The sequence below is a fragment of the Balaenoptera acutorostrata genome, chromosome 5 (genome assembly GCF_949987535.1).
Source record: "Balaenoptera acutorostrata chromosome 5, mBalAcu1.1, whole genome shotgun sequence".
Classification (NCBI taxonomy): Eukaryota; Metazoa; Chordata; class Mammalia; order Artiodactyla; family Balaenopteridae; genus Balaenoptera; species Balaenoptera acutorostrata.
The window spans coordinates 21,660,164-21,732,252 of record NC_080068.1 but is presented as its reverse complement, the minus strand read 5'-3'; the positions used below and the strand labels follow the sequence as shown (position 1 = coordinate 21,732,252).

General features: G+C 37.3%; 1 pseudogene; it reads right to left on the bottom strand.

The window, feature by feature from the left end:
* Positions 1 to 54,739: 54,739 nt before the first annotated feature.
* LOC103004479 (eukaryotic translation initiation factor 4E transporter-like) lies at positions 54,740 to 55,259 on the bottom strand (annotated as a pseudogene).
* Between the last annotated feature and the right edge of the window lie 16,830 nt (positions 55,260 to 72,089).

The following is a 72,089-nucleotide window of genomic DNA, read 5'->3' as shown; positions in this document are numbered from 1 at the left end:
AAGGAAAGTATGGATGTGGTTAAATCTAATGGAAGGTTCACAGTATAAAACAATAATAATAATAATATAAAATTTGTGAGTATTAAAAAGACAGGATTAAAAAAAAGACAGGATTGAATTTTTACAAATCTAAAGGTTATAAAACTGCGTAAGTTGTGTGTAGCTAAAGCACTCTGAAAGAAAAGGTAAACATACTGATTAATTTTAGACTTCACAAAGTTAAGTTTGAGCATCATAATTCCTATAATCTATAAAAAATATTTAAGATACTGTGTAACTTCCAAACAAATAGAAAGAAAAAATGTAATAATGGGGAAAATATTGTTAATGCAAAATAAGATTTGTAAGAAAAAACTGGGGAAAAAATAGAGCATGTAATAAAAAATAGAAAGCCTAAACTGAGATGATAGAAATAAGTCCAAACACATAAGAGATCACAATCAAATGTGAATGGCCTGAATATTTCAGGTAAGGAACTAAGATTTTCAGACATTCACACAAACTATAAATATCAGCTAAATGATATTTATAGCAGACATATGTAAAGCAACTCCTAGGGGAAATTAATGAGAGAGAAAACAAATATAAAATACATAAAATAAAATTTAAAAATTACAATATCAAATAAGTCAAAAGTTATTCTAGGGGAAACATTGAAGTAGGTAAAAACAATCAAAATTTGGTGAATAAATTGAGGATATAATTGCAAATGAGCAGAGATTTTTTAAAATGCTTTAAGGCAATTGATTTGAAAACTAGCATGATATGGACAGATGCTCAGAAAAGTATTATTTACTAAAAGAAAAAAAAAAAAGAAAACCTGGGTAACACTATTACATTTAAAGATATTAAATCGATATTTTAAAATTTTTTCATAAAAGAAACAGCACATCCAAATGACTTCTGCAAATGTATTTTACATTCAAGGAACAAATAATCCTGATTTTACACCAATTCTTCTTGGAGTCTGAAAGAGGAAAAACACCCCACTTATTTGGTTAGGCTAACATAACTGTGATTAAAAAGCTAGAGGACAGGATAAGGAAGAAAAAATATAAACCAATTTTGCAAACAAGATAAAACAAAACAAACTTTGGCCACATATCTGTATGTATAAATGTCTGTATAATATACACTATGTCATGACCAAATTAAGTTTATTCCAGGAATGAAAGGTTAGATTAGCATTTTTTAAAAATCTATTAATGTACTTCACCACATTAACAAATCAAAGAAGAACTATATCATCATCTCAATTGATGCAGGAAAAGCTTTTAACAAAATTCATCAACCATGTAGGGAGCCTTCAAAGGGAATGTATTTAATCTGATAGAAATACAAAATCAAAAAACATAAAGCAAACATACTAAGTGGTGAAAGATTAAAATCATTTCATTTAAATTCATGAATAAGGAAGAAGTCCACTATCTTACTGCTGTTCAACATTGTACTAGAGGTCCCCTTGAGGGCAATAATGGAGAAAAAATGAAAAGAAACATTGTGAATATTGGAAAAGAATTTAAAAATCCAATCATTATCCCAGATGATATAATTTTCTAGCTAGAAAACAAAGTATTATACAGATAAATTATTAGATTTAATCATGGATTTTAATCTGGTTGTTGAGTAAAAAATTCTTTATACACAACTCAGTTGCATTTCTATACAATAGCTACAAACACTTAGAAAATGTAGTTATTTAAAAAATACCTGCAAAATAGTGACAAAATTAAAAGCAACCAAGAATAATTCTTTTTAAAAATGTGCAAGACCTTGACGAATTAAATAACAAAACTTTACGAGACATTAAATTAAATAGATATAGATTTAAAAATGGTTTTTTGGATAATGAAACAATGTTGCAAATTGTCCAATTTGGGGCTTCCCTGGTGGTGCAGTGGTTGAGAATCTGCCTGCCAATGCAGGGGACACGGGTTCGAGCCCTGGTCTGGGAGGATCCCACATGCCGCGGAGTGACTGGGCCCGTGGGCCACAACTGCTAAGCCTGCACATCTGGAGCCCGTGCTCCGCAACGGGAGAGGCCGCGACGGTGAGAGCCCCGCGCACCGCGATGAAGAGTGGCCTCCGCTCGCCGCAACTAGAGAAAGCCCTCGCACAGAAACGAAGACCCAACACAGCCAAAAAATAAATTAATTAGTTAAAAAAAAACTGTCCAATGTTTCCAAATTTATCTATAGATCCAATATGAATCTGGGTTTTCAAGGAATTTGACAAGCTGATTATAATATGTATATGATAAATGAAGGAAGAAATATAGCTAAAACTTCCTATAATAGGAAGGTAAGACTTGCCCTACCTGATGTCAAGACATACTAAAGAGCTCCAGGTATCAAGACAGTGTGATATTGGCACAGTTATAAATAACTCTATGTGGAAACAAGACAGCATTGTGTATCGTGGAGAATGGATAAATTGTGCCAAAGCAACTGTGGTATTCAGGTTAAAAAATAAGAAAATTTGAGCCCTATTTCACACATAACACAAAATCAATTCCCCACTATAAATAGGCTTAAATGCACATGTAATAGATTATCTTGATAAACTTGGGACAGCAAAGATGTTTCTGAGCAACATACAAAGAACATGTTTATGACTGGAAGAAATGAGATTTAAACAAGACATAAAATATGCAAACTCTAAAGGAAAGGAATGATCAATTCAGCAATATTAAATTAATGACTTTGACCATTAGTTCTGACTCAGCTGTTGTTGTAGTAATGAGGTGTAATAAATCATGTCAAATCAAATTTCATAACTACAAGCATTCGTTTTCTTGTATGTGGGTCTGCAGGTAAGCTACATATCACTTGGGCTTGGTTCCAGACTTGGGATTGGGTTGCGTTTGCTCCAGGTATCTTCCTTGGACCAGTAGCTAAACCAGGGCATGCTCTTCTTGTTGAGAATGGCAGGAACACAAGATGGCAAGAGGCTGAACCACACAGGCACATTTAATGCCTCTGCTTGTGTCATATCTACTCATATCTCATTGGGTGTCATAATCCCACTGGAGTGGGAAACCATGGCTACAGGACAAAGGCTGTGAACATATCACCCTATTACAGGTGAGTGAAGAACTGGCACCAATATTCCTATCAACCACAGATATCTTAAGCCATATTAAAAGCAAATCAAAATTTGGGTGACGATATCTAGTTATCTACATATAACTGGCAATGCATTAGCCTCCCAAATATAAAAACATATCATACAAACCAATAAGAAGACTAATGATGTGATTTAAAATGGGCAAAACATAGGAAGAGGAATTTTACAGGAAAAAAAGGATGAAAGTGCAATTAAAAATTAGAAATGCTCAAATTTGCTGCAGAGAAACCTAAAATAAGACAGCACGTCACACCTCATATTTGTAAAACTTAAAAAGTCTCACAATATCAAGGGTTGGTAAGACTACAGAGCAAGTGAAAGTTTTATACACTACTGGTGGGAATATAAATTAGTGTACTCACTTTGGAAAACAATTGACATTATCTAGTAACCACAAAGATATTTAAATTCTTTGACCGAGTAATTCTACTCCAAAAATTCTTGCCCATGTGTTCCAAAAGACACGTACATTGCAGCATCTTTGTGAAAGCAAACAGCTAGAAAGAACCCAAATGACCATTGAATGGTAAACAAATAGGAAATGGTAAGTCATACAATAAAATATTTACAGCAAAGATAATAAATGAACTACATCTCTGTATGCCCACCTGGATGAATGTCAAAAACATAACGCTCACAATGCTGATTTTTAACAAAAAGCAAGTCTCGGGAAAATATAGAGGGCAGATACTATTGTATGAAGTTCAAATAAAAGTACAACCAAACAACTGTGTTGCTTAGGGATTACTAATATATTGTAAATTTATAAAGCAAAACAACAGAACGATAAACACAAAATTTAGTAAGAGGCACAGAGGGGTCTTGAACAACACTGAATGTTTTATTTTTTTTAAAGGTATCATGAGTGCATGGATACTTGTTTTACTAGGCTTTATGAATATACATATATATTCATTCGTTATATAATTTTTTTATATGAACTCTTTTATAATTGAACAAAGTCAGTTTCAATTATCAAAATAATTAGCAGAATTTTGTTTTTCTTCTTGAGCTTCTGTAATCTCTTCACATCTGAATACCCCAAAATTTAATCATTATAGATTCTGTAACTTTTCAGTGTTTCCCATCTAGACATTTTCACTACAATATTGCTCTCCACTGTTTTGAATTAGAATGAGAAGCACTAAGCATGTGTTCAATTAGTGGGGAATTGACACCTTTAGCCGGTTCAATTTAGTGGTTAAATTGAGAAAAGTACCAAGATCAGTTGGATAGAGAGAAATCAAGAAAATATTTTAGGGGACTTCCCTGGTGGTGCAGTGGTGAGGAATCTGCCTGCCAATTCAGGGGACATGGGTTTGATCCCTGGTCTGGGAAGATCCCACATGCCACGGAGGAACTAAGCCCGTGCGCCACAACTACTGAGCCTGTGCTCTAGGGCCCGCCTGACGCAACAATTGAGCCAGCGTGCTGCAACTACTGAAGCCCACGCGCCTAGAGTCCGTGCTCCACTGGAAGAGAGGCCACCGCAATGAGAAGCCCACACACCGCAACGAAGAGTAGCCCCCACTAGCCACAACTAGAGAAAGCCCGCGCACAGCAAAGAAGACCCAACGCATAACAAAAATAAAATAGGAGAAAAAAAGAAAAAGAAACAAAACTATTTTAAAAACAGCAAAAACAGTTGTTAAACATTTTCTCTATGCCAGCCAGAATGATAAGTAATTTACACTGAAATAACTCGGAAAATGCCCACAACTGCCCCGTGGTCTAGGTTCTGTTAGCAGCCTCACTTTTCAGGATTTGAGGCACAGAGATGTTACGTAATTTGATAATTTCCCAATGTCACACAGTTGTTAAGTGACGATGTTACTGCTTTGCACTCGTACCCTTATCCGCTATGCCATACGGAATTGAATGTTAAAATCACAGAGCAATCAACCGAACTGTCAATGCACAAAACATGTAGTGGATTATCATTTGTAAAATATAAATACCAACATTTAAAAAAATCTGTGAATTAACTGAAAAAATCATTCACAGGATGGTACCATTGGTACTCTGCTGTGTATCTCTCTGTCCATATGTCTTCTCTCCTTCCTTCCGACTATTCCTTTTTTGTGCCTCACTTCCTTTTCACCATTTTATTTCCCCTCCAGGGATATCTTTGCTTATTTCTATCCCCAAATTGTCTCTCTATCGAATTTGCCATAATTTTGTAAAGTTTAAATTGCTTTCCTTTATAGAAATGAGAGGGAAAATATAATAAAGGGAGAGAGGATCCTAAGCAGACAGAATTACTTTAGTTTGAAGTAACACTCTCTAAATAACTGGCTAATTTTAGCTATTCGGTTTAGCTAATATGGAGACTATTTTCACCTTCAGGCTCAAGAAATGTGAACTTTTAAACTCTACCAATTCCAGTTAAGTGTATCTCAAACCAAGGGCTCCAGGTCATGCCCTGATTTCGGAGGACCATTTTTCAAGTTCCTTAGTTCAGGTGCACCCCTTCCACAGCATTTAAACCATTTACTAGGAGAATTCATCAAGTACTAGGACACTTGTATGGTAAGCAGGCCAAATGAAATTACATCCTATCAACTCACTTCACATTCCCACGCAGAGTATGTTTTTCTCACTGAAATCATGATTTCAGCCTCTGCTTTTTCCCCCCTGAACCCTGAACCAGCACCTTCCCTGCCTTTGACCTCTACCTGGAGGATTTCCATACACGAGAGGGCTCACAGGTCATCTTGCGGAGAGTCAAGGGAAGCTTCAAATCTGTGACCAGCAAGCTCCATACATCAGGCAGAAGCCTTCAGGAGGAGACATAAGGCATACTTGGCCTCAAGTCACTCATGCAAAACCTAGCCCAGCATGCGATCAGGCTCACAGACCCATGGTCAAGCCTAAAATCATCACTCTATAGCCTACTGATTGGCAATTTTCCTCTCTCATGCCCACCCACTATAGCAGTGCATCTCAGTGGGAGGTGATTTTTTTTCACTTTTTTTAATTGAAATATAGTTGATTTACAATTTTCAGGCATACAGTTGATTTTCAGGTATAAAGCAAAGTGATTCTGGTGTGTGTGTGTGTGTGTGTGTGTGTGTATAGCTTCTTTTTCACATTCTTTTCCATTCTAGGTTATTACAGGATATTGAATATAGTTCCCTGTGCTATACAGTAGGTCCTTGTTGTTTATCTGTTATATTTATATAGTAGTGTGTATCTGTTAATCACATACACCTAACCTATCCCTCCGCCCCATTCCCCTTTGATAACCATTAGTTTGTTTTCTATGTCTGTGAGTCTATTTCTGTTTTGTAAGTAAGTTCATTCGTAACATTTTTTAGATTCCACTTATAAGTGATATCATACGATATCTGTCTTTCTCTGTCTGACTTACTTCACTTAGTATGAAAATCTCTAGGTCCATCCATATCACTGCAAATGGCAATATTTCATTCTTTTCTATGGCTGAGTAATATTCTATTTTATATGTATATATATATATATATATATATATATATATATATATATATATATACACACACACACACACACATATATATATAAGATTATATATCTTACATCTTCTTTATGACTTCATGGACACTTAGGTTGCTTCCATGTCTTTGCTATTGTAAATAATGGTGCTGTGAACATTGGGGTGCATGTAGCTTTTCAAATCAGAGTTTTCATTTTTTCCAGATATTTGTACAGGAGTGGGATTGCTGGATCATATGGCAATTCTATTTTTAATTTTGTTAAGGAACCTCCATACTGTTCCTCATAGTAGCTGCACCAATTTACATTCTCAGTGAGAGGTTATCTTGACCCCCTCCTCCCACCTGACTGAGGATACAATTTGGTTGTCACAAGTCGGGGGGGGGGTATTGCTATTGACATCTATTGAGTAGAGGCCAGGGGTACGGTAAAATATCCCCCAATGCACAGGACAGCTCCCACAGTAAAGAACGATCTGGCCCAAAATGTCAGTAAGTGCCAGTATTGAGAAACCCTTCACTGTATTCTTTGTTAAGCTGAGTACAACGAAACTGCCACCTGTCAGCCTACACAATATCCATTCATCCCTCAGACCAGCTTAAGCAGGTTCTGGGCCCTTTGATTAGTCTAAGCAAGTTATACCCATTTTTTTTTTTCTCTTGCTGTAGTTTATGACTAGAAGAAACAAAGTTGGAATACTAAATATTATTTGTTTTCTTGGTGTTGTAGAATTCAAATGAAATATCTGATTGAGCGGCAGCTATGGGTTGAAGCTCAACTGGGATCCCGAGTCACCATAGCATGCCTCACTAGGAAAAACCTAAGAAACTTTGCTCTCTCCTAGACTGCGTGAGATGCCCCCGCAAGATATGGATTTGCCTACACTGGCCATTCTCTTTAAGAGGCCCAACTCAATGAATGACATGAGGACCACATAAATGGAACCCTGGAGCAAATGATAAAATTTCACAGAAATAGCTCTAGGACTTTTCCTGAGCCTTTCGTTTCACTCTCCCATCTCTGTCATCACAGTGCTAAACTTCACTCGTGCTGTGCATCAACTAATGCCTAGGAATGATGGTGAAACTATGCTGCAGACATCCCTCCAATTGGATTTGCCATTCAATTACTTAACTGTCATCTCTTCCCCATGGCCATTCAGCACAATCATAAGACCTCCAAAATCTCCGTGATATTCTCATGCCAGGGTCATATCAAATCACAGACAGTTGTCTTACTATATTCTGAAGTAGCAGAAATCCTATCAGATGCAGGTCTTCAATGCAAAACTCACTGTTAAGTCAATTTCATTTTGATTTATTAAGCAAATGTCTTTATAAAATAAATATAGGCAGGGCTTCCCTGGTGGCGCAGTGGTTGAGAATCTGCCTGCTAATGCAGGGGACACGGGTTCGAGCCCTGGTCTGGGAAGATCCCACATGCCACGGAGCAGCTGGGCCCGTGAGCCACAACTACTGAGCCTGCGCGTCTGGAGCCTGTGCCCCGCAACGGGAGGGGCCGCAATAGTGAAAGGCCCGCGCACCGCGATGAAGAGCGGTCCCCACACCGCGATGAAGAGTGGCCCCCACTTGCCGCAACTAGAGAAAGCCCTCGCACGAACCGAAGACCCAACACAGCCAAAAATAAATAAATAAATAAATAAATAAAGTAGCTATAAAAAAATTAAAAAAAAAAAAAAAAAAAAAAAACCTGGCTCAAATATCACCTCTGTGAAGCCTTTAAAAAAAAAAAAAATAAAAAAAATAAATATAGGCAGTACTATTAAAATCAACTACAACTATTTACTAGAAAAAGAATCATTCCTTTGGTTTTAGAGAAAAACATCGTTCAAAAGAAAAGCCTAAGAAAACCAGATTTCTAGATTCCCAGAGAAGAGGAATTTGGTTACCACTGTCATATTTGCAAATGCTGTGCTCTAGTGTTTCAGACATAAGTTTATTTAATTTGTAACCTATGAATTATAGAACAGATCCCTGGCATTATTATCTGCATGACCCAATAAATACCAATATTTCCATTTTTCAGCTCTTCAGAGAAGACCATAACAGAGTTATCACTGAGTCTGGCTGTCCGAGCCTATCTTCTTAATCCCAGTTTACTGATATATCTAGGATCTGATTAGAGGTCCCAGTGGGAAAAACAAAGGTTGAGAGATCTAACTGTAATGGATTAATTTCTCAAGACATTAAAGCTGAATACTCCTCCTCTCGTTAATTAATAGCATCAGAATTTTCCTTCTGTTTCTAAAGGTGGGTTTCCTGGAAATATTCCACAATAATCTGACCCTGCTTTAAAGAGACATCATTAACCAAGCAAGCATTTCCACTTTGCTGAACAATTAAATCCATCACACTGCAATGGACATCCTCAAAGTTCCTGGAAGATGCTGCTCAGTAGAATTTCATTCAGTGAGGTCTTGGCACAAATCTCCTGAGCCTGTCCTTTGAAAAGCAGTATATAAACACCTGTAGTGTTAATGGGTCTATTGCAGCAGTCATTTCGAGGAAAGGGCGGAGCAGCATTACATTACTTGAGATGGTTTTCAGCTACAGCATCCCTAGGGATTTGCAAGACTGAATAAGAAGCTATCACTATTGCAAACTCAAATTGTATAAGTACCTGTGCTAGTCATTTGTCCACGTACCATGTGTTGTGTAGTTAGAGCATGTGGTAATTGATATTCCTATTTTTATCATGTTGCATTCCCATTTTCAGAATATCATACATTTATACACTGATAGAATGTAACCACCATATCTGGAAGCAAACATTCAGATTAAATACATTTTTATTAAAGGTCCTTAAATCTGTATCAAATAGTCTTAGCCCCAAACACTTGAATGCGTAAGCATACGTAAACTTTATTCCTAATAGGTATTCAGAGATAAAGTCAACCTTTAAGAATACTGGGACATTATTTATCATTGGGAAAAGTAGAAGTTTTCTTAATTGTTTATGTTTTCATTATGTTATGTCTCCAAAGAGACAGTGACTTGAAACGAGGATAGACATTGAAGGCAGACCTGCGGTTTTATTTCTTCACTCTGAACATAAGTAGTAGCTCAATAAATATTCTGATTTGTAGCTGGAGATTGATTGATCCAGTTGCAACAGTTTCATGGAATTTGGAAACAAACTAGAAAACCCCTTAGAGTACTATTATGGCAAAAGTGTCAAAAGATGTTTTACACAGAAAATTGTTTATAGAATTTGGGTGTCTTTTTTCAGTTTTAAGAAGGATATAATTTTCAGTGCTAGAGGGGAATGCTATCCTTTCCAGATGAATGTTCACACTAAGAACCCATAGCCTTACCTTTAGACATTCAGACATGAGTGTAATTGTTAAAGTAAGGACTATGTATTAGAAGTTTTTGTCAAGAAACAAGGCTCAATGTGTATTTAAAGCAGGCTCACTTTGGAGCGTTCAGAGTACCCAAAAGCCAGCCAGCCTCTGGAGAATCACAGCAGAGGGGAAAACAAGTATGCAGGCCCTAAGCAGGATGGGGAGGAGAGGTGCACTCCCATTTCTGCGAAAGGGCAGGAAGGCCTGAGTGGCTGCAATAAAGGCAGAGGCAGAGGGAGAGCTGTAGGAGGGCTTCACAGGCCGTGATAAAAGCATACATTTTATTCTGGGTGGAATGGAAAGTCATCAGAGGATTTTGAAGAGAAGAGTGAGGTAATCTGACTTAAAATACACAAAATATATCAAATGTTCAAAACAATCATCAATTATTAGCTACCTGAGTAAAAAACAATTATAAGTTTTCGTCTCACTCAAGTCACTTACTTACACAATAAAAATTAAATTTTGATAGTTGGAGAATTATCTACATTTAAATAAAGAGAGAATTTTCAGTGACCCAAAACATACTCTGTAGAAACACATCTGGTTTGATGAGTTCTTGATGCACGGAGAGTCTCCCATGATGCTTTTCGAAGCTTTAAAATATAACTAAACTTGGCTTTTGCTTTTTTACGTTTATCTGTACAGATATTTTGGCATGAGAATCTAAAACTGTCACTCTCTTCCACATTAATAAAACAGAGCAAAGTGAAGGTTAGGGACAAGCAATATCACCAAAAAGATCCAAGAAAGTACCACAAAGTGAAGCCAACATCACTGTCTCTGAGAAAAGCTGTAATCTCCAGACACAACTTCCCTTTTCTTTCAAAAGAAAACTACATAGATATTATAATAAGCAAGGTTAGAATACAGTAGAAAGTCTTATATCTTTGTCCCAATTCTCTCTTTGTATGATGTTAGGCACTTTATCTCTGTTTCATAACTCCCACTTGGAAAAGAGGATATTTCTCATCTGTTTCACTGAAGTGCTTATGGAAATAAATTAATTCATATGGATGAAGTATTTTGAAAATGAAATGTACTGAATAAATGCTATATATTAACCGGTGACTGCACATTTAAAATAATTATTGTAACAAATAATAAAAACCTGTACTATGACATTTCACTGCCAATTACCTCCTTTTGAGTGACTTTCACTGTATTTAAAGTAATAATGCATGATTATTCAAAACAGGAATAAGTTGTTAGGTACTTGCAGTTACATGACTTGTCAACTGTTAGAAAGGCTTATTTCTATCAAACAAACCGGGTACAATGTTTAAAGTGTTATACCTCCAATGAACTTGAGTAGTTTAAATATATTATTATTAATAAAATAAAATAATAGCATTTAAGTACCAGTGTCAGAAATAACGGAGCAATAACCATATTTATCTTAATATTTTGCCTGTAATTTCATGCTTTTATATTGCATTTGGGAATGAAGAAACTTTGATCTGTAATACAAGTGGGGATTGTATTGGATTTCCGCATACTAGGGAATGCTCTAGTTCATATGAGAAGAAAGGGCCTTTTGTTTAGGAAAAAAAACCTTGGTGGCTGCTTTGGGTATGAAAGAAGTCTTCCCTGTATTGTCTTGAAGGAGAATATAGAATAAAAGTAAGATGAATGTGGGGCTGGGGGGAGGGGAGGGGTGAAGCATCTAGAACTTTAGAATAATAACAACAGGTAAAGCAGAAGTGAGAATGGTGCCAGAGTTGGAAAGAAAATACGCCCAGCAACATGGTAGGAGACTGCGGTCAGAGGATCCTTAGTAGTAGAAATCCCTGCAGAATTCTTTAAGAAAAATTTTACATCTTAAGTTGTCTTCTTTGCTATGTGATGGCTGACAGTAGCACCTGTTCTCCTGCCCCATTAAATAACCTCCTGAAAACTACATGTTGCATACTGCTTGCCCTGTAGGCTTTGGGGGAATCACAGAAAAGAACCTGTGGTCCATGTCTGTGCTGATCTTGGATGGAGGGATCAACCCAGTCACAGAAGAACATGCTAATCGGATTGAGGTGGGAATTGGGAATTGGATTGGGATGCATACATCCTTGAAAATTTCCAGAAATCATAGAAAAGATAGTGGCTTTCCAATGAGGTATGGAATAGGACCATGAATGATATTTTTACAAATATTAAAGAAAAACTTGACCCCATATGGTGACTCATTTTTTTTTTTTTAATTTTAGTTCACTTTAATTTTTATTTTATTTTATTTATTTATTTATTTATGGCTGTGTTGGGTCTTCGTTTCTGTGCGAGGGCTTTCTCTACTGGCGGCAAGCGGGGGCCACTCTTCATCGCGGTGCGCGGGCCTCTCACTATCGCGGCCTCTCTTGTTGTGGAGCACAGGCTCCAGATGCGTAGGCTCAGTAATTGTGGCTCACGGGCCCAGTTGCTCCGCGGCATGTGGGATCTTCCCAGACCAGGGCTCGAACCCGTGTCCCCTGCGTTGGCAGGCAGATTCTCAACCACTGCGCCACCAGGGAAGCCCCTCTGGTGACTCATTTTGATCAAAAAATTCTAGGTTATAAATATGTGGTAGAAATTATTATGACACCATTATTTCTTATGGGAATTATATTGAAAAATATATATTATTTATACAAGTGGATCCTGAGCTTTCAAAAATTCACTAGAAATAACTTCCTGGTTACTTATAATCGGATAGACTTATTTCTTTGCGTGTAAACTATCTGTAGTCCTTTTTTGCTTTAAAATTTTGAAATTCAAAGGTTGCCTTATTTGAATCTTCCTGAGCCTCAATTTCTTATTTCTTCAATTTTCAGTTTCCACTTCCATGATTAAACTCATCAGCCAAAAAGAATAACTAGGGCAGGCTAATCACCAGTATCAGCCCTCCAGCGTGCATCATTGTGTCGCCAAAACTCTGCAGGGACCAATCTTCTGCCTCAAAGGCCATTAGATGAGAAAAGAGGGAAGACATCCCAAGTTGTTAGAGAATTAAAATGTTTTATCTACTCTAATACACTCAAGTTACTTATCAGATAGCCAGAAAGTGTGACTTAGAGTCGCACGACAGTGGAGAGTCTGGACCCCTGGCTTGGGGCTCTGAAGCAGTGCAGCATGCTTCCAGGGGCTATGCGGTAACCCACACTTCTCCTGCTCCATGTTTCCCAGAAAGTCTGCCCAACCTCAGGGGCACTGAAGAGCTCTCTGCTCACAAAGACTTCACAATGTAGGTCTTCCTTCATAATTGGCATTTCTGCCTATAGCATTGTGCCATTCTTTTTGGAAATGGGTATTTCAAGGAAGTATGTGTCTCTCAGTGTAACTAAATAATGCCAAAGAGACCAGATCTGTTTTTTTTAAAGATCCCATTTCATCATGTTAAATGCACAAATATGGTGCATGTAGCTGTCAAACTCATCTTCGTAAATGATCTGTTTATACCATAATATGATTCAGAAAAATTACCTAACTATCCATAGTAGCCAGACTCCATGATGGTCCCCAATGATCCTCACCTCTGGGTATTCACAGTCTTGTGTAGTTCCCTCCTATGTTGTTCCAGGGATTTGTGACCCATAGAAAAAGGTAGAAGTGACAATATGTCAATTCTGAGATTAGGTTGTAAAAGACATTGTGGCTTTCACCTTGGTGGCTTTTTTTTCTCTCGCTCTTGGATCATTTGTTTTGGGGGACATCAACTTGTGAGCAGCCTTAGAAAGAGGCTCACATAGCAAGGAAATGAAGCTCCTGCCAACGGCCACTTGAATGGGCTTGAAAGCAGATCCTTCAGCCCTCGTCGAAGTCCTCAGAGAATGCAGTCAACACCTGCAGCCTAAGAGACCTGAGCCACAACGACCCAGCCGAGACACTCCCAGATTCCTGACCCCCAGAAACTGGTGTCATAATAAATATTTGTTGTTTTAAGCTTCTAAGCCTTGGGGTATTTTATTACATAGCAAAAAATAACAAATTTTCTTATCTTCTTCCTTTGGCAAGTGCATGCCAAGACGAAATGAGGCTTTGGCTGGCGCACAGTATGCTATAGCCCCGAGGGCATGGCATTGCTAACCTGTGGTGCCTTTAGGTTTCAAGAAACAGTATCTTGAAGAAGTTATAGATGAAAACAAATTAGACAATTTGAAATCAAGACGTTAATATCAAACAGGCATGGCAAAAAGAGGATGAAGGACAAAATTCACAATGAATGGGGGAATGGAGCATGGAATCTTTTCTGAGACTTTGGGATTGCCTTATCTGGTTTCTGTGCCCTCTGAAAAGGGCTTGTTAGAAGTACTTAAAGAGGTTGCCCTGAGAACATATTAATCTGACGTTCAAGGGCTACCATATGGGGACCAATCTTACTGTTTATCTTCACCACTAATCTCATCTCTGAGCTTCAAATAAATATAGTACTTCCTAATCTCTATGTTTTTATGGAAGCCATTACATTCCGCAGGAATTTCTGGTCTCCTATTCACATGTCCCCTTAGACTGGACCTAGCTTTTAATGCCAGTCTGATCTCTTTATTTCTCTTTTCAGTCTCCCCTGAACAACACAACTCTTAGGGATTGCTTTCCTATTAAGAAATCAGTATCTGTGACACTAGCATACTGTCTTCATTTTTTATGCCTATCTCCACAATAAATAATTTCTAGAGGTCAGGAGGCTCCCTAATATATTATGGTATCTTTTACAAAGATCCGAGTACAATACCATTTATTTGATAGCAGTGTGATAAACACTGGTTAAAACTGACTTCTATAAGTTTTCTTATTGCAAATGGGGGCCTGTTTTTTTTGTGGACAGTTTTAAAAAGTCAATCAAAAAGAGGAAAAGAAATCAATTCACCACTCAGCAATAACCACTTAGTATTTTTTGGTATAGTCTTTTTTGCAGATGTGTGGGTATGTGTGTGTGTGTATGCTATGTGTTGTGCATGTGAAATGGAATCAAACTGATTATGTACTTGCTTGTTTGATAATGAATAGCAAAACTTATTCACTGAATGCCCCATTTTTGGACCTGACACAAAGTCTGGGGGTGTAATTTTTTAATGTAGCTCTACGTTAATACACGGTGCTCTTTTGCCTATAAAAGCAATATGTCCCTTATTTCAGACCCTTTCTGGGCTATTTCTATTAAAAAATATCATGATTATAAACAACATTCTCAGTTGGTATGGATTTCAATGTCATGTCATAACAATACCATCTACTACAAAGAAAATAAACAACCATCAAACAATTTGTGAGATTCAAATAAAATGGATAAAGAAGTCAACCTGCAATTCAAAATCCATTTATAGCTCACCTAATTTTCCAATACTGACCATGGGAAGGGTTACTGCTCCCAGAAAATCTGTCTGCTTTCATTTTATCATGCTTAAACACAGTTCTGAAAAAGGACGTGACAGAATTGCTGTTCTCTTTCCCTTCTTATTTCTCTTGTTTTAATCTCTCATTTTCTATAGTTTAAAAAAAAACATATTCATGTGATTTAACTGTTCAGTTTCATAAGCTATGAAAGAGAAAAAATAACGGTGCTTACCTAACAATGTCTGGCGCATGGTAAACACTTAAAAATGTTACTATATATTACACCTGTCTTGTTTTCTCACCCTAGCAGCACACTTATGCATGCATATGTGTATGCATGCTCTCTCTCGCTCTCTCGCTCTCTCTCCCACACACATTCACTCACTTTCTTTAAACCCAGGAGCACAACTATTACAGGCTCCTTGGTGTGTGAGTTCTGTCTGTGTCTCATTTTTGATTACTTCAAACAAGGGTCAGTTACATAATTAATTAAGCAGGTAAGTATAAACTTCTCACAAGTAAAGCCAACATACTGTTTCTGTTTAATACTAAAATGTTTATCATTAAAAAGGAAGTCCAGATTAATGATCACTAGAAGAAAACAATTTGGGTTGCTTTGAGACTGTGTAGTAATGCACAATCAAAACCTTGCAATTAATACCAAAGATATTTCTTTTGTTATTGAGAATGAAGGGTTAGGAATTTGTAGATTCATAATCTGTAGCAGAAAATGGTATTAAAAGCCCTGACATTTGATCTTAATATTCTCCTACTACTCTCTTAATAGCTGTGCTGTGATCCTGCCTTCATATTATGACTGCAAATCCCATCTGAAAATGTATAAAGTCCTAATCCCTCGATGGACTGACTACTGGTTCAGGAATCTCACAGACCACAAGGTATTTTGGAGATGACTGTTTTCACCCCCAATCACAGCTGCATCCAAACTGTAAATCCCTGATCATATTCTCACCAACTGAACTATGGTGGCAACACCTTTCCAGGTCCCAGCAGCAACCCAGCCATAAAACTCACTCTTGGAAGCAGAGCGAACTCTGGGAAGAACCTGGGAAGTAGCACTTAGCCTTCTGTCCTCTCCTTCCTTCACCACTTTCTCCCTTCAACATGTCCTCTCCTAAACCCACTTCCACCCCCAGAATTCTCATGTTCTCTTTCTCTCCTTTACCCAAATGATTTACACTAACGTTCCAAAGGCCAAGAATTCTTGAAGTATTATTTCTCCAGGTATTTGCATTCATTTGGGGCCAAGCCTTAAATAATAGAACACATCTATAAAATTTAAGCATCAGTATTAAATTACAGGTATTTGGGGGGATTAAAATTCTTTGGAAACATAATCCCTTAATTAGGCCATCCTATTGGCCAATATTGAATTTGAGAATGCAGTGATATATATGTGGTATTCTGTCCATCAGCTGAACACCTCTCACATTTCCAGTGCTTGGATCTGCTTTTCTGCTTTTCTATCACTAGAGACTGTCCATAAAAGGAATAAAAACAGCTCCGGTGTGGAAAAGGGTGAAGTTATAAAGAAGATAAAGGGTTTTAATAACGATGTCATCCAACCAATTGATTTTTAACTTATTTTATAAATATTTAAAAGAAAATTGAATAATTTTATCAAAAATATCACCACTCTAACCATTATGTATGTGTATATATATATATATATATATATATATATATATATATATATATATATGTTTTATTGAAGTATAGTCGATTTACCATTGTTTCTTTTTTTGTGTGCATTAATCATTCACTCATCAATGTTTATTGATAACATTCTATATCCCAGGGGACTTGCCATGCTCTCTTTTAGTCCTTTTAATCCTTATTCATGCAGAATTGTAAATAATCTGAAATCACAGCAGAGATTGAATTTTATTTTTCTTTCACTATTATATCATAAGAATTTTTTAAAAGTATTTATTTATTTATTTGGCTGTGCTGGGTCTTAGATGCGGCACACAGGATCTTTAGTTGCAGCATGCAGGCTCTTAGTTGTGGGATGCAGGATCTAGTTCCCTGACCAGGAATCGAACCCGGGCTCCCTGCATTGGGAGCGTGGAGTCTTAACTGCTGGACCACCAGGGAAGTCCCTATCATAAGCATTTGTATGTGATGCTATTTGAAAGATATTACTTAAATTAGACATTCAGGAAAAAAAACATTCTTGAGATGAGCCAGGTGAGAGGTAGCTGGGAAATGTGTCTTTCTTGGAATTAACAGGAGGTATTATTAATGCCATGAAAGCCCTTCCCATAATTCCAAACTAGTTTACCTGGAAAATTTCCAAGGAACATCATCTTTTGTGCCCAGTGCAAGAATGAGGCATCTTTTATTGGATTGGAGAGAAGCTAATAGCCTTTTGAGAACTTATTATGTATATTTTATTTACATACTAGACATTAGTGTGTGCTCACAAGGTGTTTTTCAGACTTCTTTTCACAAAAGAAGGCTCTAGTAAGAAATTGAGTTTTGTTTCCAGTAAAGTTTCTACTGGCCTGTACTCTTCCCTGTCAAGTTTCCAGCGACTTTTAGAAACCAAATGGGGGTGATGGATTTCCCAGGCCAACGGCCTCCTTTGCCTAGTCATGAGTTGCTAGAAACTGAGCTGCAGGATCTATTTTGCCTTCAAATGAAAGCATGTTGCATGAAGACGCAGGACGTGGCTGGACTGTGAAGTGAGCAGAGGAGGGGTGAGCACAAAGAAATAGGGAGTATTGAACTCCTACGTTTAAGGATCGGCCTTCTAGGCCACCTTCCTATCTTTCTAAAGTAAATATGATTCAAAGAGGAAGGTTGTAAAATGGCATTAAACCTCTCTCCCTCCATCCTTAAAACCATGAGTAAAGATAAGCCAAATTTTCCTAAATCAGGCCCTGGAAACAAAATAAAAGTGATGCCCTGGGCAGGGTGAGGGAGGAAAGCAGTCCAAGCTACAGGCTGGTGTTCCCTGTCAATATGCTGCTATGACATGAAAATCTTAGTTGCCATTGAGTTAGTCTGGCCAGAAATTGAAGAAGTGAAAGGCAAGAGTACATGGATTCTGTGTGTAGGATGGGGTGAAGGCAACAATAGAAGAGTGGTTAAGGATGAAAAGATGTGTTTTTTTGGCAGAGAGGTTTTGTTGTGACAAAAAATCTATCAGTAATACATTCTGTTTTCTTCATTATTTTGCCTAGCATTGATCTGAGCACCCACTCACCTTTCTCATCCCACAGCTCTAGCTAGTGCAGCTACTTGTCGCTCTTACAGGAAGAGGGACCGGCCCCTGATATGTCCTAGTAGTCACAGAGTGGTACTCAGACCACTAAATATTCAACAACCTCTTCCTATTCCTCCCCTTCACCTCCACTCCTACTATATACAAGAATTGGCCTCAAACGAGAGGGCCTGAAAAACTGTTAAAAATTACTAATAATCATTATATATTGAGAGCCTGTTATATGCCAATCTCAGGTCCATCCAAGTCCAAATGCCCTGCTCTTGCTCTTGAACAGCATGTGCTATTTTTGGTTAATATTTTCTTACAGGTTATCGGTGTAACCTGTAAACCTGTATAGGAGCAGTATAAAATTAAAGACACTCCTTCACTCAAGAATTCTTCAACCATTTAAACTGTGGATGAATATTTGTATATCCAAGAGAAAAGCTGTGAGGAGGATGCCCCAAATTCCTAGACCATGCTACTTCTCCATCCTTCCCTTTGTTCCCCCCCCCCTTTTCTCCCCTCCTTCCCTTCCTCTTCTTTTCCTTTCCTGCCTCCTTCCCTCTCTCCCTCCTTCCCTCCTTCCCTTCTTCCCTCCTCTTTCCTTCTCTCTCTCCCTCCCTCCCTCCTCCCTCTTTCTTTCTTTCTTCCTTCCTTCCTTTTTCTTCCTTCCTTCCTTCCCTCCCTCCCGCCTTTCTTCCTTCCTTCCTTCCTTCCTTCCTTCCTTTCCTTCCTTCCTTCCTCCCTCCCTCCCTCCTTTCTTTCTTTCTTTCTTCCCTTCTTTCTCTCTTTCTTTTCTGTCTTTCATTCTTTCTTGTCCCAGGCTCCTGCAGCACTACTAACATAGATAACAAGCCAAATATATTTAAAAGATAAAAGGGATCGATGTAAATCTATTATACACAAAAGCCAATAAACCTACATGAAAAGTTCCTAAGGCTTATATTTTACACTCTTTCCATGAATTAAAACATAATTTGGTTTTAAGATTCTTACGGAACAAAAAAGTATATTTTAAAAAGAAACAAGTGACCAATCTTTTCCTCATGTGGCAAAACAAGTTAAAGAACTACTATTAGAATAAAGCAAAATTTAATTAAGGAAATAAAGAGACAAACATCTACCCTGGCATATTACAAACTCCTGTCATCTAATTTCAACGGAGGTTTCACTGCTGCTTCTTGGCAAATCATGTTTCCTTGTTGACTTCATAATACATTCTCCAGAACGGCTGTTTTAACCCTTCTGTTTTCCTTAGGTCCCCGTCCCACTCTTCCCGGTCCACCTCTCTCCACCCCCTCCCAGAGCAGATGGTTTGACTCCTGCTTCACCAAATAGAAGGGTGCATCCATCACAAATTCCCTCATTTGCTCTCCTCACTCCATCACTCTAATTCTACTCAGCCAGCTCCTCCCTAACTTGGGTCATTCTGTGCCTTCATTTCACTCCCCTCACTGGCATCTTCATCTTCCCTTATCCAAGTGCTTCCTGCACCTCCGTCTTTAATAGAGTCATACTTTCTTCCCACATCCCTCTACTCTCTTTTTTCACTTCTGAAAAAAAGAAACTATCAAGAGCCTAAGTTATAATCTAAGAAATCTTTTGCCTAAAGCATCCACCCAATATTGTTGTATGTTGTTTGTTTATTTTTAATAGAAGCCACTTTGGGATTTTGTGGAGTGGATATAAACAACCGGGAAAAATAAATTCCCTACTTCCATATTTCTTAACCCTGAGGGTCAAAATGAAGGTGGGTTCTACAAATATATCACAAATACAAGCCTCAATTCAAAAATTGAATTGTTCAAGAAATTCTATGTCTAGTTCAACAAATCCCTGACATTCACCCCAGCCCCATGCAGTTCCATTTTTAGCGGTGTTATTTCTGAGTTTTAAGGAGTGAGGGAAATCAGATCATTAGTTACCACTTTCTGAGATGTCCACCATCCAAAATGGACCTCGGTGATTATCTTATGTGGGTCACAGATGCATTCTTCCTCATGCCAATCTAAAGGGCCCAATAAGCCTCACTAGAACTCATCAGGGCTCTCCACACAGTCGTCCCACCAATTCTGTATCTGCTGGTTCCCTTGAAACTCTGACGTTCATTCTGCTCCTGCCCCATGCTGCAGTACAGACAACTCGTGACTATGGCACACGTATCTGCCTAGAAAAACCAAGCAGGCCTTTCCTCTCAGGGGTCTTGCCCTCTCCTTGGGTCGACACGGCCAAAGAGGCACAAGTAACTTCTGCTATCACGTATCCCCAAATTTCTCCAGGGTTTGATCATCACTGCTGCACCTCAGCTTGTGTGGATCAAGGACTAGGTCTCTCTTCTCTCAGACACCCACAGCAACGACCCTTCTTGCTTTGCCTTTGCCTCTTCTCCTCACCAACCCCCAATCCTGAAGCCTCAGGGGGTTGGAAGGCTTGTTCTGAATCATCAAACATTCTCTGAAGACGACTTTCAAGATGGCAGAGGTGTAAGACGTGGAAATCAACTTTCTCCCCAAAAACACATCAAAAATACATCTAAATGTGGAATAACTCCTACACAACACTACTGAATACTGGCAGAAGACCTCAGACTTCCCAAAAGGCAAGAAACTCCTCACGTACCTGGTCATGTGGCTGAAAGGGTCTTGGTGCTCCGGCTGGGGGTCAGGCCTGAGCCTCTGAGGTGGGAGACATGAGTTCAGGGTATTGGACCACCAGAGACCTCCGGGCCCCACATAATATCAGTTGGTGAGAGCTCTCGCAGAGATCTCTGTCTCAATGCTAAGACCCAGCTCCACGCAATGACCAGCAAGCTCCAGTGCTGGACACCCCATGCCAAACAACTAGCAAGATAGGAACACAACCCCACCCATTAGCAGAGAGGCTGCCTAAAATTACAATAAGTTCACAGACGCCCCAAAACACACCACCGGACGCAGTCCTGCCCACCAGAAAGACAAGATCCAGCCTCATCCACCAGAACACAGGCACCAGTCCCCTCCACCAAGAAGCCTACACAACTCACTGAACCAACCTTAGCAACTGGGGGCAGACACCAAAAACAATAGGAACTATGAACCTGCAGCCTGCAAAAAGGAGACCCCAAACACAGTAAGTTAAGCAAAATAAGAAGACAGAGAAAAACACAACAGATGAAGGAGCAAGGTAAAAACACACCAGACCAAACAAATGAAGAGGAAATAAGCAGTCTACCTGAAAAAGAATTCAGAATGACAGTAAAGATGATCCAAAATCTTGGAAATAGAATGGAGAAGATACAAGAAACATTTAACAAGGACCAAGAAGAACTAAAGAGCAAACAAACAATTATGAACAACACAATAAATGAAATTAAAAATTCTCTAGAAGGAATGAGTAGCAGAATAACTGAGGGAGAAGAACAGATAAGTGACCTGGAAGATAAAATAGTGGACATAACTACTGCAGAGCAGAATCAAGACAAAAGAATGAAAAGAATTGAGGACAGTCTCAGAGACCTCTGGGACATTAAATGCACCAACATTCGAATTATAGGGGTCCCAGAAGAAGAAGAGAAAAAGAAAGGGACTGAGAAAATATTTGAAGAGATTATAGTCGAAAACTTCCCTAATATGGGAAAGGAAATAGTCAATCAAGTCCAGGAAGCACAGAGAGTCCCATACAGGATAAATCCAAGGAGAAACATGCCAAGACATATTAATCAAACTATCAAAACTTAAGCACGAAGAAAAAATATTGAAAGCAGCAAGAGAAAAGCAACAAATAACATACAAGGGAATCCCCATAAGGTTAACAGCTGATCTTTCAGCAGAAACTCTGCAATCCAGAAGAGAGTGGCAGGACATATTTAAAGTGATGAAAGGGAAAAACCTACAACCAAGATTACTTTACCCAGCAAGGATCTCATTAAGATTTGACAGAGAAATTAAAACCTTTACAGACAAGCAAAAGCTAAGAGAATTCAGCACCACCAAACCAGCTTTACAACAAATGGCAAAGGAACTTCTCTAGGCAGGAAACACAAGAGAAGGAAAAGACCTTCAATAACAAACCCAAAACAATTAAGAAAATGGGAATAGGAACATACACATCGATAATTACCTTCAGTGTAAATAGATTAAATGCTCCAACCAAAAGAAATAGACTGGCTGAATGGATACAGAAACAAGACCCATATCTATGCTGTCTACAGGAGACCCACTTCAGACCTAGGGACACATACAGACTGAAAGTGAGGGGATGGAAAAAGATATTCCATGCAAATGGAAATCAAAAGACAACTGGAGTAGCAATTCTCATATCAGAGAAAATAGACTTTAAAACAAAGACTATTACAAGAGACAAAGAAGGACACTATATAATGATCAAGGGATCAATCCAAGAAGAAGATATAACAATTGTAAATATTTATGCACCCAACATAGGAACACCTCAATACATAAGGCAAATGCTAACAGCCATAAAAGGGGAAATCGACAGTAACACAATCATAGTAGGGGACATAACACCCCACTTTCACCAATGGACAGATCAACCAAAATGTAAATAAATAAGGAAACACAAGCTTTAAGTGATACATTAGACAAGATGGACTTAATTGATATTTATAGGACATTCCATCTAAAAACAACAGAATACAGTTCTTCTCAAGTGCTCATGGAACATTCTCCAGGATAGATCATATCTTCGGTCACAAATCAAGCCTAGGTAAATTTAAGAAAATTGAAATCGTATCAAGTATCTTTTCTGACCGCAACGCTATGAGACTAGATATCAATTACAGGGAAAAAACTGTTTAAAATACAAACACATGGAGGCTAAACAATATGCGACTAAATAACCAAGAGATCACTGAAGAAATCAAAAAGGAAATCAAAAAATACCTAGACAGAAATGACAATGAAAACACGACGACCTGAAACATATGGGATGAGGCAAAAGCAGTTCTAAGAGGGAAGTTTATAGCAACACTATCCTACTTCAAGAAACAACAAATGTCCCAAATAAACAATCTAACCTTACACTTAAAGCAATTAGAGAAAGAAAAACAAAAAAACCCCAAAGTTAGCATAAGGAAAGAAATAATAAGGATCAGATCAGAAATAAATGAAAAAGAAATGAAGGAAATGATAGCAAAGATCAATAAAACTAAAAGCTGGTTCTTTGAGAAGATAAACAAAATTGATAAACCATTAGCCAGACTCATCAGGAAAAAATGGAGAAGACTCAAATCAACAGAATCAGAAATGAAAAAAGAAGTAACAACTGACACTGCAGAAACACAAAGGATCATGAGAGATTCCTACAAGGAACTCTATGCCAATAAATGGACAACCTGGAAGAAATGGACAAATTCTTAGAAAAGCACAACCTTCTGAGACTACAAGAAGAAATAGAAAATATAAACAGATGTATCACAAGCACTGAAATTGAAACTGTGATTAAAAATCTTCAAACAAACAAAAGCCCAGGACCTGATGGCTTCACAAGCAAATTCTATCACACATTTAGAGAAGAGCTAACACCTATCCTTCTCAAACTCTTCCAAAATACAGCAGAGGGAGGAACACTGCCAAACTCATTCTACGAGGCCACCATCACCCTGATACCAAAAGCAGACAAAGATGTCACAAAGAAAGAAAACTACAGGCCAGTATCACTGATGAACATAGATGCAAAAATCCTCAACAAAATACTAGCAAACAGAATCCAACAGCACATTCAAAGGATCATACACCATGATCAAGTGAGGTTTATTCCATGAATGCAAGGGTTCTTCAATATACGCAAATTAATCAATGTGATACACCATATTAACAAATTGAAGGATAAAAACCATATGATAATCTCAATAGATACAGAGAAAGCTTTCAACAAAATTCAACACCCATTTATGATAAAAACTCTCCAGAAAGTAGGCATAGAGGGAACCTGCTTCAACATAATAAAAGCCATATATGACAAACCCACAGCCAACATCTTTCTCAGTGGTGAAAAACAGAAACCATTTTCACTAAGATGAGGAACAAGATAAGGTTGTCCACTCTCACTGCTATTATTCAACATAGTTTTGGAAGTTTTAGCCACAGCGATCAGAGAAGAAAAAGAAATAAAAGGAATCCAAATTGGAAGAAAAGAAGTAAAGCTGTCACTCTTTTCAGAAGTCATGATACTATACATAGAGAATCCTAAAGATGCTGTCAGAAAACTACTAGAGCTAATCAATGAATTTGGTAAAGTAGCAGGATACAAAACTAATGCACAGAAATCTCATTCATTCCTATACACTAATGATGAAAAATCTGAAAGAGAAATTAAGGAAATACTCCCATTTACCATTGCAACAAAAAGAATAAATACCTAGGAATAAACCTACCTAAGGAGACAAAAGACCTGTATGCAGAAAATTATAAGACACTGATGAAAGAAATCAAAGATGATACAAATAGATGGAGAGATATACCATGTTCTTGGATTGGAAGAATCAACATTGTGAAAATGACTCTACTACCCAAAGCAATCTACAGATTCAATGCAATCCCTATCAAACTACCAGTGGCATTTTTCACAGAACTAGAACAAAAAATTTCACAATTTGTATGGAAACACAAAAGACCCCGAATAGCCAAAGCAGTCTTGAGAACGAAAAATGGAGCTGGAGGAATCAGGGTCCTGGACTTCGGACAATACTACAGAGCTACAGTAATCAAAACAGTATAGGGCTGGCACAAAAACAGAAATATAGATCAATGGAACAGGATAGAAAGCCCAGAGATAAACCCATGCACATATGGTCACCTTATCTTTGACAAAGGAGGCAAGAATATACAATGGAGAAAAGACAGCCTCTTCAATAAGTGGTGCTGGGAAAACTGGACAGCTACATGTAAAAGAATGAAATTAGAACACTCCCTAACACCATACACAAAAATAAACCCAAAATGGATTAAAGACCTAAATGTAAGGCCAGACACTATCACACTCTTAGAGGAAAACATAGGCAGAACCCTCTATGACATAAATCACAGCAAGATCCTTTTTGAACCACCTCCTAGAGAAATGGAAATAAAAACAAAAGTAAACAAACGGGACCCAATGAAACTTAAAAGCTTTTGCACAGCAAAGGAAACCATAAACAAGATGAAAAGACAACCCTCAGAATGGGAGAAAATATTTGCAAACGAAGCAACTGATGAAGGATTAATCTCCAAAATATACAAGCAGCTCATGCAGCTCAATATCAAAAAGCAAACAACCCCATCCAAAAATGGACAGAAGACCTAAATAGACATTTCTCCTAAAGAAGCTATACAGATTGCCAACAAACACATGAATGGATGCTCAACATCACTAATCATTAGAGAAATGCAAATCAAAACTACAATGAGGTATTACCTCACACTGGTCAGAATGGCCATCATCCAAAAAATCTACAAATAGTAAATGCTGGAGATGGTGTGGAGAAAAGGGAACCCTCCTACACTGTTGGTGGGAATGTAAATTGATACAGCCACTATGGAGAACAGTATAGAGGTTCCTTAAGAAACTAAAAATAGAACTACCATATGACCCAGCAATTCCACTACTGGGCATATACCCTTAGAAAACCGTAATTCAAAAAGAGTTATGTACCACAATGTTCATTGCAGTACTATTTACAATAGCCAGGACATGGAAGCAACCTAAGTATCCATCGACAGATGAATGGATAAAGAATCTGTGCCACATATATACAATGGAATATTACTCAGCCATAAAAAGAAACGAAATTGAGTTATTTGTAGTGTGGTGGATGAACCTAGAATCTGTCATACAGAGTGAAGTAAGTGAGAAAGAGAAAAACAAATACCGTATGCTAACACTTATACATGGAATTAAAAAAAAAAGAAAGAAAAGTTTCTGAAGAACCTAGGGGTAGGACAGGAATAAAGATGCAGATGTAGAGAATGGACTTGAGGACACAGAGAGGGAGAAGGGTAAGCTGGGACAAAGTGAGAGAGTGGCATTGACATATGCTACATATTCTAGATGCCTAAATTACTGGTTAATATTACAAAAGATATCATCCTGCCATAATGCCTGTTCCCATTGACTCTAAAACCATCCATAGTGATACATCCGAACATGAGGCTACTCTGGTACTGGGGCTACCCGGTGAGCACTTCTAGACATGCTTTCCTTTAGACATCACCCCCCAACTTCCTGCTGAATGATGCACAATTCCACAGGGGCTGTACCAGTGCTTCTGCTTCCTGCAGCTACCACTGCTCTGCTCCCCAGTACCAACTGAACAGTGACTATTTAGCTCTGGAAGCACTGCTACCATTGTTGCTCACCGTGGCCCATCAGAACTCCAAACAGGATGGCTGTCGTGTTTCCTGCAAGTCGCCACTCCCTTGCTCAAGAAGAATAGGTTTCCTGCTGACCTTGAATGGCCTGACCTATAAGATACTGATCATCAAGATAACCCAACTACTATGGTGTTCAATTGCCTCAACAGAAAGCGCTTCCCAAGAGTGTGCCTTACTATTGCTCATTACCCCGCTGTGTACCTGCCTCCCACCCCCAAAGTCTACTGTCATACAGTAGTTTGTGTAAGACTTTAAAACAGTTAAGTCAAAGCATGATGTTCATCTGCTCAAAGTCCCCCACTGGGTCCGCGCATGAGTGGCAATGAAAGCCACTTTCTTAGGAAGGTCTGCACAGTCCTGTGGGATCAGGTTTCTTACTATCCCTCCCAATGTTCTTCTTGTTTGCTTACTCTGCTCTAATCTCTTTGTCTGAGACCCTGATGCTGAACACACTAACATGCTCCTACCCTAGAGTCTTCACACCAGGCCTGCTCCCTTCTCTCCAATACTCTTCACTTTGATTTTCTGCCTCGCTTATTCCTGTATTTCTTCCAAAAACTTGCTCAGAGGAGACATTCTCACTGAAGCCTACTTTGGCCACTCCACTGACAGCTGCAACCACTGCCAGCACTCCTTACCCTCTTCTCAGATTTATTCTTCTCACTAGCACTTATCACCTTCTAACATACCTCATACATTATTTATAGACCATGTTCATTGCCTTCTTCCCTTTAGAACAAGGTAAGTTCCATGATGAGAACAGTGATTTTTATCAATTACCTTTTCACTTCTCTATTTTCAGCACTCAGAACAGTGCCCAGTACACAGTACTCATGCAATAAATATGTATTCGTAGAATGGATGCTTGATGTATGATTCTTCAGGAGTTGGCTGAGAAGCAAAGAATGCACTCTCCCATCTGGTATCAGCAGAGCTTCTTCACTGAATCCTTCAAAGGGAAGCACAGCGCTTTGCATCTTCTCTACCTCAGCAGGGGTCTCCCTATTCAGTGATTCAACCTCCAAAAGAATTTAGGAAACCTTCATCCCCCTTTCTTTTTTTTTTTTTTTTTTTTAAAGTGAAGGGTGGGTAGTAGCTTGAGGTATTGATGAAACAGAAATGGCAGATAATTAGTAGTCACTGAAGCTGGGTGACAGGTCTTTTTTTTTTTAATATATTTTTCTTAACCATATTTGCTTATTTATTTATTTATTTATTTTTATTTTATGGCTGTGTTGGGTCTTTGTTTCTGTGCGAGGGCTTTCTCTAGTTGTGGCAAGTGGGGGCCACTTTTCATCGCGGTGCGCGGGCCTCTCATTATCGCGGCCTCTCTTGTTGCGGAGCACAGGCTCCAGAGGCGCAGGCTCAGTAGTTGTGGCTCACGGGCCTAGTTGCTCCGTGGCATGTGGGATCCTCCCAGACCAGGGCTCGAACCCGTGTCCCCTGCATTGGCAGGCAGATTCTCAACCACTGCGCCACCAGGGAAGCCCCCCCCCCTTTCTTTTTGTAAGAGATTTGGGCTGGTGCCAGGGTCCTTTCTGCCACCCAGATCTTTCATAATCTGACTCAGTTAGCACGAAGATTTCTAAGCAAATCAAAACCATGATGCTCTTTTCTAAATTCCTAGTGTTTCTTATATGAACATGGTCCTCCTAAGAACATTAGAGTAATAATAAGAATAAATGCCTTTCACGGAGTATCCTCTCTGCCAGTTAGTACAGAGTGCTTTATATATTCTCAGTTTAATCCTCAGAACCACCATTTAATGTAGGTGTTACCTCCACTTTCACATAGACATGAGGCTCAGAGAAGGAACATAATATTCCATAGTTTACAAAGCTAAAAATCCCATAGTTCAAAGACATTTCAGAGACTTTGTGCGTCCCTTTAACCCCCACAAAGACATCTATTCTGAAGACACAAAAGCCTTTTGTCCTCCCTCATTTCTATGCTCTAGTAAGTTCACAAGGACTACTGAGACCTAGGTGGTGTTTTCAGCACCTGGAAAATACCTGCTATGTATTTACCGCTACATAAATATTTATTCAATTCAATGAAATCAAACTTCATCCTGTGCAGGAACATTATATTTTGACTGAAAGCAATCCACAAGGTAATTCATTAGATGCCTTAATATATCTTGGAATGATAAGTAATTATGGGAAATTTAGACACACGTCAGTCCCCAAGAAAAAGATTTATATAAACTATTGCAATTTGAGATGTGCCGCCCATGTCATACTGATCTTCAGCAAACAGCAAGAACCACAAAATTCCACATATTTTTATCAGCCCTGGAGCAACAGTCCACAGCAATAGATTAGGAAGTAATATCCCCATGTAAATGGTCAGTATTTCTACCTTTTGTTGCTTTGTTACAAATACTCTCCAAAAGAATGAATCTACCCCAGCAAGCATGAATGAAAAATTTATGTTGCCACAGAATCCACTTGAATTATGGGTGACCAAGGGTTGATGTGGCTGACATCTTTCATACTTATGTCACTCGACAATGAATGTCTTACATAAAATTGCTTTTGTCATAGTATAGCCATATCAGGCCTATTTACTATATCTTTGCCCCATATTCAGACATATAAGAGGTTCTAAAATGTTCTGAATTTCTAGAATACAACAACATCCTGGTAAATTCACGGCTATCGATCTTAGTTTAACCTGTATAGTGAGTTGAGTGATTTTCATTCTGACCATCTGGAACTATGCCTAGGCTTAAAGTGGTTTTTAAGTAAAAATGCCACACTAACTAAAATAATATTTCTAAGACCCATTTTCCATTTGTTGAGAAAACAAATGTACTCAACCTAAAAGGAAAGAGATTATCTGAGCTGCCATTTAATCCCTAACAATTTCATTGTATTACTTACGCTTTTACAGTTCCGACTGGAAACAATGATTCTCTCTGGGGAATTGTTTCTGCTGGTTGTGGGACTTGGGAAGCCAGAATTCTAGGACTACTCAGCTATGCCAGCATTGTTAGAGAAACACAATGTTTGTTCTAGTCTCCCATTTTATAGTCTAATCCTCTTTATTTCTTTTGCAAAGACTGCATCCTACTCTCAAAGTGAATCCCATCACTCAAAGGTACCTTCATATAGATGGAATTTTCAAATCTCTAAATGACAATGGACTGAAAGATAATAGACCAGGAAGCTCAGCTGAGGCAATAATAATATACTTTATTAGAGAAACAAAAAGTGAATTACCATACTCATAAACATTCAAAGTAGTGAGGCAAAGTACCTCATCCATCAACTCCAAAGGACCTGAACATGGAGAATGTTATTCCTCATCATACCAGCATTAGAAAAAAAATGATTGAACAAAACATCTGAGCAAAACAATTCTAGGTTAGTACAGTTAAATGTGATATCCCCAGAGATTAAATTATTTTATTTTCCAACATGTTTTTAAAATCAACTGCTTTTAGAGTTAATTTCAAAAGTCTGAATTTGCAGACCAAAATTAACTGGGAGAAAAGGTAACTACTATCTTGACCCAAAACTTCTTGGAAAGTTTAAAGCCAAGAGAGTAAATTCAAAACATAACAAATACTCTTTAAGATGCAAAAACAGCATTATAGCTCCTTATTTGTCCTTGCCTATTTTGAATAAGCCAGGGTCAACATGGACAAATTACAGATTAAGTCTGTTTTGCTGACAGTGACAGTGATGCAAGCACGTTCAGATCTCATTCCAGTGAGACACTTGCAGGAAGGACCCGGTCCCTCGCTAAGAGAAGCACAGTTTCTTCACATTTAGAATATGAATGTAGTCCTTTCTACTACTAGGTTTTTGGAACTAGAGCATGTCGCAAAACTTTTTGGCATTCTAACCAAGAAACCAGCTTTCAAACAGTGTTTCTTTCTTACAGGTGTTGAAAGGTGCTACTCCCCAAACAGTAAACAGCAGTGATTCATTAGCATAATGGCGTAGAAAAACAGATGACCATGAACTGTGTGAATGGATTACTCTATTGCTGGGAGTTGTGGTAATGAATCATCATTTCCATTCAATACTCCTCCCTCTTTTTCATTTTGAGTAGCTTCCCTTTTTGAAGGAAGACATTATGAGGATGACACTTTATAAACCAGAATTGGGAAATGATGCCCTTCACCTTTGACTCAGAAAGTTGGTTTAGGAAATTTAACTACCCATACCAATATTTCAAAGCTGAGTTCAAAATTTCATTAACTTTGAGCAGTCTGTTTTTGCTAATTCATTTTTACACAGACTATAAACTAAAATTTCCAAAAAAAAAAAAAAAAAAAAGGTTAAGGCTAGGATGACCAGAGGTTCTTTTCATAAAATATTTTTCCTTAAAAAATACATTTGGATCCAAAGTCCCCAAATGTATTATTTGAACATCAAACTTTCCTTTCCTTCCAAATACATGTGCAGGAATTTCTCTTAATTAATTGGACTAGGTTGTGAGAATTTCTCCATCAATGACTTAAAAGATTCTTATAGCAAAGAAAAGGAGGATGAAAGCCAAGACTCTAAGGGATCTTATCAGAGAAAGAGGAGAACCTAATCTATCCAACAACTTTCTCAGAGCCATAGCATGCACTTATATTTGCACCCCTAAAATTCCTAATTTACAGGTTTTTGGAAGAGCAGCTAGTGGGTCTTTCAAGATCTACATCTACTTTCAAGATCTACATCTACATCTACATCTCCACTCACGTTCTCATCCAGTAAACAGTGGTATAAAGAGAGAGGGGATGGCTAGGAAAAGTACTGTTTGTGAAAAAGTCAAAGTTTCATTTTTGGCTTGTTTCATTTTAACAGAAAAGTTTGCACCTAGGCCAAAACTGGGAGAAGAATGACAGCTGGGAAGCCAGCTGAGGTGCCTCAGGGAATTAGTGAGACTTGCACTAGATTGAGAGTCAGGAGAGCTGCATCTTAGCTCTGCCCCAACTGGCTGTATGAACTTGGCAAAGCCTCTTAGAGTCCCAGGCCTTCATTCGGATCCCAACATTGAGGGCAGCTGGACAAATGAGCCAGTTCCAGTGAGTTTCTCCATTGCAAATTTCAAGCTAAAGAAGACAAAGCTAAGGTGGGAACACAGTAACGTCTCTCACTTATCTTCCAGCAAGAAAAGAAGCCAAGAAATCTGTGCTGGGGAAAATGGTCCTAGAATTTTGTCTTTTCAGTAGCATCACTATATGCCACCACAAGGTCTTTTACACCCTTGGGAAAGAAAAAAGCAGAAAGCTGTGAAGTTGATTCAAATGAAAGTACTTCCTCTGTTGCGTAGAAACATCCAAATAACAGACACATCCTGTGGTTAATAAAAGTAAATTCTATTGTAAAGAATTAAATTAAAACATTCTCTAACACCATACACAAAAATAAACTCAAAATGGACTAAAGTCCAAAATGTAAGACTGGATACTATAAAACTCCTAGAGGAAAACATAGGCAGGACATTCTTTCACATAAGTCGCAGCAGTATCTTTTTGGATCTGTCTCCTAGAGTAATGGAAATAAAAACAAAAATAAACAAATGGGACCTAATTAAACTTAAAAGCATTTGAACAGCAAAGGAAACCATAAACAAAATGAAGAGACAACCTACAGAATGGGAGAAAATATTTGCAAATGATGCAACTGACAAGGCATTAATCTCTAAAATATACAAACAGTACATACAACTTGATAATAAAAAAACAAACAACTCAATCAAAAAATGGGCAGAAGATCTAAATAGACATCTCTCCAAAGAAGACATATGGATGGCCAAAAAGCACATGAAAAGATGCTCAACATTGCTAATTATTAGAGAAATGCAAATCAAAACTACAATGACTTATCACCTCACACTGGTCAGAATGGCCATCATAAAAAATCTACAAACAATAAATGCTGGAGAGGGTGTGGAGAAAAGGGAACCTCCTACACTGTTGGTGGGAATGTGAATTGGAACAACCACTATGGAGAACAGTATGGGGGTTCCTTAAAAAACTAAAAATAGAGCTAGCATATGATCCAGCAATCCCACTCCACTCCTGGGCTTATATCCAGAGAAAATCATAATTCGAAAAGATACATGCACCCCAATGTTCATTGCAGCACTATTTACAATAGCCAAGACATGGAAACAACCAAAAAGTCCTTTGACAGATGAATGGATAAAGAAGATGTGAGATATATATATATATATATATATACATATATATATATATATATAAAATGAATATTACTCAACCATAAAAAGAATGAAACAATGTCATTTGCAGCAACATGGATGGACCTACAGATTATCATACTAAACCGAGTAAGTCAGACAGAGAAAGAAATACCATATGATATCACTTATATGTGGAATCTAAAAAAAAAAAAAAAATACAAATGAACTTATTTCCAAAACAGAAAGATACTCACAGACATAGGAAACAAACTTACGGTTACCAAAAGGGAAAGGGGGTTGGGGGAAGGGATAAACTAGGAGGTTAGGATTAACATATACATACTACTATATATAAAATAGATAACCAACAAGCATCTACTGTATAGCACAGGGAACTCTACTCAATATTTTGTAATAACCTGTAAGGGAAAAGAATCAGAAAAAGGATATATATTTATATATGTGTGTGTTTGTGTATGTATGTGTATATATATATAACTGAATTGCTGTGCTGTACACCTGAAACTAACACGATATTGTAAATTAACTGTACTTCAATAAAAAACTAAAGAAAATTTAAAAATAAAAATTTTAAAAAGTCAATTCTAATTGAGGATTATACATAAGAATGGCAATCATGATAAATTGGTAAAAGTTAATGATTACTTTTTTCTTTGAAATAAATTTTTTATTTAAAATACTTCATTTAAAAACTAACAATACATTCCAATTAAATAGTAAAACCAAATTTCAAAATTTATCTTAGACAACTGTCAAATTAACCTCTAAGAGAGCTAAATTGTTAAAACAATAGAGAAATGGAATTTCTAACAATAAAGAGTTAATTTTTTTTTAAATTTAAAATAGCTGAAGGATGTAGAATAGGCTGTGTAAGCTACTTAGTTAGCCCTACAGTAAGTAAATGATTACTTTGAGCGATACCCAGTTTTGTCAGTTTTCCTAAAAGCTTGATAAATTATAACATAGTTTTATCGGCAATGTTAAACAATATAGCCAATAGCACTATCATAATATCCAACATGTTTTGAGTCATTACCATGTGCCTGAGGTGTTAAAAACACTGTTTAATTTATTCTTGATAATAACTATATATATAACAAATAGGTAATATCATTGTTTTCATTTTACAGGTGAGGAACAAGATTCACAGATCAGAAGGAATTTGTTGAGGTTGTACAGTGTCCGAGGTTGTACAGTCACTAGCAAGAGAGCTGGCACCTGAACTGAGCCACGGCCTGTCCTCTCAGAAACAATGCTCCAATGCCTCCCTGCTTGTGTTCAACTCGTCTCATTCAAGATGTAGTTCTGTTTCTCAGGAAAAGGAAACAATCATGCCCATTTTATGAAAAATCATCCTTATTCTATAAACTTGTTTCATAAGCTATTCAAGACCATCTCCCCCAGGCGAAGCTATCCAAACAAAACAGTAAAAGTTACTATTTGCAAGGGAATAGCCAGTTTTATAAGAGCAAGGATAATCAACCTATCAGATATCTCCTTGGAAAATTTTTCAAAATATTTCACCAAACCTGGACAGTTAAAATTTCATTCATTTCTTGTAAGATAGTAGAAAGTGACAGTGATAGTAAAAGTGACAGTGTTCTGAAAAGTTTTAAAAAATGGTTAAATATCATTTTTGTTTATTCTCGTGTGCAGTTTACGTTTAGGGCTCAGAACAATGTTGTGTGTAGTCTCTACAGTCCTTTTACGAAACTAACCCCATGCAGACCCAGATTCATCCCAAATTTTATTTGGGCTATTAGTTCATACTCCTCTTTTGATAATTCTCTTAGAAAATAATTTCTCTCTCTTGCACGCATTTCCCACCTCAGTAAGGACCAATTGTAGCCATTAAAACAGCCCTCTGCACTTAGTCATGCTGCTAACCACATGAATGGCACTAGGAGTTTAAAATAAAGTATACTTTTAAAGAACGTAGGATTTAAAATTCTTTTGGTCCTCAGATTTGGTGTGCTCAGCATTGTGGTCTATGCAACACAAACTTATTAGCTAAGGAAATGAAGATATTTGAGCATTTCTTGTTTCCATTCTTTGAGGTTAAAATTAGAAAAAGAATTGCAATAACTCCGTAGGTACTATCAGATTAAAGTAAACACATGTCACTAATATGAAAACCAATTCAATACCTTAAGCAAAATAATGAAAGTAGAACAGGACTTGAATTCACAATATATTAGTTTTAAAGAGAAAGTATGATACAATAGAAAAAACATGAGCTTTGGAACACAAGCCTGGTTTGAGCTGAAAAAATCCTCACCTGAACACCTACTAATCTGTTATCTTAATGAGGTTACTTAACCTTTCCAAGCCTTAGCTTCCACATCTGCAAAATGGGATCCATACTATTTAACTTGCAGAATTTTCATGGAAATTAGAGACATTGCATGTAAAACAATAGCTAATAAGTCACATATCATTTTCGTTACTTGTGCCTCTTCAAAACTAATATGGTTAATGTCCAAAGACATAACCTGTTATGGACCTACTTTGCAAATTCTAAAATGCTAGCAATGATAGCAGCATAAGCTTGCCTTTGGCTGGAGTTTTAGCTGCTATTACATGAGACACATGATTAGGTCTAAAGTGCTTTCCTTTGGGAGAAATATTTATGGCTGGGCTGCTTTCAAAATCCTTGGTTTCTCTCTCACTGGTAGCTTTTTCAAATTTTCCTAATTTCCAAAATATGTGAATCTTTGATAACTAACCACCTGTTTCATGTGATGGTGAATATTTCCAAGAGGAAATTAACATTTCTATGAGCAAGAAAAAGTGAAAAATCTGGTTTAAATGTGTGGGCAAGTGGGCTATGTAAAATGGACCTCCAGAATCGGATAGACTGACCACTCAGTCCCCCCGACACTGGTCCTGACCTCCTCACCTGCAGGGCTATTCACAGAATGTACACACAGCATGGGTGAGGAGAGGGAAATGCATGATCTTCACATGCAGTTCACATGCCAGTGAGCAGAAATGGGAGAGGTATGCATAAACAATTCCTGCTATCAAACTCACCCATCAAATTAAGTCATTAAATCATCCTCTATAAAGAAGAGCATGCGAGGGAGTGGAGAGAGACCAGGAGAATTCCACTGTTAAAGATCTCTCCACATTAAAGGAGACCATCAAGGGTAGGAAAGAAATACTCCCTCACCCAAAACTGACAAACGTACTAACCCCTGATTGGGACACATATTTTAGTTAATGAACATAGATAAGTTACCCAAAAAAATTACCTATTCAACTCCAAAATTTGCAAGCTATGAGAAATAGAAATTTACTCAGTATGGTAGATGATTGACATGGTTAGAATTAACCATAACAATAATCGCCATCATGACAATCACACTTCCAGACACTGAGTCAGGCGTTGATCTGTATCCTCTATCTATATTACTTAGTAAAATATCTCAGAGCAGGTATTATTCTTCTCATGTAATCTCTCATAGAGTTTAAATAATTCACATAAAAGCACACAACTTTTTAGTTTATAGTAGAGCCAGAATTTAAGTATAATTTGTCAAAACAAAGCCTGTGTTCTAAACATCAGGCATATATACAAGCTTTTTGTTGTAACAGTACAAACTCCTGTATCATTGTTCCACTTCTCCAGGATGAGATACAAAATGAGGTCACAAGTGTTCTGATGTTGAATTTATAAAAACTCTGCTTTATATGCCCAAACTGGCAGGAAGAACAATCTTTTGCTGAGTTCCTCTCCAAGGATTCATAAAGACACCCCTCCTCCCCAATTAATCATTCGAACATATTCTTCTAGGGCTTATTATCTATTGCACTAAATCAGATGTACCCATTGCGACCATTCTCTGTCAGACCTGACATTTAGACCAGTGCCCCCTGCTGGCCTACCTCAGTTTCTCACAATGGAGCTCTAATACTTGTAAGAAGTAGGGCTGGTGTCATTGTTAAACCTAGGATAGTCCAGCAGTTTGGTGTGAGGCCCTTTCAGTGCAACTGCTGGTCTTGCAGTGTTCTCTCAGGTGCTAAGGAGGATACACCTCTCTTCAATGTTATGCTCAGCAACAAGTGTCCCATAGATCTAGCCCCAGAGTTATAGTCTTTATAACTTGAATTTTTACTTACTTATTTGCATGGTTCCTCCTTAGCACATTAGGTGGCCAGCAGGACAGCGGGTCAAAGCAGGTTCCACTGTAACCACCTAAGAGACCCTCAGCCTTCCAGCTTTCAGTTCAGGCACCAGCCCAGTGTTCCTCTGTCTTATTACTTTCTTCACCATACAACCTTGTTAAAAGACTCCTGATCTATTCAAAACTTTTTGATAACTTTTCACTTTACAACAAAGTACTTCAGGTCTTGACCCCTTCCTGTCCCAAAGACCTCTATGCTCATAAAACAAAGCTTTGTAGCTTTTCACCAAGAACTACCAGCTCCTCATAGCAATGAGCAGGAAGAAAGGGCATCGGGTCACCTCTCCATGCTGATTTACTAAATATATTCAAATACACTCTCGCTATTAAAAAAAACTCTTTCCTTCACACTTCCTTTCATCTCCCTAATATGGCATAACTCCAAAGTGCACACCCTGTCTTACCTAAGCACAATCTACATAATTTTTTCTCAGATACCATATACATGGTATATATCATCAATGTATAAGTTTGTATTGATCCTCATCTTTCCATCTAGCTTGAGAAATAATATGTTTTCTCTAAAATTAATTCTATTATCCAGGTCCTACTCTTTCCTTACTGCTGAGGGAACTCATTTGCAAGCTACTTTCTCTAAGTGAAACTTCTAAGGCCAAGAATGGCTTCCTTCTCACAAAATCTAATATTTTTTCCTCAGTACCTGTTCTTCTGTTCTTCCTTATAATAAACTAATGTCTGTTCTTGATCCTCCATCTTTTCTTGTGGCCTCAAACTTTGCCATTTGCGCTTATTTTTCTGTGCTATTTATTATTTCCATGAGAAACATCATCCACATTCACAGGTTGAATGATGCCTGATTCTCAAATCTCTATCTTAAGCTCCGATTTCTATGTGAAATTTGAGCCTTCCCCCCACCCCCAGCATCCATCTCACAACATGAATGCCCCAAACTATGAACCTACTATGTCTAAATTGGATTTACAATTCTGTCCCCATTCCACAGCCCAAACTGCTCATTTCAGAGATGGATATTAAAAATCCTAGATTTATTTTTGATTCTTATCTTCTTCTCATTCCTTATATCCAATCAGTCATCAAATTCTGAAAACATATCCATCAAAATGTCTAAGATGTGTCCTTTAATTTTAACCCAAACTCTCATAGCTTATGTCTGAGTTATTGCCGTGGCTTCTCAACTGGTCAAAGAAGGATCTCTTTCCTTCTATGTCCTGAATACTGTGTTGAGTTTACTTTTCTAATATATGACAGTCCTATTTTCAACAGTTATATTGTAAAATCAAATCAAATTTCTCATTCTGGCTTTTTAGTTTATGAAAAAGCAGTTTCACTTACTTCTCCAAACTTTCATTGTTTTGAAACATAAAATTCTCTCCAGTTATGTCTTCTCACCACTTCCCCCCAATTTTTGCCCAATATTCCCCTCCTACCACCATCGTACACAAACATCCCATGCTCAATGTTGTCTTCAAGTTTTTTATAACTGTTTTCTTCAGACTAAAATCACATATCAAAATCCAATCCAAAACAAATATCTCTGGCTTGAAACCATTTTCACCTCTATTGCTTCACTCTCTTCCTAGTTTGTTTAACAGTTGTTAGCCACACCTTAAACTTTATACCCATCCCAGGGATGGTTATACCCTGAAAAAAATAAAACTGAGTGTTTCTTCTCGATTTAAAATATTTAGATAACTATCCACTTAGTTTGCAGTCTTCCCTATTTAAAATTATATTTTAGTTATTCAGATGAAATTATGAAAATTACTTCATTTAGGCACCATTAGGATTCATTCATCTCTCTTTAACTTGTTGATGCTAAAGCATTCTGCTTAACTACAATGGCAGTCACTGGGAAGAGGAAAAGCAAGGCACAAAATGAGATAGTATATAGTAAATACTTTGAATCATAAAGCTCAAAATCAATAAGGCTACATTTAAATACATAGGACCACAGAATTTTAGAGACTGAAGGGAAGGTAATCCAGCAGGAATTCCTTGAGCATGTGCTATGTGCAGTAGTCTAAAACTTTTAATGAGACACAGCCCTTGGCTTTGTGGAGTGGGTAGTTAAATAAGGGGATTTATTTTTTTCGCAATGACACATCATCAATATTTTAAAAATTATCTAAAACTTGAAATAAGTCAAGTAATGGTAGCATACCCTTTTAATGTCATACTGAAACATTTTTTAAAAAGGCCCAACCAAGGACTATTAGGTTATCTAGGCGAACGTATCTTTGTTTAAATTGCTATTTATATATGGATAAAAATTCAGTTATTGTGAAGCATAAAACAAAGAATGTTGCTGATATCCAGTTCTACAAGGATTAAGTCATTAGCCACAGCAGTCGCTGACCTACAGTACACCCGAAAGGAATTCAGGGTGGAGAGCAGGATGACGCACTCTGTGCTTTGGGTAAACAGGCAAAATAGGCCCTCAGATACTTATATTTCAAAAAATAATTACATGAACCCAGGTTCTTGCATCTCCCTATTAGGAAAAAAAAATTCATTAACTGAAATCATTAACTAAGATATCTGCTCTTCTAACTAGCAGTAACCGTCTACTGCAATGTGTGCTGGGTGGCACATACTCCTTGCCCAAAATCACATGTATACTGGCCTCCCCCTACCTCTTCAGAGCAGTTTCTCAGAGCTATCTGAGAGGTTGTCTCCCAGGCTATAGTCCTCAGTAAGACACTTAAAACTCAACTTACAGCTCTTATATTGTGCATTTTTCTTTCAGTTGACAGAAGTTACATGATTTTTGTTCAGTAGAAAAGATAATCTGAAAGGTTATAGTGTTATAGTCCCATAGGATATTAGCAACTTTTTATAGCTAACTTAGCTACCTTATTTTAATTCAATCTTTAAATGCTTTTGTGATGAGTTATTTCAATGAACAAATACATGTTCATTCTCTATCTGCATCAGTGAGAACTAAAACAAACATAATTTTCAGTCCTTTTGTTAAACACAAGGATGAGGCATACTTTTCTGTCCCTATATTAAACAACGCTGAGACCAAGTTAAAAACAATTATCTGCCTGCTCAGTGAAATGTATTTGCTCTTATAAGCCAATGAAAAGAGCATATGTATTAAGACTAGTGTTATAGTTTGCTTATCAAGATTTGCTTCAAAACCTTGCTTTGCTATCATTACCAATACAAAGTTATTACATGTAAACTCTGCCCAGTCCCTCAAATCACCCTACTCAGAATCTAAAACCCTAAAAATATTCTTAATTTCCCCTATTTTGAGATCCCACTGTTGAATTCTTCAAAATATCACCAAGCAAAGAATCAATAAAGCTAAAGTTATTAGAACTCACTACAGTAAAGCAGAATACCATGTTAGCTGTGTCTCAGAAGAGAGAAGTCAGAGGGAGAGATTTATAGAGTTTTGGTTTCTGAGCTCAAGTGGTTTTAAGGTGGGTCTTTCAAGGTTTTCTAGGGAGAGGAATAAAATGGGAATGGGCAAAGTTCCTAATAGTTTGGTGTTGGTGAATACAGTGAGATGAAGGTCTTGAAGTAAGTCTTCATAAGTAAATTGCTATTTGATAAATGAGCTATTTACCCAGATAAGCAGATTGTTATCTCAGATAAAAATGATTTACACGAATTTCCTAAAGCAAACAGTGAAAGTATTTACTGGTTTGCAATCTTATCTTTTCAGAGCAAATATTTATTGGAATGAAGTCAGGCTGGCACAGATCATTTAGTTCTTAGTGCTAATAGCTCTGTCTTGTTGCTGTAGATGGTCTCCTTTCTAAGACTCAGTCAAATTGGTATTCTCCCTAACAGCAATAGGTCTTTTGCCAGTTCAATACATTATTCTATTGGTTTCATGAGTTACACTATTATAGGAAAATATACTTTGACCCTTAGGTCAAGTTTAAATGGTCTAAGTTTAGATAAATGATCAACAATTGTTGAAAGAAAAGACATCTTATGAAATAAAATAAAATAAAAATATGCTATTAAAAATGAGGGAGCTATATATTTTTTTAATTTAGTTATCTAAAAATTTCATCCTTGAAATACTTCTACCATTTTAATGGCAAAGCTTAGCTCCTTCATACAGTTGACCCTTGAACAACCCAAGTTTGAACTGTGCAGGTCCAGTTACACATGAATTCAGTTACACATGAATTTTTTTCAATAACTGCATACTATAGTACTACATGTTCCACAGTTGGTTGACTCCATGGCTGTGAAACTGAAGATATGGAGGGCTGACTATAAAGTTATACTCAGCCTTTAGACTGCGTGAGGGTTGGTGCCCCTAACCTCTGCATTGTTCAAGGATCAACTTTATATATATATATATATATGGTATATGTCAGCAGCTTATAAAGAACATCCAGGGAATCCCATGAATATGTCATGAGAAAAGAGTTCCAGAGTTGTTATGGTTAATTTTATGTGTCATCTTGACTGGGCTGAGAGATGCCAGATAGCTGGTAAAACATTATTTTTGGGTATGTCTGTGAGGGTGTTTCGGGAAGAGATCAGCATTTGAATCAGTAAACTGAGTAAAAAAAGACATCCAGTCACCAACGCAGGTGGGCATCATTCAATCCAGTGAGAGGCTGAACAGAACAAAATGGCACAGGAAGGGCAAATTTGCTCTCTACTTGAGCAGAGCATCCACCTTCTCCTGCCCTCAGACGTTGGCACTCCTGGTTCTCAGGCTTTCAGATTTAGACCAGTATCTACACCATAGGCCCTCTGGTTCGTGGGCCCTGGGATACTCCACGATTATTTTTAACGATTCCCACTATTGGCTCCCCTAGTCCTCAAGCCTTTGGGTTTGGACTGGAGCAACATCACCAGCTTTCCTGCACCTCCAACTTGCAAAGAGCAGATGGTGGGACTTCTCAGGCTCCACATTCAGGTGAGCCAATCCCTCAGAATAAATTCATTGATTGACAGATATATAGACAGATATCTCCTACTGGTTCTGTTACTCTGGAGAACCCTGACTAATACAATTGTCAAACAAATTTGATAAATGATCATTCTGTTGTAGACCCAGAGTTCACATTAACATAGCAATAGAACTGAGAAGCTTTATATTAGAGGACAAGTTTAAATGTTACACAGAATTTCCAAAGTGTACTTCACCACAGAACTCTTTATTTTTATAACCTTTAACAGTCTACAGGACTGGGTTCAATATAACATTTGGGGGAAAATAAGTGGTGATCTTCGATGTGTTCTTTTTTCGACTACAATGTGAGCTCAGAGGCATAGATACAAAGTTTCTAATACAAGCCATACACATAATACCTACTTAAATACTTCATGACAATTATAATTGTTTTAATAAGCAATTGACTCAGAACTTGGGATATTCTCTAAAGTTTGCAATAACACAATAAAGCCAAATATTTTATTTTTCATGATTTTCATCACTATTGATCTACTTTTGCTCACTTTTTTAAAATATAAAGTTCTGCTTACATTTTATGTGTATAATATTCAAGGGAGAACATTTCAGGGCCAATCATCTTTGAAAGTAAATAACTTTTTTGAAATAGTCATTAAAATGGCCTGTTTTTACTACTTGCTGTTGAATTATGTCTTGCTAAAACTTCAGAACTAAAAACCATACGGTGCATTGAAAAATAAAACTCATGGCATTTTATTACAAATTATTATAATGAAAAAAATCAAGATGTTTTATAGTTTTTGGTAATCAACACCACACAAGTATTTCTAACAAATCCCAATAATTTTAAAATAAAATTGGAATGGTAGTTCTCATTTGCTGTTTCTTAGAACACCAAACCAGTAGGAATATTTCAAACTTTATTTTGGAAATGATTTCAGATTTTAGAGATGCTGAGCCGTTAATATCTTTGCTTCACAATATGCCCAAACACGTTGTTTAAAAAATACCATAGCCCAAAAAAAAAAAAAAAAAAAAAAAAAAAAAAAAAAAAAAACCATAAATGAGGTACTTTGAATTATATATCAGAAAGCACAATGAGTTTTATTTATTGAAATAACTTCATACGGAGAAGGACAAGTAGCCTTTCCTGGCATTTTGAATTTGAGAAATATTTTTAATAGGATCAGGTCTCTTTCTGTCTTTTTAGAGAGGATTAATATTCTAATGCTTTACAAGTACCATGAATTGTATTCCAGTAGAAAAGGGTGAAAATAATAAACAAAAGGAACTAAAATCTTAGCAAAGGCTGCGGCAATTCCATAGGCCTTGATAGCACCACTTTCAGCACAGAAGTCAGATTTTCAGCTGAGGTTGCCAACATCCTTGCAGAAGCCTCTGTGTAAATGCCAATAATATGGTTACCCATTTCTCAAAAGGACCTGTGGCTTATCTTTCCAAGAAAGCAGTTGTGACAACACAAACAGCAAAGCAAGCTAGTTTACTTCCAGAACCTTTCAGGAAACTACATGGAAAAAGAAAACACTCACACATACACATACACACACACACACACCACACAGAGAACTTCCCTTCCCAGTATTTATCATGCCTTATGAACTTAGAATACACATCAAATTTTCAAAGGAAAAAGACTCAAAAAATTTTTAATTGTTCTAATTTTTCCTGTGTATCATGCACATGGATAGCAGGGTGTGGATCTATTTCTAGCTTATCTCAAAGCCTCAAGGCACTCACTGAATTTTTTTCCAGTTGGTTGGTTTGCTTTTGCTTTTGCCTTTTCCCATTTAAAAAATCTGGGCAGTGAACTAACAGAGGAGGAGATTTCATTGGAATTTGGATGAGGTTTTTCGAAAAGGAACGTAGATACTTAAGAGTTTATAAAAGCTCAAACAGTGGCTATATCCTTCCAGGCAAAACAGGAACTCATAATTAGTCAACTGTTAATCAAGAAGGAAATTTCATTCTCTCAATCCCCTAAATGAGCTTTAGGCTTTAGGCTCTGTTTTCTTGCTTGCAAAGAAATGTGGAATGCAATGCCCAGAAAGGCAACAAAGAATTTAGCATTTTCTTATTGGGACATGAGTTACTTTAGTGTGTCCTTTAAAACAATGGACCTGAAGCATTTTAAGAGCACTGTACTGAGTTAGAGCAAAGACCAAATGATATCAAATTGAGTAGAAAAATGACAGGAAGGTGTATAAATATGAAGTTGCTAAAAGCAAGGTGGCTTACAAGGAGTAGAGGATGTCTGTAAACACAGGTAGTGATGCAGCAAAATTTCTGCTTCTCACTGGCCTTGCCTTGCACTCCCCATTTGAAATGGACTTTTAGAACAGAAAGTGGTAAATGTCATTGGCCACTTGCATGACACTGCAGCATCTCCAAATTCAGTGTTGACTGAAAAAAAAAAAACTGCTCAACCTAAAAGTGCAAGTTATGTTTTATTTGGGGAACTTACTGAGGACTATAGCCTGGGAGACAGCCTCTCAGAGAGCTCTAAGGGCTGTTCCAAAGAGGGAAGGGAGGAGCCATGATACATAGGATTTTTTTGAAAGGGAAAAAAAGAAAAAGAAAAAGAAAAAAAAAAACAAGTAGTTGAACATCAAAAGATTACTGCTCATCACAAAAAACAGACATCTCAAGCTAATAATTTTAGTGCTTTTCTATGTATGGGAAGATGCAAGAGTCTGGGCTCATTGAAAGTATTCCTTTGATATGTATCTTAACTATCTAGGGCCAGTATCCTGTTTTCCTCTATCCTGAATTCCCTTCAGGGAGCATCATAGGGGGCAGCTGCAGCAGCTGAGGGCTTGATGGCAGGCAACATTCTTTGTTTACTGAAAAAGCAGGCAATACTTTTTTGTCCACACTAGGATCTCACAAACATAGAATTTTCTTACAATAATCTCCAAAAGGAGACCTGCCTTTTGTGTGCTAGCAAAATCAAGTCTGAATTCATGGCACCTAAAAGTCATTTAATCTGAAAGAATAAGACAGGCTACAGAAGAACAGTTTTTGAGTTTGCTTTAAAGATTAACTATTGCATAGTAAAAACTCATTTACCTTGCATAGTCAAAGATAAGATTTTCTCAAAAAGCAAAGTTCACAAATAGTTTTCGAGCCAAGCTTTTAATTTTTCTTCACAATTTTAGCTGGAAATATAGCTACAATGATTACACATTTCCTGTCTTACTAAACAAATAAACATAACAACATTTGTTGTAGCTAAAATTCATTATTAAAAGCAGCAGTTATGGGGCTTCCCTGGTGGCACAGTGGTTAAGAATCTGCCTGCCAATGCAGGGGACATGGGTTCAATTCCTGGTCTGGGAAGATCCCACATGCCACGGAGCAACTAAGCCCGTGGGCCACAACTACTGAGCCTGAGCTCTAGAGCCCGCAAGCCACAACTACTGAGCCTGCATGCCACAACTAGCGAAGTCTGTGTACCTAGAGCCCATGCTCCGCAGCAAGACAAACCACCACAATGAGAAGCCCATGCACCAGAGTAGCCCCTGCTCGTCACAACTAGAGAAAGCCTGCATGCAGCAACGAAGACCCAACACAGCCAAAAATAAATAAATAAATAAATTTATTTATTTCTTAAAAAAGCAGCAGTTATAATATAGCTGCTGAAAAAATATTACTACTGAAAAAAAATACTACTACACTTGAGGAGGCAAGATCTTTACGCCTAAACTAAATGGGTCAAGATTGACTTCTTTTTCTTTATTGTGACTATTTTAATCATTTTCTCTTCCTTTTGTCAGTCTGTTTGCTCTCGCTTACTGCTCTCACTCTGTCTCCTTTCCTTTTCTTCCCCCTGAGCTTTTCGCTTCTAATCTGCATCTGATCAAAGCTGTCATAATACTGTCTGTATTTAAGAAAACACCATCTGCAGCACCATGGATGGACCTAGAGATTATCATAAGTGAAGTAAGTCAGACAGAGAAAGACAAAAACCTTAAAATGGGACCACTGTTTTAATATACGCCACAAACATTCCATGTGGTAACTCAAGGAGATGCAACAATTCCTTCCTTGTGCCCAAGTACCCTGATCTACAAATACCCAGGAGGCCAACTGTAATAACACGTCAGTGCAGGTGGTGGTGTTTATTAAGACATCACATGAGAAACAGATGGTTACAACCTAATCTCCCATGACTGCTCCACATGGCCTTGGCATCACCAACTACATGCTGTCATTAATCTTACTTTGTGAACCAACTGCAGAGCAGCCCATTTCTGGGACACTTACTTATTCAGTGACTTTTTCAGTTTCTTAGAAGAAAATCACAATCATATTCAATCGATAATGAAAAAACTTGAGGCTTAGAGATACCTGTGTTATATCAGAGTCAAGAATTGAGAAAGACTGTTGTATCTTTATAATTCAATTGGGCAGGCATCAATCGGGCAAATTTTTAAAAGTCCAATCAGAGATGGTTCTCAAAATTAGAGAGAAGGAATGACTTAGGTCCCCATATCTGGAGACTTATTAATCTCACTAATTTTTTCCTGATCCTTTATTAGAGAAAACCGGTTTACCTGGCATATAGGAAGTACCCACAAACACTTATCGAATGAATGAGTTATATGCTGATATTTTTTCAAAATTTTAAGAAGCTGCGTTTTCACTTGGGGAGTGATTTGCTAACAACCAGAGACTGAGACCTCGATACTCTTTATCTACCAACATAAAGGTCTGGTGTTCTGGTATTGCCATGCTAGGGCTTAGTTCCATTATGAAATAAACAATCACAAGCATCACTGACAGAGCAAGTCCATTTACCTTAATTGGCTTTGCTCTGGCAACTCTTTAAATCTCCCTCTAAGCAGTTTTAAATTTATTCTTTCTAAATCTTGGTAGGGTTAGGATACAGTGATTAGAGGGCACTCTCTCCAGCAAGCAAGACTTCTATGCTTCCCGACTTGACTCAGCTGCCGTTCCAAGGAGTGAAAATGAAAAGGAGCCCAGGGGAATGCTGAGCTGAGTCTCTTGCTCCAAAGTGTATGCAAATCATTCATCAAGGTACAAATTAAAACAAAGTTAATTGATTTCCATTTCTGTCATTATTTATTAACCCTTAAACATTCGTCGAGTGTTTCACCAGCTATTCATGATCTAGATCTTCTAGATCAAGCCCGTTTCTCCTAGCACATACTTGCTCCTTGATTTTTGGCTTCCTACATATTAGACAAGAGGAAGGAAATAGGAAAACTGAATCCAACTCCTTTTCTTCTAAACTAAGGATCCTGTTCTTCCATAGAATCCTGCTTCAAAATGTCTCTTGACTCTTAAGTCTTCTTTTTCTTCTAAAAAAGAAATAGATATCTCATGCTTATTTTGTTAAACAATTGGAGCAGATGGTACATATTATGCAGAGACCAACCATCATTCAGATGGGAAAAATTTAATTTTTGCATACCAAATTGAAAATTAATGTATTTAGTTAATAAAGAGGAATGGTCTGTGTTTCAAGTACATAATTAGGAAAGATACGTTTTTCTCAAAAACAACCTAAGACAACCCCCTTTGCCTCTTCTAGGTTAGATTATCCTCTGATGGTAAAGAAGAGGGTCACAGGAGAGCTTAAAACGGTAATTGAATAGTCAAATAACTTTAATCCCTACGAGATATATCCTCCCTCTTTACTCAGGTCTGAAGGAGAGAAACTTTAAGATTTATTCAGTTATATATAAAAAAATCTTACTTTCAGGTACATTTATCTTTCCCGTTCCAGAAACAAAGAGTGAAGCCCGTAGGAAAAGGGCATTGACCTTTGGTAAAGAGTTATATGCAGTGAACAGTAATCAGTGACTTATGCTTGAGTAAACATCCCAGCCATCAGCTTAGAATTATTTGCAACTGCCCATATTTTGCTCATCCAGTCATTATTCTGTCTTCTCTGTCTCCAAGAGTCATTTTAATCACATGGTGTGACGATGCTGAGGCTAGTTTAAGACCTTTAGAGACCCTAAATACTGTTCAGAGAACACATCTCATATACATTTAAACAATGACTAGTACAGAACCATAAAATAAGTCTTAGAAATTGCAAGAAGTTTCTGATTTTTCCCAGTTACTTTGTTTTTTAAAATATCATATATAAAATTATTTTGAGAACAGATTTGGTGTTTTTGTTTGCTGAGCCCTACACACAACCTTGACCTGCCTCTTGGGTGTCTCAGAGTGACAATGTCTCAAACATTAACACTGCAGTAGAACCAGACCCTAGCAGTTAATCTATATCTCATCTTTCCCCATCTTCTTGAATATTTTAATTAGCAATCATTTTAACAGAAACATTTGAATTACCTAATATAAGCATACTTTGCCATTCAGATGGAAAGGAACTGTGTGTCACTAAATAATGACTGTTCCATACACACCACACATACTGCTTCCCCTAGGCCTTTCTGTCACTCCACTGCTGCTTTGGAAACCAGTAAAGAGGAGGCAAGAGTGAGCCTCTGGTTGCTTTAATCACAACAGAGTAGTAGGCTGTCCATATCAGCAATTCTCCTGACGCCAGCAGCATGGGCAATGGTGACACTCCCCACATAGGTGTATCCCTGGAATCTCTTGAAAACAAGTGGCAGGTGAGGTACTGTCCACCTTCCTACAGCAAAAACTCCCTGCTGCTGCGTTAATTTGGTATGTAGAATCACAGAATATAATTTTCAGGCAGGACCTGAAAGTTCATCTAGTCCAACCCACATATTTATTTTTCCATAAAATTTATTTTATTATTCAAGGAATACAATTATACAAGGATTAAAAACATCATCAGCAAAATGAAGAAAGGTAAGGTTGCCCTAAATTTCACCTCCTATACAATTATACAAGGATTAAAAACATCATCAGCAAAATGAAGAAATGTAAGGTTGCCCTAAATTTCACCTCCTAGGTATATTTCCTTTTAACATTTTAACAATCTGGAGAATATCCCTTGGTAATAGTGACTATATGACCACCCATCCATCCGAGCGACTACCTCAACAGTGGTATCCAAGAGTAACAGCTCGCTGAGAGAATGACCAGAAGGAGGGAATTGTTAAAATAAAATAAAAAGGAGAACAGGCTTGAAGACTCCTGAGCAGACAAAACCAGTTATGCCACATAAGCAAAATTTAATCTTGTTTATTCCATGAATGTAAGTGAAATTTAACTTAGGTTATTTCTTATAAATGCCCCATATAGTCATAAATAAAACCTAAGTTGTCTTCTTAACATAGTACAAGATAATCTCTTTTAACCAATTCTCTTCTGTCTCGAAACCCCCATTGTAATAATCAATCACTGTAAAGGTTAAACAACTTCCTCATTCTTTCTTTATAAGACACCTTATAATATCATGCCTCTGAGCTTCATACCACTTTCAGGTTTGAAGTATCCCTGTTCACCAGCAATATGTTTCTCACCCAATAAAATATTCATATCATGTGAAACTCTCTTAATTTTCTTTTGGACATGGTGTGCATGTGTGTATGCATATGTGTGTGTATGTGTGTGTGTATATATACACACATATATAAATATATACATATATAATACAGTTTATATATTAAAAATAGTTTGTGTATATAATACAGTTTATAATACAGTTTATATACATAATGCTTTTCCCCAAAATGGGATAATATTATATATACAATTTTTTAACCCACTTAGTCCCAGATCTGCCACTTACTAGCTGTGTGTTAAATTACCTAATCTCTCTGTATTTTAATTTCTTCATCTATAAAATGGGAAGTGAAAAAATAGTCCTTATCTCATAGGGTTATTATAAGAATTAAATGAATTGATGTATGTGAATCACTTAAAACAGTAACCAATAAATGTTAGTGATTATTATCCTACAATTCATTAAACCCTTCCTTATTGGTCATATAAGCTATAGCCAGTCACTCCCTTCACTGTGCCAGATGAAAATTCTAAATTGAGAGAGGTTAATTGCCTTGACAACTTGGGCAGCATCTGGCAGAATCAGGATGCCAGGACTTGTCCCAGTACTGGCCTCTTCCTATAACTAACAGAACAGCCTCCTAACAAGAACTAACATGCAGAGTGCTTCCTAGATGCAAGGTCCTGTGCTGGGAACTTTACGTCCATTAATTCATGCAATCCTGGCAAATAACCTAAAAAAGGCAATTGCTGTTACAATTCTAATCTTATCCATGAAGAAACTGGGACACAAGGAAATTACAAGTTACCAAATTTTCCCAAGGTGTCACAACTAGCAAGTAGTAGAGCCACATGTGAATTTAGATCTTCTAGATCCAAAGCCCTTGCCTTGAAACACTATCCTATGCCATATCACACGAGAATTTCTACAGAATAAAGATGATGCACCCATAAATCTGTAAAGGTCAATAAGATTATAAAGGTAATTAGGATAGCATATTTCCCTAATGACCTAACTCATTATGAAGGGACTTAAACACCACAAAGAATTCAATGGCCTGACTTTCAAAGATGTAACTCAATTCACCACGGGTACTTATATTCCTACTCTCTGCCTCACAGTTTCTCAGGCATATTAACAGCACGAAAATCCACCTCTGTGCCCATATCTCACTCAGTTCACCTTCTATTTTTCTTGTAAAAAAATTCAGTTGCTTTCAGTTGGGTTTTGAAAACTGCTTCAGTAACAAGAGTAGAAATTTGGGATCTCAGGTTCTTCTCAAATGGCTAGGGAGGGATTAATGTATTTGCCAGGTTTAAGCTTGCTGGGTTCTCTGGAGGCTGTGGGATACATTTTCAACAATGTAGGAAAGAACAGGCATGCTAAAAATTGTTGAATAGATTTGTTTATAAGCCAGGACAGAAGGTCATATTTCCCCTTTTGAATAGGAAAAAATCCCAGGCAATCTTTTGTGTTGAAATATGAAATTATTCCATCCTTTCAATCCTTTGCTGCTTTCATATATTGCTCACTTGTATTTCATAGTGAGTCATGCCTGTAGCAATCTAAGGCTTGTCTTGCTTCGTTGTAACCACCTGCCTTCTCATCAGCTCACTTGATGAAAACTTCAAGTCAAACTACAATAAATGTTTTTACTGAGTTTTGTGTCCAGACAAAAGCCTTCAAATGACTGTTGGAAAACTACAGCTACATATTTCACCCATTAAAAAAAAGAAATCCAAAATCTGAACACTCAAAAGGAAAACTGGCCATTTTCATATAGAATTCTACATGTTCATTTCATAGGCCAGTTACAAAAAGTTTGCATAATATTTTACCTTCATATACAGATAGATGCTTCACTTATTTAGGTGAATATATGTTTTTGCCCAAGGGAGCTCCTGATAGAAAATGGCAATATCCTATAGAATACTGTGGGTAAACAATGATAAATCCAAGGAAGCAAAGTGAACAATAAGGATTTGTAAAATAAATAAAATAACTACCTACCATCTAATACAGAGATTTACCAGATTAACTCTAGAATCCACTAGCAATAACTCTGAGGGTTAAGAGGTTAAGAACTTGCTGGAGCAGATCAGGAAGGTAAGTCAGACAGATCAGAGCCAGGTAACATTATTTCTTCAAACTGTGAAGACTAAATAAATGCAACCAGGTATTTAAATGCATGGTACAGTGTTGCACATAGTAGATGCCACATAAAAATGAATTAACTTTTCCCTTACCTTTATCTTCAGAGGATTCATAGAATTCTTTGTAAAGCCAGTGAACAGTATGAATATTCTTCCCAAAACATACCTAGAAGTATTTGCATCTCAAAACTTTACCATGGAAGGGTAGGAAACACAGACTTCCCAAACCCATCCACAGATAAGGAGGAGGAACAAACTACTCCTTTCAGGAAACCTTCCCTCAACTAATGCGATGCTTTCCATATACCTGTTATGAGAATTAACATTCTCATTCCACACTGAAAGCGGTCCCCACAGTCTGTAAAACACTTAGAAACACTGAAATGTGCTAACAAAGTTGCTACATTAAGTTAAAGAATATCCTGACATTCAATTAAGTTCAATAATTACCAATTTGCAAATCACTAATTAAGTTGTACTAAAGGCATTCTCAAAATTCTTTTAGCATTTAGTCCAAGATTCTGAAAGTATGTTGTTTATATTTTGCCTTTATTTTTATATACATTTACAAATGTGTCTTTCTGGTCTTAGATATTTTATATTATATCTTTTAAATCATTTGTTTAAGCATTAAGATGGTCAACGATCAGATCAACTTCATAGCTCTCTCTTATCATTAGATCCAATAAATCACGAGAGTTTAAAAACACCTAAATCCAAGAGACATATACGGAGCAGCACATCAATTTTCATCTGAGTCTGTATATGTATATAAGTGCTTATAAAAAGTTAACTTGGGGGCTTCCCTGGTGGTGCAGTGGTTGAGAATCTGCCTGCCAATGCAGGGGACACGGGTTCGAGCCCTGGTCTGGGAGGATCCCACATGCTGCAGAGCAACTAGGCCCGTGAGCCACGGTTACTGAGCCTGCGCGTCTGGAGCCTGTGCTCCGCAACAAGAGAGGCCGCGATAGTAAGAGGCCCACGCACCGCGATGAAGAGTAGCCCTCGCTTGCCACAACTAGAGAAAGCCCTCACACAGAAACGAAGACCCAACACAGCCAAAAATAAATAAATAAAAATTAAAAAAAAAAGAAATAAAGAACACTGATAAAGGTAATCATGCAGTTAAAAAAAAAAAAGTTCACTTGGAACTCTTCTGCTCTCAAAAGGCTTAAAATTGCCAATGAAACAAACAACCAAAAAATCTCAGCAGGCTTGTTTAGGATTTTCCACAATGAATAGGTTGAATACAGGTTTTGGACCCAAATATGTTTAAGGCTTTGACTGGGATCCTACAGTCAAGTTGAGTCCACACAACTGTAGGAGCACCTTTCAAATCTGAATAATTAGAAAATCATTTTCCTACCAAGTAGCTAGAGTCAAGAGGCTGATTCTAGCCCCAACCCTGAAACCAATTGTGTGATGCTGAGTAAATCAACTAACCTCTCTAGACATCCATTCTCTCATCTGCAAAGTAAGAAAGGTTTAAAGGAGGTCTTCATTCCCTTTTCTCTCAAAATTATGGTTACGTTGTATAGGTAGCTTAGTGAGAAGCAAGTTGGAGGAAATAACTTAAGGGGTGATTGTCACAGTGTACCATGTGCCTTTTAGATGATTTTATCAGTGATGGCCTGATAAACTGAGTAGGCAAGGGGATGAAGGAAACCCTAATTTACAGCATTTGCCAATTTCTGTGGTGTAAATATTCCCACCGTTGTCAATTTCAAGCTGTCTATGTGATGACACTGAACACAAAGTTGAGAAAAGATGGGCATATTTAGCTCTCCGGAACTGGTACAAGCGGGTTCCAGCACACAAATGACTCCATTCTCCAGATCTAAAGCTAGTCTCAAGTTGTAGATGAGAAGTACCCATTATCAATTTAAAATGATGCCTTAATAACAAACCAAACCAAAGCTTTCCTGGGTAACATTTTCCTATTTGGATGAAAAGATACACAGTATCCATTTATTTTGACCTTGGGGAAATAAATGTGCAAACTAATATCCTTAAATGAAATGCACAAAACACATCTGTTTCACTTAGCACTAAAGTAGGTTGCAAGTTTGCAAATTCTCATTTAACACAGGAGCTCAAGTGACTCCTTTCACTCATATGGGCTGGAAATATATCTCTTAACATGCTACATTTACACAAAGTAAAGTCGGGGAACAACTTAAAGTTGGAGAAGTTTCAGATGAATAATTCAATTGAACATATTTAGAACTCTACAGAAGACAGTTCTTCCTTTCCTGAAGGCATCACTCAAAAATACCTTCTGTATTGAAAGATATTACCAGACCTTCACCATTTATATCATCAGCCATATTTATAGTACAGAGAGACTTTGAAGAAAAGACATATACCCTACCTTGAGTAGCCAGCAGAAAGCAGCCTATGAGAAAAAGGCTTACATATAGTAGCTTATTTCCAGGAGTGATTCCAGGGAACAAGAGCAGAGGATGGGAAATAATGTAACAGAGAAAGAAGGAAACCAATATTGGGGCATGTTATCAAGCTGACCAATGCTTTAGGCAACTTTTTTTTTTTTTCATTCATACATTTAGCATATGCAACTTTAATCAACCAAAAGAAAAAGTCCCAAATGTACAAGCGAAAAAAAATTGAAACTGTTGACACAGGCTTAACTAATATCAGCTACTTTCATGTACAGCTGTGTAAGTTCAGAAACGCTATCCTATATGTATGTACAAAAGTTGTTTATACACAGGTCTGTACATAAGGGTCTATACATTTCCTCAGAACCCTTAAGGTGCCACCTCTTGGTGAAGGCACCAACACTTCATTCACATGTCTTACAAAAAAAGACTGTTCCCTGTATTCAGGACTGACAACACTGCATCCTGTATTCAGACCATGTAGGCTCCACTCGATTGGTTAATAAGTTCCTTCCAACATAATGCAGACAACACCAGGTGCCTGGGTGCCCTTAAACAGCTTCGCACAGACTGCTACAAAGTAAAAGCCCACAAACCAACATGAGATGAGGAAGCAGCGTCCTGACCAGGTTGCCACCATAAGGTCCAGGCTTAGGCAAGCCTGCTGCCCTGCTCACTGTCGGTACTCCAGTTCATCTACACTGATGACTTTGGCGGGCGTGGAGGGCAGGGGCTGCTGTCGCACATCTGAGCCGCACCGTTTGGCAAGGCCCAGGGGGGAGCTGCTCCTCTGGCTGGGGCGGTGCTCTAGCTGGGGGTGCACCTGAGGCAGGCCTGACCGGGCACATTCTGAGTCGGCGTCTGAACGCTGACAGCAGCTGCCTGGGGACCAGAGCCCGGAGGATGAAGAAGTGAGCGCTGTAGCTGCTGTTGCCTCATTGCCAGATGCAGAGGCGTCCCAGGACAAGGGTTTAGGAGAGGGTGACTAGTGGCAGGCAAAGGGTGAAAGGGTTGACCCAGGATTGGGCCAGATATTCCCTGTAAATGAGTCAGGTCCATCCCAGGAGAAGCACACCAGCTTGGAGCAAACTTGGAAGATGCTGTGGATGTACTCCCTGGGCCAGCATCCCCAAAATTCTCACTATGCAGAAGTGCTTCAGAATTTTCTGTCCTATGGTTTGAATTGGGGGCATCTATTCACCACCTCTTCTACCACATTAGTCAATATTTACTCCATGAAATACATATTTTTAGATTTTACTACTTTACTGAGAGAGAATGTATATACATTATCCTGCACAGATTTCAAGTATATAATTTGATATATATATAAGTCAGTGGTTGCCTGGTGATACAAGTAGATATATATAGATAGATAGATATCAAATTATATACTTGAAATCTGTGCAGGATAATGTATGTATGTGTGTATATATATATAAATATATATATATACACACATACATACTCATGAAATTTCACCCACAATCATTACTTCAAACATTTCCATTGCTGCAAAAATTTCGTCATACCTGTTTTCAAATCATCCTTCCCTCTACTTGTATCACCGGACAACCACTGACTTATTTAGGTCCATATGGTTTACTTGTATTTTCTAGAATTTAATACAAATTGAATCATAGAGTATACACTGCTTTTGTCTAGCTTCCTTCACTAAGCATAATTATTTTCAGATACATCATTTTTGTTGCACATATTAAGAGTTTATTTTCCTTTTAATTAAGTGGTATTACATTATTTAGCTATCTTATATCTTGTTATCCATTCTTTTGTCTATGGACATTTGAATTGTTTCTAGCATGGGGCTATTACAAATAAAGCTGCTATGAATATTCAAATATGAATCATTGCAGAGACATATACTTTTTATTTCTCTTGGTTTGTACATTAGATATGTGTTTAACTTTTTAAGAAAATGTTAACTCGTTTTCCAAAGTGGTTATACCATTTTACATTTTACTAGCAGCGTATGAGAATTCCAATTATTCCATATCCTGCTGACAGTTGGTATTGTCACCCTTTTTCATTTTAGCCATTCTAACGGATGTGTAATGTTATTTCATTATAGTTTTAAGTTGAATTCTTCAAATGGCTACAGATGCTAAACATCCTTTCATGTGCTTATTAGTTATTCTACTTTGATTACATGTCTGTTCAAATATTTTGTCAGTATTTTAATTAGGTTTTTTGTCTTCCTGTAATTAAAGGGCTTTTTCATATATTATGAATATAAGTTTTTGTCTTGTGAAAATGAATAAAAGAAAATTTCATTTCAAATGAAATCAGGAAGCCCTGAAGAGAGATAAAGAGGATGTGGTATATATACAGTGGAATACTACTCAGCCATAAAAAGGATGAAATCTTGCCATTTGCAACAAAATAGATGGACCTTGACAGTATTATGCTAAGAGAAATAAATCAGTTGGAGAAAGACAAATACTGTTGGTTTTTACTCATGTGAAATATAAAAAGCAAAGAAACAAACAAAATAAATTACCAAACCAAACGACGACAAACACGTAGATATAGAGAATAGAGTAGTGAATACCAGATGGGGTTTGGGGGGGGGGCGGTAAATGGGTCAGCTGAATGGTGACAAATGGAAACTAAATTTTTGGTGATGAGCACACTATAGAGTACACAGAAGTAGAAATACAATGTTGTAAACATGAAGCTTATATAATGTTATAAACCAAGGTTACCTCAATAAAAATAATAATAATACATTTATTAAAGTTTTGTTATGTTCAGTTAAATCATGAGCTAAATTCACTGAGTATCTGAATGATTTCCAAATAAGGTAAAGCACTGAAACATTAAATACTGAACATAAGTTTATCCACTTTGGCAAGCTTTTACAGAGAAACTGAAGATTTTTGATTCTATTAGTACAGGTTTTGTGTCATGGTGAGAAATTTTTCTGTGAGAAAGCATTGGTGAATGGGTGAATGTTAATATGTGTTCTAGAAATTGTATAAAATTCCTAAAATTCTGATATGTCCTCGTGTGACATTATCAGTCATAATTTTAGTTACCATCTTAAATGCATGTCACAGAAATAACCAAATTTCCTTGCCAATTGCCATATAATGAACTCTCATCAGATCTTTAACCATTGCCATTTTTAGTCTTTTGTCATTTACAGACAGGTATTGTTTTATTCTGGCGCTTTTACGAAAGCATTCCCGCAAAAGTACTTTAATGTCAAGGAAATTTAAGGACAGGACTTTTGACAAGTATAGGCTTCTGAAAACTTTCAGATCATAAAACTGAACTGAGTAAGAATTTCCACAACTAATGGAAAACCTGAATTCAACAGAACAAATATTAATTACATGGGACTAAATGAACTGAGGAGGAGGATTATAATTTTTTATCATTTTTTTGTTTGAAAGAATGCTGGCTTCTTAATGGGTTTTTTTTCAGATTTAAGGAAAACTTTTCTCTTAAGCTATCTATGACTTATGTAGACATTATGTAGACAAAGATAAAACATTTGTTTTTTTTTTCTCTTCCTGATCCCTTCAAAATTTGGAAATTTGGAGCATTCTTTTCACAACAATATAGTTATTTACATGAATTCCATAAGAATCTATTCTCCTTGTAACAAGGCAATTAGAAATACTGGCTATATTACCAAAACTTTGACTGGAATATCACATATGAGAGAGGCATGCATAGACTCAGATATAACCAGATATCTTTAAGGAACTACTTAGACTTGGACTTGGACTTGGCTTCCTGGTCTTGAGAGGTTGTTAAGAGCTCAATCTGAGATTCCTTATAAAAAGTTCTAACAAAGCAGTCATAAAAAGAGCTTATATGGCCCCTCACTATTATTGGTGCACTTAAGTAAATAAACAGGCCAAGTTCAATGAAAATAAATTAGTTTTACTGTCACTATCTTTGATAAAAATGGGGGCAATTTTGGAGAGAAAAATTATTTTCACACCTTTGTCTATGTTAGATTCTAACCCTGTTAATTGTCCTTGAGGTTTTGTTATCTACCTGTAAACTGTACTAGATCCTGAATTCTAGTTTCCTCAAATATCTGGTTACAAATCTCCAAACTAACATTTCAATCACTAAGAACAAAGATTGCTCTTGAATATCCTTGGAAGGGACCGTATTAGGTCCTCCTCACAACTCAGATAGCAACCAAACTTCAGGGACTTGAAACTTAGATACACATCTTACAGCTGAAAAAGGCTCCATCTGACCTCGTGTACAAACGCCGGAGACCTCCAAATAAAGTTGAGTAGGAAGAGAAGTAGCTGATATTAAGGTAGACTACTTCCTCTCAAAATGCTAGATCAAGACTTCATACTTTGGCTAAACATAAAACACTTTTTTCTTCCCTTTCTTTCCTTTACTCTGGCATTGACCTGGAAAGATGTCATCATCTGTATCTCTCAGGCCATTGCTAAGGGGAGGGAGGGATAACCTTTCAGATTGCTTGAATTGTCATCAAAAACTGATCTGTCCATGATGCTAGAGACTCCCTGGTCCATTTCCCTGTCTCTGATTAACACCCAAACTTGAGAAATTTTGACTCCAGGCTTTATGAAAGAAAGGGACACAAGGTAAGAGTAACCAGAATAAAACTGCCTGTGTGACCTACAGACCCTTAAAATTATACTGGCCTCCATGACTGTTACCTTTCCAGTCCTGAGGCATAGATTCAGACAAGAACAACTCAGAGACATACATGACTCTGGGCTTGCCTCCACAGGGAGAGTCTTTCTCCCTTGCGTCAGATCAAGTGCCAATGAACATGTGATCAGAAATCTTTCCCTAATATTAGAAGAGCTGGTCAATGCCACAGCCAAAGCAACAGCAGCCCAAAAACAATCACTTGACTCATTGGCTAAAGTAGTTTTGGACAACTACATAGCCCTTGATTACTTATCTGCTGAACAAGGAGGCATTTATGCAATAGTAAATATCACCTGTTGTACATGGATAAATGCCTCTGGAGAAGTAGAAATTCAATTACACAAGATCAGGGAACAAGCACACTGGTTATAACAAATTTCACCTGATTATCCACGGTCCTTCGATTTGTTCAGTTGGCTACCTTCAAGTCTAGGATCCTGGTTTAGAACCATCATACAAACTGGATTTGTCATACTACTTTTAATCCTGTTTTGTGTAATTATTTTTAAGCTTTGTACCTATTGCCTGCCAAACCCTTATGGAAATGATGTACCCAATAAGGGGATGCTAGCTCAACGCTTTGAGATGATCTCCAATGCTTATAATCTTCATAAGATACAGACTTTAAATGGGAAATGGCTGAGAGTTCTCCTTCCTACCCTTCCTTGTTACTCAAATGTGCCTTCAACAGTTCCAGTCTGTATACTTTTCCTCTGATGTGGGCCATGACAACCAGAAAAGGTCCTTCCTAACACCGAGGGACCAAACCACTAAATATGAAAAACCCAATTCTTGATTAGCAGTGTTTTCATGGAAAGATATTAATTAAAAGGGGAAATGTGAAAATAAATAAAGGAAAACCTCATTTAAAGTGAAGAGGGAGCCCTCACACCTGTACTGCCTGTCACAGCTTAATTTACATACCCCAGCAAAAAGAAGGAAGATTTTCTTCCAGCCCAGCAACAGCTCAGCCAATGATAAATTGTTACAAAGTAGCCAATGAGAAGCCACCACAACCCCACAACCCGCGACTCTCAGTCTCCTTCAATAAACTTTCATTCAAACCAGCCCCTCTCAACTTTCTCCCTTCCTCTATCAAAGAATGCTCCTCTCCTTTGTTCTCCGGACTTTCCTGTGGTTAACCTTATTACGCATGTTCCAAATTGCAATTCCTCTGCTATTCCCACATAAACTCAATTTTGCTGACTAAACGCTGACCTTTTTGTTTTAAAGGTTTACACAGTGATATAAGTTTTGTCAGTATTTTCTCCCAACTTGTGGTTTATCTTTTGTTTCTTTAATGATGTCTTTCAAAGAGCAAAATTCCTACTTTTGATGAACTTGAATTTAACAACAACAACAACAAATCTGTTTTGCTTCCTGTTTTCTGTATTTTATTTAAGAGACTTCTACACATACCAAAGTTACAAAGATTTTCTCCTAGGTTTTCCTCCAGAATTTTTATAGTTTTAGGTTGCCATTTAAGTCTGATCTACTTCAAGTTAATTTTCGAGTGTGCTGTGAAGTCAGTATTTACATTCAGTTTTATTCATACACATATCTAGTTTTTATTAAACCACTTTTTAATAAATCACTTTTATTAAAAAGACCTTCCTTTTGCCCCTGAATTATCCCATCACCTTCAAGTTGCAATACTTGTGTATAATTAATGCTTTCCTTCTTTTCTCTAGTTTTTATGTAACTGGATAACTATTATTCAGATAACTTGGCTCAGTTTAGTTTTTCACTGCATTCAGTTTCTGATTATGTTTGCATATTCAATGCTTTATTGTTCTTCCTCCTTACTCTTACATACCTTCTTATACTCTAATCCTCCCAAAATACACTAACTGAATTTTGAACTCTAGATCCCTGCTTATTGATGCTTTTCATACTCTATCACAGTAACTGTGACAGTGGCACCACTGACACTTTGGACTGGATAATTCTGTTTTGTGTGGAGCTGTGCGCTAGAGGATGTTTAGCAGCAACCTTGGCCTCTACCCAGTAGATACCAACAGAAGTCTCCAAGTCATGACAACAAAAATGACTCCTGCGGGGTTAAATTGACCCCAGGTGAGACCACTGCTTTACATCCATGTTTACATTCATGAATTATTATGGTCAAAAAATGCATATGATTTGCCTAGAATTTGGGGGCAAAATCGTCAATAAAACATGTCATTTTTGAAGCTGGTATAGTCAATCCTCACTTTTAGCCAGTAACTAAGTTTTTCTATGGCTATGGATTAGCATATAACATAGCATGGGTTGTTGTCTTGACTCTTTTCACCTAATAAAATTTGTTGGCCTCCATGAACAATAAAAACATAGCCTGAACATGTAATTTTTACCTTAAAGACTGTTACTTTAAGGGTAGCCTTACATGCTGCTATTCACATTTATTTCACTTTTTACTTCACTTGCATTCTGAGGTAGGTTGACTAGGTGGTTCAACAAACGAAAATAAACTTGTTAAAGCTCATTGAGATCATTTTTAAAGCATTTTAAGAGAAAATAACTATGTAAAGGAACATCTCTTCTGAGATATTAGCAGAAAAACTGACACAGGCCAAAAAATCTGAATATTTTGAAAAGTAGTTCTTTAAAGGTGGGTGGGGTGTTATTCTGCATACATAGTTATGGTGATAATGATCTTGCTTAATATTAAAAAGTAAAATTAAAAGATATCAAGCAAGCTATTCTCTGTTAGGTTTAAATTTTCAATTAATAATGAATCAATGTTCATAATCTTTGTTCATATGTCTTTGTGAGTTAAATAAGTGAAGCGTGCATTAACTAATTTGGTTCTTTCTGTATCTTAGGTGTTCTTACAAGTAAGAAGGATTTCTGAGACTGATAATAAGACACCATAATTATTTATGAAAATTTCTCACTCACCTTGCATATGCTTTTATGTACTTGACATATTTGAGACTCTAAACTGAGGATCTTGCCATTATAAACCTGCTTTTCTGTACATCAAGAAAAGTCTCAGCCAAGCATTTTAGAAATTAAAGTCTAAAATGAAAGTATGTAAAAAACATGTTTTGGGGGCTAAGAGGAAAACAAGGAAGAATTAAAAGATAATTCATAATTTAACCTGTATATGTCATGTCAGCATATCTTCTGTCTTCTAATTAAAGATTCAGGGGTTTGTATCAGAATTTTTGAAACTTAAGTATATTTCAGGAAACACTAAAAACAAGTAATTTCTTTTCAAAAACGTTTATAATTTGTACCATCTTAAAAAATGTGACTTGTTTATCATAAAAGAGAAGTGCTTTGTAATCATATTTAACCAATATTCTATTGTTATTTCTGTGCAACATGGCTTTCTTGGTGTATTTTCTTGGAACATTTCCAAAAGGATAAACAGTGAGTAGCAACTGAAGCCAATAGAATCCATGAGTTTTATGTCCATTATTCTTATTGCTGATAGACAATCCCGAATGCTAACTATAAAAAGCACTTTAAGATTATTGTTTTATGAAGAAATGGAAACTGTAAACCAGTTGTTTATGGCATTGTACAGGGATTAAAAATTCAGCTTTGAAAAGCAGTAAATCTGTGTTTGAATCCTAGTCCTATCCTTTCCAACCTATGTGACTGTGGTGAGATTTCTTAACTTCCTGAGCCCCCATTTCCACATACGTTAAGATAAGGATAATAATATCTTCTTCACAAATTTGCTGGGACACAATGAGATGACTAGGGCCTGGCACAGGAGGGCAATGTATTAAGCTGATATCATTTTTATTGTTATTTTTGCTGCTGTTGCTTTTATTACCATTCATAGTAGTACAAAAACTCTTCTACTTGAAGGGAGGAGTTTTAATTTATCAGAATGAAAGACACTCAAAAATTAAAGTCCCCAAGGGGCTTTTTATCATGGTTAGTATATGAAAAATATATGGCAGAATCCAGAACTTCGGTGATACTCAAGATGGTCTATCCACAGCACCCTGAGACAGCTCAGTGAGTTCCTCCCACACGATGCCTTCCCTTATCTCTGCAAGAATGTTCTTGATTCTTGCTGACATCCATCCATATGTCATCATAAACTTCCTACTCACTGCTGGGATTACACCCTTTTCTTTATTCATAAGCTTTCAAAATTCATGAAAACCCCAAAATCACTGTCAAGAGATGCAGGAAAATCTATCTTTTTGTCTGTTTGCAACAGAGATTGATTTTCTTATAACAAATAATTTTAAGAACTGATATTTTAATATGTATTTCTAAGATGAAATAAGTTAATTTACTTTGTCAACATCTTTATGAGGTGGATGAATGTTATAACTCTATTATCCAGAGGACTAAAATAGTGAACATAAGAATGCCAGTATTTCACCAAGTTAAAATGGCCTTCATGGGGCTTCCCTCGTGGTGCCGTGGTTGAGAATCTGCCTGCTAATGCAGGGGACACGGGTTCGAGCCCTGGACCGGGAAGATCCCACATGCCGCGGAGCAACTGGGCCCGTGAGCCACAACTACTGAGCCTGCGCGTCTGGAGCCTGTGCTCCGCAACAAGAGAGGCCGCAATGATGAGAGGCCCACGCACCGCGATGAAGAGTGGCCCCCGCTCGCCGCAACTAGAGAAAGCCCTCGCACAGAAACGAAGACCCAACACAGCCATAAATAAATTAATTAATTAATTTTTAAAAAAATTTTAAAAAAAAACCAAGCTCATCCTTGAATTTGCTATGGGAGAAGCTTTTTTAACTGGTGATTTAAGTTCTTTAAAGGTTATAGACCATTCAGATATTAATTTTCTCCTTCATTAGTATCAGATTTTATATTTATTATTTCTTTTCTTCTTTTTATTCTATTAATTTTAAACTCCTTAGGTAAGATGCTTACCTAATTAATTTCAAACTTTCTTCTTTTATAATAAAAATATTAAGGTTTTATATTCCACTCTAAGTATTGTTTTGGTTATATACCAAACACTTGAATATATAGCTTTTACATTATTCTTAAAAATATTTTCTAACTCACTTTATGGTTTTTACTCATAAGATAAAGCTTTTTTTAATTGAAAGATAAATGTTTTTTTCTGGTTTTTGTTTTTTTAAAATTAATGTCAATGTGGTCATATAATGTGGTTTGGTTGCTCCTAATCATTTGAAATTAATGAGATAATTTTGCAGAAGTTCCATATATTATGCAGATTTAAGTTTCTGTACATATCCATTAGACAAAGCTGGATGTTTTTGTTGTTCATATTATGAGTTAACACACCTGAGTTAAATGCACAAACAAAAACTTTATTCATTCAGTTAATTACTATTTGCCTGCGACATGTTACTCCAATAAGTATTCAGTTAGTTCCTACTATATGATTCAAACTGTGCTCAATGATGAGAACCATAAAATATTTTACTCCACAAATAGTTATTAACACTTTTGCTTGGTATTTTAATGGGAGAGGCAAATAACATTAACAAATATATACAGTATTTGATAAGTGATATAAATGCATGTTAATTCAATCACAAAAGTGGGATTAAAAACTTCGGAGAATCCAGGTCTTCCCAAAACACTGTGCTCTTTTAAACTCTCTGTGAGCCTCGTAAGTGGTGTCAGAAGCACAGTAATGAAGTAAGGGAACCTGGCACTTTACCAGTATTCATTACAAGAGACTTATTTTGCTGATTCATTCTTTTATTCAGATGTTCACATTATTTACTCTATTTAATTCATTTACTAAGATGCTATTACATATCAGATACTACGTTAGTACTTAAAAAACTGCCTTATTCCATGCTTACCATTGCCCTAGGCCACAGGTCTTACCCTTAAGGAGTAAGGAGCACACAAACTCAAAAAGGGGAGGAAATATAATCAGGGTTCACACAGCTAGAAGGTGAGATGGTTTAGTTTAAACCTAGTTCTTTTGATCACAAGTTCCCAGAGATGTGTAGCATAAATGTTGAACAAAAAATAAAATTTAGATGATATTACAGCCGTTCTATATACTTTTCAAACAAGCCTTATGCCACACCTAACTTCAGGTTTCCCAAGAAATTCTTATTACAATATAATCTCTAACATCATTAAAATGTTTATACCTAACTCAACCCAACTATGAATACTGATAAATGAGTCTTCAATGCTCTTCTCAGTATAGAATAGCTGCTGGGGGGTTCTGGGCAAAGAATGCTATTGTTTGCAGTTCTTAGTATTTTGATTACCAGGAGCCCAAAACCTCAGAGCAGCAATTTAATATCTGAAAACCAACTACAGTAGATCAAATGTTCCTTTTTATAATGGTATCTCCAGAAAACATCTATAATGAAAGTTATCTGGGTTGAGTTTCTGGTGTGCCTATGAAAAAAGTTGTTAAACACTACCTGTGAAAGGAGAATTATCTTTTGATACTAACTACAAATTTTAATGCAATTAGATTTGCTAAGTCATTCAGCAAGCTCCTCTCTCTACTTTGCCATTGAATGTGTCTCAAAAATATGAACAAAGATCCTAAAATTCAGTTATATAGACATTTACTAAATGTATATAAAAGGATATGGTGTGTGAGCTATACTGGTTTTCTCAAATCTGAAACTCTATTCCCTGTTAAGCCATTAACTATCTCTAACTGAATTTTCAGAAGAAATACAGTGATGCATTTTTCACCCTCTTCTCCCTTTCTCTTTCTCCCTCTCTCTCTCTCTCTCTCTCTCTCTCACACACACACACACACACACACACACAATTAATATTTGAAAAACTCACTTTGTGCACTGCATAAACTCCCTAATAGTCTGAAATACACATTAACCTCTTTCCTAGGGATACAACCTGAGTTGCCTGCCCTAATTCATTGCCAAAAAATTAAACTACATTGTAATATAAAATGAATTCATAATATTTTATGAGAAAAGATTGATGTTGAAAGTAAAAGATTGACTTATTTTTATCTTCTCTGAATTTCTCTCCTTGCATTTGATCCAAAACAGTCACCAGAAAGTTATTTAAGATAAATTAAATTGAGGTAATGCCACCTATTCTGTTTAATTTTACTGAAATCATGAGCGCTAAAGCAAATGCCACTGGCTGCCAGATAAGACTTCCTAAAACACCACTATATTGTAGTCTTTTCTTTCTTAAGAACTTGTTTCCCTGCTTCCTACTGCACATATATCATATACAAACTCCTTTTAAAAATCTGATTGCCATCTACAGACCATAGTTTTCAATGATTCCCAGTGTTCAACCCAGTCACCTTTTTCATTTCTAGCCCCGTACCTCTCCATAAGTTTTACTGGAAAAAGCAGGGAAAGTATTTGCAGTAGAAAATAATAAAAAGATAACCAATATTCCACAGTCCCTGAATTTCCTACCTGCCACCTACTATGGCCACAGACACCCTTTCTTTACACTTGTCTAGTCAGTACACAGAGACTACAGTCACATTCTTTTACTAACTGGGATTTTGACTCCAAACCCCTAGCTTCCTGGGACCACATACGGATCATGAGAACTCTGAGAGATAGGATAAGGAAGGAATGGAGAGAAGGAGATACTTTTTCACCACATACACTTTAAAGCTCAGAATCTCAAAGATAAATCAATGAGCAGAATGCAAAGGAAAGGAAAACTTGCCCTCAGACGCTATACTTTATCATCCTTTCTTGAGTCACATCAAAAGCTCTATCTTCTACTACTAAGGCACAGTTTTCTCTTTTTCTTTGAGAGAGGTAAGATAGCCTTGAACAACCTAAGAAGAAAAGTGTATAGCAACAATTCCTATTTTCCCTTTGAAGGCAAGTTAAAAAAAAAGTTACATTATATGAAATTTTCATCAAGATGTTAGTCTTCCATCCATGTATTCATTTAACAAATGTTCATTGAGTACCTACTGTGTGTTCGGCTTTGTTCTAGGAGTTCAGGATATACTAGTGTGGAAATAAACAAAGACCAACCAAAGGAGTAAAGCAACGGCTGCTTATTCGGAGCTTGCTAGAGTAAGGGAGTCAGCCGCCGTCACCTGTCACCTGCACTTTGGCAGAGATTCAAAGACAAATGGAAAAGTTTTATCGTGTTAAAGGGGAAGGCTTCAGGTGTGCCCTGATTGGAAGCTGTTGGCATGGGGAAGCTACAGGTGGGCCAACTAGAAGCAGGGCATCCTCTGCGATTGGTTAGGGGTACATATTTGACTTTCTATGGTTGATTTTAAGTTGGAAACAGGGACAAAAATTAGGGAAGCTGTCAATTATTAATCAGGTCCTGGCCATGTTGGGCTGATTGTTGCAGAAGTTATTGTTTAGCTTCCTAGACTGTCACTAGAGGTAACAATCAGGCTTTCTGCAAGTGTGACTTATTGCAGGTGGGCTTCCTGGGTTGTTTATTATAGATAAGATTGGTTTCATAGGCAGTTTGCTGCAGGTTGTAGGTCAAAGTTCTTTTTTCATATATGGTCTGACCATTAACCATTTGTATGTTCAATCTCTGAGCAGTAAACAAACAAAAGTCCTTGTAGAGTGTATGATCTACAAGGGATATTACACTGAATATAATTGGTAAGAAATATGCAGTCTTTTCTTTAATTATTGGCATCTCACAATATGGACTTTATTATGTCCATATGTAATATTAAAATATCCAGTCATTCGTTTAAAAATATGTATTGATCACCTACTATGTGCCAGGAACTATTGCAGTCTGTAAAGATTCAGTAGTGAGCAAAGTTCTGCCCTCATTGAACTTACATCTGATTAAAGGGACACAAATAATAATCATAATAAATAAAATAAGTTTTGTTTTTTAGAAGGTGATAAATCTTATGAAAATAAAAAAGCAGAATAGTGGCCAAGATGGCAGAGTAGGAAGACCCTGAACTCACCTCCTCCCATAGGTACACCAAAATTACAACTATTTACAGAGCAACTATCAATGAAAATGATCTGAAGACGAGCAGAAAAGATCTTCTATGAATAAAGATATAAAGAAGGAGCCACAACAAGATGGGTAGGAGAGATGGAGAACCAGTATAGTCAAGACCCGCACCCCCAGATAGGTGACCCACAAACAAAAGGATAATTAAAATTGCAGAGGTTCTCCCCGAGGAGCGAGGTCCACATCAGATGCCTCAGGCCAGGGGTCCTGTACCAGGAAAATAAGCCCCAGAACGTTTGGCTTTGAAGGCCAGTGTTCCCATAGCTGTGGGAACTAGAGACTCCACTCTTAAAGGGACCACACAAAATCTCACATGCTCTAAGACCCAGGGCAGAAGCAACAATTTTAAAGATGTCTGGGTCAGATCCACTTGCTTGATCTTGGAGAGCCTCCCAGAAAGGCAGGAGGGAACTAGGATCCTCACCCTGGGGATATAGATGCTGGCAGCAGACATTTTGGGGAGCTCATTTTGCCATGAAGACACTTGTGCTGGCAAGCGCCATTTGAAATCCTCCCTCTAGCTTATTAGTGCTGGAGCCCAGCCCCACCCCCCAGCTCGTCAGCATCAGTCCTGGGGCACCCGAAACCAAACAGCCAGCTGGGTGCAGACGCAGCCCCACCAACCAGCAGGCCAGCTGCCATAGGAATCCTTGAGCCCCCGTCAGCCCCAGGACCCAGTCCTTCCTACAAGAGGGCCCAGGACCCAGCACTACCCACCAGTGGCCAGTACTAGCCCCAGGACATCCAGGGCTCCACAGCCAGCCCTTGGACTTGGACCCATCAACCAGCAGGTCAACACCAGCTCTGGGACACATGGATCCCGCAGCCAGAGATCCTAAGACCCAGCTCTGCCCACCAGTGGGCAAGCACCAGCTCCAGGAACACCTGGCCCCAGCCAAGCCCACCAGGGAATAGTTACAAGCCCTGGACCACTGTGGACCTACAGCCAGCTGTGTCAAGACACAGCTTATCCACCAGCTGGAAGGCACCACCTCAGGATGACCTGGGCTCCAGCCCTGGTCACCAGTGGGCTGACACCAGCTCCAAGACACCCTGGACCCACAGCCAGCCATGTCAGGAACCAGCCCTATCCACCAGCAGGTGGACTTCAGACCCAGGGCACCCCAGGACATGGCCCTATCCACTAACAGACCAACACAAGATTTGAGACATGCCCCCCCAGGGCTCCATAGCCAGCCAACTCATGACCTGGCCCCACCCACCAGTGGCTGGCAGCTTCCGGCCAAGGCAGGGCCTGGCAACCAACCAGACTTGGTTTCAGCCATGCCTACCAGACTACACAGAGTAGTCAGCTTGCCACAACAGAAGGGCCCATGCAGCTCGCATGGAGGGCACCCTTAAAGCATATAGCTCTGGTGACCAGAGGGGAGTGTGCTGCTGGATGCCATAGCACGTTTCCTATATAAGGCCACTGCTTGAAAATCAGGGAACATAACCAACCTACCAAATACATAGAAATAGAAACAGTAAATTAGGCAAAATGAGGTGACAGAGGAACATGTTCCAAACAGAGGAACATGTTCCAAACAAAGGAACAAGATAAAACCCTAGAAGAAGAACTAAGTGAAATTGAGATAAACAATCTACCTGATAAAGAGTTCAAGGTAATAATCATAAAGATGCTCAAAAAATTTGGGAGAAGAATGGATGAACACAGTGAGAAGTTAGAAGTATCTAACAAAGAGTTAGAAAACATAAAGATGAACCAAATACACCTCAATAATACAATAAATGAAATTTTAAAAATACACTAGAAGTAATCAACAGTATATTAGATTATACAGAGGAATGGAACAACAAACTGGAAGACAGAATAGTGGAAATCACTAGGGCAGAACAGAAAAAGAAAAAAGAATTTAAAAAATGAGGACAGTATTAGAAACCTCTAGGACAACATCAAGCATACTAACATTCACCTTTTAGGGGTCCCAGGAGGAGAAGAGAGAGAGAAAGGGGCAGAGAACATATTTGAAGATGTAACAGCTAAAAACTTTCTTAACCTAGGAAAGGAAACAGACATCCAGGTCCAGTAGCACAGAGAGTCCCAAACAGGATCAACCCTAAGAGAAGCACACAAAGACACATTGTAATTAAAATGACAAAAATTAAAAATAAAGAGAGAATATTAAAAACAGCAAGGGAAAATCAACAAGTTAAATACAATAGAACTTCAATAAGGCTATTAGCTGACTTTTCAGCAGAAACTCTTCAGGCCTGAAGGAGTTATAAGATATATTTAAAGTGAAAAAAGGGAAAACCTACAATGAAGAACACTCTACCTGGAAAGGCTATCATTCAGATTTGAAGGAGATATCAAGAGTTTTACAGACAAGCAAAAGCTAAAAGAGTTCAGCACCAAGAAACCAACTTTACAAGAAATGTTAAAGGGACTTCTCTGAGCAGAAAAGAAAAGGTTACAACTTGAAATATAAAAATTACAAAAGGAAAACTCCCATTGGTAAATGCAAATATACAGTAAAGGTAATCGATCAACCACATATAAAGCTAGCAGAAAGGTTAAAAGTCAAAAGTACTGAAATCATTTATATTCACATATAAGTAGTAAAACCATTTCTATCCACATAGAAAGATCAAAGCAGAAACAAATGAAATAAAGACTAAAAAGAAAAAAAAAAACAATAGATAAACAAAATTGGTAAATCTTTACCCAGACTCAAAGGAAAAAACAGAGCAGGCAGAATTAAATAAAATCAGAAATGAAAAAGAAGTTACAACCAACACGACAGAAATACAAAGGATCAAAAGAGATTACTGTGAACAATTATATGCCAATAAAATGGACAACCTAGAAGAAGTGGATAAAATTCTAGAAGTATACAATCTCCCAAGACTGAATCAGTAAGAAAGAGAAAATATGAACAGACCAATTACCAATAATGAAATTGAATCATAAATTTAAAAAAAACCTCTCAACAATAACAAACAAAAGTTCCAGACCAGAAGGCTTCACAGGAGAATCCTACCAAACACTTAGAGAAGAGTTCCCCCATCCTTCTCAAACGATTCCAAAGAAGTGCAGAGGAAGGAACACTTCTGAACTCATTCTATGAGGCCAGCATCACCCTGATACCAAAACCAGACAAAGATATCACAAAAAAATAAAAATTACAGGCCAATATCTTTGATGAAAATAGATGCAAAAATCCTCAACAAAATATTAGCAGACTGAATTCAACAATACATTAATCATCCTTCATGAGTAAAAGGGATTTATCCCAGGGGTGAAAGGATGGTTCAATATCCACAAATCAATGTGATACAGCACATTAACAAATTGAAGAATAAAAATCATATGATCATCTCAATAGTTGCAGAGAAAGCTTTCAACAAAATTCAACAACCTGGATATAGAGAGAACATACCTTAACATAAAAGCCATATATGATAAGCCCACAGCTACCATCATACTCAATGGCGAAAAGCTGAAAGCTTTTCCTCTAAGATCAGGAGCAAGACAGAGATGCCCATTCTTGCCACTTTTATTCCATATAGTATTGGAAGTCCTAAACCCAGCAATCAGACAAGAAAAAAAAAAAAAAAAAGTCATCCAAATTGGAAAGGAAGAATTAAAACTCACTGTTGGCAGATGACATGATACTATACATAGAAAATACTAAAGATACCACCAAAAAACTGCTAGAACTCATCAATTAATTTGGTAATGTTGCAGGAAATAAAAGTAATATACAGATATCTGTTGCATTTCTATCACTAACAGTGAACTATCAGAAAGAGAAGTTAAGGGAAAAATCCCATTTACAATTGCACTAGAAAGAATAAAATACCTAGGAATAAATCTAACAAGGAGGTAAAAGACCTGTAACTGTAAGACACTGAGGAAAGAAATTGAAGATGACACACAAGATGGAAAGATATACTGTGTTCATGGATTAGAAGAATTAACATTGTTTAAATGACCATACTACCCAAGACAATCTATAGATTCAATACAATCCCTATCAAAATACCAATGGTATTTTTTACAAAACTAGAACAAATAATTTTGAAATTTGTATGGAAACATAAAAGACCCCAAATAGCCAAAACAATCTTAAGAGAGAAGAACAAAGCTGAGGTATCATTCTCCCTGATTTAAAGCATACTACAAAGTTACAGTAATCAAAACAGTATGGTACTGGCACAAAAACAGACACATAAATCAATGGAACAGAATGGAGAGCCCAGAAATGAACCTACACTTACATGGGCCATTAATCTACAACAAAGGAGACAAGAATATACAATGGGGAAAATACAGCCTCTTCAAAAAATGGTGTTGGAAAAACTGGACAATTACATGCAAAATAATCAAGCTGGGCTACTTCATCACACCAGATACAAAAATAAACTCAAAATGGATTAAAGACTTAAATGAAATACCTGAAAACTTAAAAGTTCTAGAA